At 39.0% G+C, this 72,089-nt stretch overlaps 4 protein-coding genes and 1 pseudogene across 4 annotated transcripts; 1 reads left to right on the top strand and 4 right to left on the bottom strand.

Annotated features, from left to right (window-relative positions):
• Nucleotides 1-6,061: 6,061 nt before the first annotated feature.
• LOC142150426 (olfactory receptor 11L1-like) lies at nucleotides 6,062-6,994 on the top strand. Its single transcript, XM_075205618.1, has one exon. The coding sequence runs from the start codon at nucleotides 6,062-6,064 to the stop codon at nucleotides 6,992-6,994; it is 933 nt and encodes a 310-aa protein (XP_075061719.1).
• A 23,128-nt stretch (nucleotides 6,995-30,122) lies between these two features.
• LOC142150427 (olfactory receptor 5P52-like) lies at nucleotides 30,123-32,204 on the bottom strand. The gene is made up of 2 exons (XM_075205619.1): nucleotides 32,127-32,204; nucleotides 30,123-31,052 (listed from the first exon to the last, which is right to left on the bottom strand). The coding sequence occupies exons 1-2, from the start codon at nucleotides 32,202-32,204 to the stop codon at nucleotides 30,123-30,125; spliced, it is 1,008 nt and encodes a 335-aa protein (XP_075061720.1).
• Nucleotides 32,205-42,978: 10,774 nt separating this feature from the next.
• LOC142150428 (olfactory receptor 11L1-like) lies at nucleotides 42,979-43,955 on the bottom strand (annotated as a pseudogene).
• Nucleotides 43,956-57,432: 13,477 nt separating this feature from the next.
• LOC142150429 (olfactory receptor 1500-like) lies at nucleotides 57,433-59,799 on the bottom strand. Its single transcript, XM_075205621.1, has 2 exons — nucleotides 59,722-59,799; nucleotides 57,433-58,353 (listed from the first exon to the last, which is right to left on the bottom strand). The coding sequence occupies exons 1-2, from the start codon at nucleotides 59,797-59,799 to the stop codon at nucleotides 57,433-57,435; spliced, it is 999 nt and encodes a 332-aa protein (XP_075061722.1).
• A 6,349-nt stretch (nucleotides 59,800-66,148) lies between these two features.
• LOC142150430 (olfactory receptor 11L1-like) lies at nucleotides 66,149-67,010 on the bottom strand. Its single transcript, XM_075205622.1, is given in 2 exon segments — nucleotides 66,149-66,217; nucleotides 66,219-67,010. Coding segments are annotated over 2 exon segments (861 nt in total).
• Nucleotides 67,011-72,089: the final 5,079 nt, after the last annotated feature.

Raw genomic sequence — 72,089 nt, forward strand, 5'->3', positions numbered from 1 at the left:
TGACATGTGGCAATATTTCAATCATCCTTTGTAGACCCTGCCTTATTTGGTTTCTACTGCCGCTGTGTCCTTTAATATCAAATAGGTTGCAGCACTGAGTCTTTATGTACTTCTTATCCATTTGTCACGCTCTTGATCAAACTACCACTATTCACTGATAAACTGTATTAGATAAACTGTATTAGTCCCTTTATCACTAGTTCTCAATGAAGAAGCATTGAGATGAAAGCTCTACCACAATTAGAAGGAAAGATATGATTAATCCTTAAGACTCATTTCTTTATTCAAGTCTATCAGTCCTCCTCCTAACTTCCTTGTCCTGGCTCTCTCCCCCAGTTAGTACCACCCTATTTGTGTCTCCCCCTTCCCTTTAGGATGTAAGCTCCCATGAGCAGGGCCCTCTTTCCTTGTATGCTCCTTCTACTATTCCATCACCCTCTGTACCTCTTGGCTGCTTCCCTAGCCCCGTTTTCCCTGTTTTCTTAAGCTTCCGCCTTCTTCTCGCTGATTTCTACCATCCCTTTCACTATCTGTCCCAGAAATAATCTGATTTGCTTCACCCTGTCACTTGTGTTTGTATATATTTTTATATCATGCTGTGTCTTGGTTCTCTGTTTTCTGTATATGTAATGTACGGGGCTGCGGACCCTTTGTGGCGCCTTATAAGTCAAAGATAATAATAAACTTTATATTTTTTTGTCATGTTTGCAACCCTGTTGCTTGAACACCGTGTATCACCGAGGGCTAAAATTTTACATATGAAAGTAACTTTATGTCGTCTACCATCCTACCAAGTTTCATGAAAATCTGAGATGGTCATTCATGTTGGAGGCTGTGATGATTTGGTAAGGAATGAATGACCCAAATGTAACTGAGACTTAGGGCTAGATTTACTAAGCTGCGGGTTTGAAAAGTGGGGATGTTGCCTATAGCAACCAATCAGATTCTAGCTTTCATTTATTTAGTACCTTCTACAAAATGATAGCTAGAATCTGATTGGTTGCTTTAGGCAACATCCCCACTTTTTCAAACCTGCAGCTTAGTAAATCTAGCCCTTAGGGTCTGAATCATTAAGGAAAGTAAGGCAAAAAAAAGGAGTAAATGTTCTCCGGTACAAACCATGTTACAATACAAGGGGTGCAAATTAGTTTATTACTTTGCACATAAGTTAAATGCTGTCTGTTTTTTCATCTAAAAAAACAGATACTTGATAGCTTTATTTTTACGCTGATATTTAAAGATAATCTAGGACATGCCCAATCCAAATTTTAAATCTGTACCCACATTTTAAATTTACCTCCTCCCTCCAATGCAACATGGTTTTGCCCAGGTGCAAAGTTACTCCTCTTTTATAGGTAATGACTCAAGTCTCTTACTGCATAGTGAAACACATTTTTCGAGATGTGATTTGTTGCCACACAGTGCTACAGCATGTTAAAGGAGCGGTATAGTGATGCGCTAGCTGACACTTTAATGCTTGCTTCATCTGTAGACAATAGTACTGTTTATATATCTTGCTTTAATGTTTTATGGGGGTTAAGCCTTAACATTGTTTTTAAAAAAAAGTTGGATAACTGCTTTTAGAATTATTCTAGAACTGTTTTTATGTTCTATTTTGTAAAATGTGAACCACAGGTGTTGTTTCACGTGGTCTCAGTTTAATACTAGAATGAACAGTAGTAAATCAAATCAGTAAATCAGTTTTTTACATTAAAATAATTGCTGAACTAAAGCATTTTCAGAAGCAGTATTTTTCATACGCACAATTTCCAGCTTCAAATAATGACGATAAACAATATTAATAAGAACCAATTATTAACAAAAATATATTTGTGTAAATCTCTGTTGCATTCATATGGGATTGGCTGTGAAATCTCTAAGGATTCGTTATCTCAATGTTGCCAATTTTTTAATCTATATAAAGATACTATTGTAATGTTGTGGTTATATTTTGGAGACAAGAATTTGATCTTTTGCTACGCTACAAAATATGTGAAGGCTTAAAAGAAAAAAACATCTGCACTTTGTTGTAACTATAATATATAGATATTGTATAATATGATATCATCTGATGCAATAATGAATTATGGCTACTGTTCTAAACCAGACAAGCTGTGAAAACCTGAAGATACATCACAAAATAGAGATAGATGATTTCTCCTGTAAGTATTTGTTACTCATATCTTATAGAAAATCACACATTAAATGTATTAAGTTGCAGACAATTTTGATAAAAAATATTAAGATTAAGGGCTAGATTTACTAAGCTGCGGGTTTGAAGAAGTGGGGATGTTGCCTATAGCAACCAATCAGATTCTAGCTTTCATTTTGTAGAAGGTACTAAATAAATGAAAGCTAGAATCTGATTGGTTGCTATAGGCAACATCCCCAATTTTTCAAACCCGCAGCTTAGTAAATCTAAGATTTGTTTTAAAAAATAGGAAAGCAGCTGTAAAATTCTTGTGATGTGGCTGCTGTAATGATGACAATGAAGGAGAGAATGAATTAGGACTGACAATTTCAAATAATGATAAAGAATGAAAATTAAAATTTAAGGACATTCAACAAAATGGTGTTAAAAAAGTAGTTCCCATATATGGTAGAGGTGTTGCCTTAGCCTTATTTAAATAATGTGCCAAATCTATTTTGTTTATTTGATTACTCGCAAAGCATATTTTTTCCTCCTAAAATATGGTTTGGTTTAGCCCAATATATGATTTAAATCACGAGAATGAGAGGAACCAAGAGAGAATGAGGTGGTCTTTATTACATCTGGCATATTCCAAACTTTTCCTTACATTGAAAGAAGTCTACCTAGAAACCTGCAAAAGTACAACTACAAAATGCATCATATTATAAGTATAGGACAAAACTCAATCACCTCCAGATCCAGAATTGGTTCAAAGTTCAAGGGGTATATTTACTAAACTGCGGGTTTGAAAAAGTGAAGATGTTGCCTATAGCAACCAATCAGATTCTAGCTGTCATTTTGCAGAATGTACTAAATAAATGATAACTAGAATCTGATTGGTTGCTATCGGCAACTTCTCCACTTTTTCAACCTGCAGTTTAGTAAAGTGTTTTTGTGGAGAGGAAAGAGCTGCGCATCCTTTCCCACAGTAAGAAACATCCCTAAATATGCTCCCTCTTCACGCCTTTATCTATTTAAAATAATGTGGGTTGTGCACTGCTCTGCAAAACAAGGAATATTCAGTGCACCTTCTCCATTCTTATCATAGAATGCTCTTCATCATCATCCTCTTCAACATCATCGCAGGTCAGGTAGATACTGGGTTTGTAACGAAGGTGCAGATGCGAGGTAGATGGTAGCGTGAGCCCTGCCCATGAAAGCTTGCCATCTGGAGGGAGAAGGCAATTCAGAAACAGTAGAAGCTAGTGGGATTCAAAAGTGGTTATTGTGTAGCTGGTAGTAGCCAGAGGGAATAGATACAAGTAAATATAGCTATATAAATGTATATATTTATTTATAAATGTGCAAGTTCTTACTTGGAATGAACATTTCCTACAAAGTTGTAGTTTTTTCTTCTTCTTCTTCTTCTTCTTCTTCTTCTTCTTCTTCTTCATTCTTCTTCTTCTCATGCTTATTGATTCTTCTTCTTCTTCTTCTCATGCTTATTGATTCTTCTTCTTCTCATGCTTATTGATTCTTCTTCTTCTTCTTCTCATGCTTATTGATTCTTCTTCTTTTTCTTCTTCTCATACTTATTGATTCTTCTTCTTCTCATGCTTATTGATTCTTCTTCTTCTTCTTCTTCTCATGCTTATTGATTCTTCTTCTTCTCATGCTTATTGATTCTTCTTCTTCTCATGCTTATTGATTCTTCTTCTTCTTCTCATGCTTATTGATTCTTCTTCTTTTTCTTCTTCTCATGCTTATTGATTCTTCTTCTTCTTCTTTTCATGCTTATTGATTCTTCTTCTTCTTCTTCTCATGCTTATTGATTCTTCTTCTTCTTCTTCTTCTTCTTCTCATGCTTATTGATTCTTCTTCTTTTTCTTCTTCTCATGCTTATTGATTCTTCTTCTTCTTCTCATGCTTATTGATTCTTATTCTTCTTCTTCTCATGCTTATTGATTCTTCTTCTTCTTCTCATGCTTATTGATTTTTCTTCCTCTTCTCATGCTTATTGATTCTTCTTCTTCTTCTCATGCTTATTGATTCTTATTCTTCTTCTTCTCATGCTTATTGATTCTTCTTCTTTTTCTTCTTCTCATGCTTATTGATTCTTCTTCTTTTTCTTCTTCTCATGCTTATTGATTCTTCTTCTTTTTCTTCTTCTCATGCTTATTGATTCTTCTTCTTTTTCTTCTTCTCATGCTTATTGATTCTTCTTCTTCTTCTCATGCTTATTGATTCTTCTTCTTTTTTTTCTTCTCATGCTTATTGATTCCTTCTTCTTCTTCTTCTCATGCTTATTGATTCTTCTTCTTTTTCTTCTTCTCATGCTTATTGATTCTTCTTCTTTTTTTTTCTTCTCATGCTTATTGATTCTTCTTCTACTTCTTCTCATGCTTATTGATTCTTCTTCTACTTCTTCTTCTTCTTCTCATGCTTATTGATTCTTCTTCTACTTCTTCTTCTTCTCATGCTTATTGATTCTTCTTCTACTTCTTCTTCTTCTTCTTCTCATGCTTATTGATTCTTCTTCTTTCTCTTCTTCTCATGCTTATTGATTCTTCTTCTTTTTCTTCTTCTCATGCTTATTGATTCTTCTTCTTCTTCTCATGCTTATTGATTCTTCTTCTTCTTCTTCTCATGCTTATTGATTCTTCTTCTTCTTCTCATGCTTATTGATTCTTCTTCTTTTTCTTCTTCTCATGCTTATTGATTCCTTCTTCTTCTTCTTCTTCTCATGCTTATTGATTCTTCTTCTTTTTCTTCTTCTCATGCTTATTGATTCTTCTTCTTTTTTTTCTTCTCATGCTTATTGATTCTTCTTCTACTTCTTCTCATGCTTATTGATTCTTCTTCTACTTCTTCTTCTTCTTCTCATGCTTATTGATTCTTCTTCTACTTCTTCTTCTTCTCATGCTTATTGATTCTTCTTCTACTTCTTCTTCTTCTTCTTCTCATGCTTATTGATTCTTCTTCTTTTTCTTCTTCTCATGCTTATTGATTCTTCTTCTTTTTCTTCTTCTCATGCTTATTGATTCTTCTTCTTCTTCTCATGCTTATTGATTCTTCTTCTTCTTCTTCTCATGCTTATTGATTCTTCTTCTTCTTCTCATGCTTATTGATTCTTCTTCTTCGTCTACTTCTCATGCATATTGATTTTAATGATTAATCCCTTAAATTTCTCAGTTTATTTAGTGGAAGGCACCTGAAAATTATAAACAAACAAATAGTATGCATTGTCTTAAAAGGTATTAAAAACCCATCCTAGCTCTCTGCTGTCAATCAGACTAAAAAACCCCAAACAATCACATAGTCACATAGTTGTTTTATAAATTACAGTGCAATATTTTCTGCTTTGTTCCTAAGTTGAAGTTCAGCCTTGGATCTAACTACAGTGTCTACCTAGTTCTTGGGAGAGTGCAGTACATCGATCCTCTATTTTCACTTCCTCATAGATGAAGACCAATTCCCTATTCTTCCAAGAAGTGCAATGGGCGACCTTACTTCTCACACACAGCTTATTTGTGTAAATAAATATATCTTGTAAAACATTCCTTATAACTTAAACACTTTAGGCCCATTTATAATTTTAATTTGCCAAGTTCAAGGACATCCACTTTGAGACAATATGCCCAAAATGATTCTTCGTATTGCAAGAAATTCTTTTTTTATTATTGTGTTATTATAAGGACATTTTGCATGATTTATTTTGATGAGGACCATCGTTATGATGATATTGCTTGTTTCTTAGTTGTGACCACTATGATTACGACTTGCTATAGAAAAGTTGTATAATAGTGTGATTTTAGCCAAGTTGCTATACTAAAATACTTTATTTTATATTTTTTAACTTTAGCTATGTTTGATTTACTACACTTTAGAGTCCTTCTCTTTTAGTAGAGGCTCGCCGTCGGTTCTCTCAATATGCGGTATGACAATTTTAGTATGGTGACCGAGATACTTCTCATGGGATTTCAAAGTTTCCAAAGTTTACATATTTTCTTCTTCCTTCTGTTATTAACCACCTATTGTCTGACACTGTGTGGAAACCTTCTGATCATTATATTGGTGGCAAGCTGCAGGCAGCTCCATTTCCCTATGTATTTCTTCCTCACACAGTTGTCCTTAACAGACATCTTACTAACCACAAGTATTGTTCCAGATATGCTCCGTGTTGTACTGTATGAAGGAAGCACCATATCTTTTATAGGCTGTTTGGCTCAATTTTATGTTTTTACTGCTTCAGAAACATTAGAATCTCTTCTCCTTACAGTTATGTCCTATGATAGATATCAGGCCATCTGTAACCCTCTACGTTATACATCTGTAATGAACCAAACATTTTGCCTCAAAGTAGTTATTTCGTGTTGGTTGTTTATCTGCGTTATAATACTGATGATTTCAATCACAATGAATAATTTGCAGTTCTGTGGACCGAACGTCATTGACCATTTCTTCTGTGATTTTGCTCCTCTGCTTAAACTCTCCTGTTCAGACACGTTAGTGGTAGAAATTGAAAGTTTTTTACTGACTATACCTGTACTTCTATGCCCGTTTACCGCTATCGTGGTTTCATACGTGTATATTGTGTTCTCCATCTTAAGGATGCCTTCTGTTACCAGGAGACAGAAGACCTTCTCTACCTGCAGCTCTCACCTAACGGTGGTATCTGTATATTATGGATCACTAATTAGTATCTATTTATTTCCAAATCAGGAAAATATACAGAAAGTTCTGTCTCTGTTGTACACTATTATAACTCCATTGTTTAATCCAATAATATACAGCCTGAGGAACCAAGATCTTAAACTGGCTTTCAAAAAAACCTTTGGTACATATCTGTCGTTTGCCACCTAGGATGGCCTATTCGTCTTCGGTCCTTGTCAGTCAAACGAAGCACATTATTCATTTAGCCCATTAAGGGCTTCTTTGTGCTAATAAATATGCTAACAAAAGGTGAGGGTAAAGTACTGTCTCGTTGGCTATCGAATGCCTACATCTACTGTTGCCAGATCTCAATCTTCTTTACCGGCACTGCAGATGGTCATCATTACTACTAGTTCGAAGGCTGCATGTTCTTGCACAACCAATTTATCTCAATAAAAATGTATTTAAATGCACCTGTCAACTAGTATAATAACCTCCAAAGATTGAGGAATACTTGGGGCAAAAATCAACCATCTTTCCTTCAACTGGCATCTTCTAATGTGGGCTAAAATATTGCAGATATAAATGTCAATTTTTGCTTGTGTTGTGTCTCATTTGGTTGTTTTTTTTCATTCTCCATAACATACTGTATAATTTGGCCCTCACACAGCAGATCTAATAATTTGCTATAAGCTCCTAATACATAGCTTGCAGTACTGCTGGCTTACTGAATTTTAGAGATTAATTATATATTTTAATGTTTTATTGAGTATAGTATAAGCATTTGCATAACAATTTGTGAATATATGTTTTAACATCATCATCAGCTACTTATTGTCACAGTTAAATACAGCTAGGAGCCACGAATATGGTGAAAAACACTCTATGTTTATTTGCAGAAGTGTACAAATAGCAGGTAATCATGAGTTTGTAGTAAATACCAGGTGCAAAGCTGATGCAGGAAGCAGGAGGTAATATGAACTTGCAGAAAACACCAGGTACACAGCTGATGTAGGGAAGCAGGAGGTATGGAGAGATCCCAAGCAGCAAGTAACCAGAAGCATATCAGAAGGCAGGAACAACAAGAAACAACAGGGTGTGACAACAATAACCAGAAATGTATGCTGGGAGTGACAAGTATACATAGGGGAAAACCCAGGTGTAAGGAATAATTAGTTCCACAAGGTTAACTCTTAAAGCACAAGAAACAGGCACTATAGCAGCACCTCTGATGATCAGAGGTACTACTGCTGACACATAAAATGAAACACAGATAAAGTCCAAAAGTCAAGGAGGCAGGAGCTGTCAATACAAAGCAGCAAGCTTGTAGGCAGGTCATTACACTTATATAGCGCCACTAATTTCCCAGCGCTGTACAGAGTAACAGAAAATGTCGGGTGGGAAACTTGTTGCAGATAAAAAAAAATTCAACCTTGCTGATAGTTATGGTATTTTCCTTTTATTAAGAAACAAGATGGAGCCTATCACTGATTTCTATGTGTCTCTTTATGAACAGATACTAAGTCTGTGATGTTTTTTCACATTATTTACTTGTCTCTAATCATGTTTTCCCTAAAACTAGTGCAGTGGATTATGTCCTGCAAACTCAGCTCTTTAAGTAATTTAGAACTCTGAGAGACAATGGTTATTTACCAACGCTAGGTAATGTTGATTTTACAACATACAGATAGCCACCGGGCAGCAGGGTGGCTAAGTGGTTAGCACTTCTGCCTTACAGCACTGGGGTCATGAGTTCAATTACTGACCATGTCCTTATTTGTGAGGAGTTTGTATGTTCTCCCCATGTTTCCTCCGGGTGCTCCGGTTTCCTCCCACACTTCAAAAACACACTGGTAGGTTAATTGTCTGCTAACAAATTGACCCTAGTCTATGTATCTGTGTGTGTGTGTATGTTAGGCAATTTAGACTGTAAGCTCCAATGGAGCAGGGACTGATGTGAGTGAGTTCTCTGTACAGCACTGCGGAATAAGTGGTGCTATATAAATAAATGGTGATGATGATGATGATATATAAGTATTTGTGTATTCTTAAGTATACTTTGTAATGTTTGTGTATAAGCAATATATGAATGTAAGTGCTTAGTTTGCAAAATTAACTGTTTAGAATGATACTGTCATCAATTTCATGTATTGCATCAGTATTCACTTTAACCATCTAGCTGTTAATGATTTAGTTGGTCTTGCAACATATTGCCATTTAACCATAGGGCTAACTGGGCTACAGCCCAGGGGCCTATGGCATCCAGGGGGCCCTTGAAAGTGCTCAGCTGCAGCATTGATCGGCCGGGGGCGGGGGCGCCCCCGGCGTGATCAGTGCTGCTGAGCACTTTCACTGCGGTCCTTCCCCGGCGTGCTGTAGTCTACTTACTGAGGAGATCTCGTGAGTCTCACTCTCACGAGATCTCCTCAGGAAAGAGCGTACAGCGCGCCGGAGAAGGAGTTAAGTGCCGGGGGGGGGGGGGGGCGCGGGCAGCTCGGATCACATTGGCGCAGGCAGCTCGGATCACGGAGGGGGGGGCCCTCACGGGGGAATGGAGGCCCCCTTAGCCCAGGGGCCTCCATTCCCTTAATCCGGCCCTGCATATGGCTGAGGAGTATGGCCTTATGACATGTACATTTGGGGCAGTGGCTGGAATCATTTTCTGCTTACTATATAGACTTATACAGGGGCGCACGCAGGATTTTTAAGGGGAGGTTTGCCCCCCTACCCAAAAAAAACCAACAAAAGAAACAAACGAGAGCTGCTGCGCTAGAGCATGCGTAGCAGCTCCTTTTCGGCAGCACTGTACTATACCGCAGCCGCGGCACTGTCAATACAGCACCGCCGCGGACGCTTCTATACAGCACTGCCGCTTCAATACAGCACTGCCGCGGACGCTTCTTTGACTGCTATATAGTACTATGTAGGGGCACTTCTTTAGCGGAGGGGAGGGGTTTCCGGAGATCCAGAAACCCCCCCTGCGTGCGCACCTGTTACACACTGGGGGATCCAGTAGATTTTTTCCTGGAATGATGCAGACTGCAGAAGCGCCAGGGAGCCTGAACCCCATTATAGCCTCACTGATTGACTGAGGAGGGCTCCTTGAATTGCTGATGCGATTGCTGTACTGGACATATATACCTATGAATTGATCAACACTTGTAGCTAAGTATATTTTAAATAAATCTATTGGTTGTGCTAACTGAAGTTGTGTCTCTTACTTGGGATTATACATCTGAGGTCTCATTGAACTTTAATACCCAAACTGTTACATTTGACAAGCCAGGGAAGAGAGAAGCATAACATCACTTAGACATACAGAAAGCATCTCTCTCCATTAATTCCAGTGGTACATACAGGATATTCTTATTCCTCTCAAAACTATGAAAAAAAATATCTATTTACTCCAAAATAATCATAAAGAAATATATATTCTCCGGGTATATATTTATCAAAAGAAGAGGAGGAGGAGGAAGTGAAAAAATATATATAAAAAATCATCTAACCCCGTTAAGGGCTCAAACCCTATCTGTCTTGTTAGAGCATCTGCATCACATCGTGCTGAGCCACTGCTCATTCATAGAGTGGATTGCTAAAAGAAGGGTAGAAGAGAAATAGGAAGACCAATCTGTTTATTATTCTCTGTTGGAGAGGAATAAGTTCATATCGCATAGATCTTGTTTTTTAAATTCATTGACATCATATCTATAACAGAATTCTATATTTTACATTCAGCCCTTCTGATGCCCAAATTAACCATCCAGAGGAAACGCTCACACATAGGGTTAGAAGCCCATCCTTAACTTTTAATGTAGGCCAGGGAAGAGTTATATTAGCCACAGTAGAAAATTGTAAATAAAAGAAAGTAAAAAAATGGGTAAAAAAAATAATAATTATGGAGTAAATAAAAATAAAAACACATAAACGGAGCAAATTAACTTCTAGCCCAGTGCTGGCTAACCTGTGACACTCCTGGTGTTGTGAAACTACAAGTCCCAGCATACCCTTCCAGCAATAAGCTGCTATATATTGGCAAAGCATGCTGGGGCTTGTAGTTTCACAACACCTGGAGTGTCACAGGTTAGCCAACACTGCTCTAGCCCATTAAGGACTAGCACCCTAGATGTCTTTTGAAGCACCTGTGTCTTGACCTGCTGAGCCATAGCTGCTAAATAAAAGAACTGTTGTAAAAATAACTAATGGAAAAGTCACTAATTGTAACAGATTCTGGATACTATATTACTAATCTTGATTAGCGCTGGCTTACCTGAGGTGCGGAGTCTAACGATCTCCCCGGTGTTCACCAAGAACCGCCGCAAGGCGGGGTGGGCTTCGCTGCCAGGAGTCGCAGGTCGCGGTCCCCAGGTTCGCCTCAAGATGTAGTACAGCGGAGTGAAGCGGTGGTAGCGGAGTCAACAAGCCGGTTCGGTACACAGGACTGGAGTCAGGCAGAATCAGAGAGTCCACTGCTGGAACTTCAGAAGATGAGACTTGAGAGAAGGTGGGTAGTCTAGGATGGCAGCCATACAGAACAAAAAAGGGGGAGTTAGAGATGGCCTCATGAAAATGGTTGTTATGGGCGAACTCGGCCCAAGGGAGAAGGTCCACCCAGTTGTCTTGGTTACTAGAGATGAATATTCTTAGAAACTTCTCTAATTCTTGGTTGGTTCTCTCAGTAGCCCCATTGGACTGGGGATGATATGCGGAAGAGAAGTCAAGCTTAATCCCGGATTTATTGCAAAAAGACCGCCAAAATTTTGATATGAATTGTGATCCCCTATCGGAGACAATATGTTGAGGACAGCCATGGAGGCGAAATATTTCTTTAATAAAAATATCGGCTAAGGAGGAGGAAGAAGGAAGGCCTTTGAGAGCAATAAAGTGAGCTGTTTTAGAGAAGCGATCCGTGACCACAAGCACTACAGTACAGGATTTGGAAGGGGGAAGGTCCGTGATAAAATCCATGGAGATCTGTGACCAAGGGTAATCAGGAATGGGTAATGGGAGCAAGCATCCATAAGGCTTCTTCCTAGAGGTCTTGTGTTGAGCACATTTGGAACAAGCAGCAACAAATCTCTTCACATCCTCCAGCAAGGAAGGCCACCAGTAGCTTCGGGACAATAAGTCCCAGGTCTTGCGAATGCCGGCATGCCCAGAGAAGAGTGAGTGATGAGCCCAGCGAAGGAGCCGGGTGCGTAGATGTGGCAAGATGAATGTTTTGCCTGGAGGACAGCCCTTTTTCAGGTGTGTAGCTGCCAATACTTGACATGGATTTACAATGAATTTCTTATCTTCCGAGGATTCCATGTCAGCTGGATCAAAAGAGCGAGATAAGGCGTCTGCCTTCGTGTTCTTAGATCCTGAGTGAAAAGTGATGTTGAAATCAAAGCGTGAGAAGAATAAGGACCACCTTGCTTGTCGAGGATTTAGACATCGGGCAGTGCGTAAGTAAAGCAAATTCTTATGGTCGGTATATATGGTGATAGGGAATTGTGCTCCTTCTAGTAAATGTCTCCATTCGGAGAGAGCCAATTTGATGGCCAGGAGCTCTTTGTCGCCAATCCCATAGTTCCTCTCAGCAGGTAAAAAGCGACGGGAAAAGAATCCGCAGGGATGAAGTTTTCCAGAAGAACCTCGCTGTGATAGTACGGCTCCTGTGCCAACAGAAGAGGCATCTACCTCCAGGACAAAGGGACGAGAACAATCTGGCTGTTGAAGAATGGGTGCGGATGAAAAGAGAGACTTTAATAATATAAAGGCTTGGATAGCCTCAGAGGACCAAATACCAGCATCAGCAGATTTGCGGGTCAATGCTGTGATGGGAGCCACGAGAGAGGAGTACCCCTTGATAAATTGACGATAATAGTTGGAGAATCCTAGGAAGCGTTGAGTGGCTTTAAGGCCTGAAGGTTGGGGCCAGTCAAGTATGGCTTTCAATTTTGTGGGATCCATCTGTAGACCGGTGCCCGAAATAATATATCCCAGGAAGGGAATTTGTCTCTGCTCGAAGGTGCATTTCTCCAATTTGCAAAATAACTGATTTTTTCGGATACGAGAGAGGACCTCCAATACATGAGTACGATGAGATGCTAGATCTTGAGAAAAGATGAGAATGTCGTCCAAGTAGATGACTACAGATTGGTACAAGAGGTCTTGAAACAGCTCATTCATAAAGCTCTGAAATATGGCTGGGGCATTGCATAGCCCGAAGGGCATGACCAGATATTCAAAGTGGCCGTCTCGGGTGTTAAACGCCGTCTTCCATTCATCCCCCTCCTTAATGCGTATAAGGTTATACGCTCCTCTGAGGTCAAGTTTAGAAAAGATGGTGGCACCCTTGATCCGGTCAAATAGTTCAGAAATCAGTGGCAGTGGATACCGATTTTTAACGGTAATGGCATTCAGGCCTCTGTAATCAATGCAAGGGCGGAGGCCCCCATCTTTCTTTTTTACGAAGAAGAAGCCAGCCCCAGCTGGGGAGGCAGACTTGCGGATGAAGCCCCTGTTTAGATTTTCTTGGATGTACTCCTCCATAGCCTTAGATTCCGGGAGGGAAAGGGGGTAAACACGGCCCCTGGGAATGGGTTTACCAGGTATCAGATCAATGCCACAGTCCCAGATTCTGTGAGGAGGAAGTCTAGTGGCCTCTTGTTGACAGAAAACATCAGAGAAGGTTTGATATGGCTCAGGCAGGAGAGTCACAGGAAATTCTTGGGTACGTCTGGGACTATTCGGGGGAACCACTCTCTGTAGGCAGCGAGAGAAGCAGGACTGTCCCCAGGACAATATGTGACCAGATTTCCAGTCCAAGGTGGGAGAGTGGGCACAAAACCAAGGAAGTCCTAGGATGACTGGGTTGGTAGATCTCTGTATTACTAGAAAAGAAATCTTCTCCCGATGAAGTGCTCCTATCTGAAGTAGAAGAGGAATAGTGCGTACCAAGATGGACCCCTCAGGGATTCTTCCCCCATCAATGGCCATCAGAGAGATGGGTTGTTCCAAGGCTTGTGTGGGAATAGCGAATTGTTTAACTACTGTGGCAGAAATGAAATTTCCTGCGGCTCCGGAATCTAGAAGAGCCGACTGCGGGAAGGTCTTTTGTCCTAACTGAAGGGAAATGGGAATAGACAGGCAATCATTACTATTGGGAACTGACTGACACTGAGAAAAGAGGCCCAACGACACAGCTCCAGAACTCGTTAGGCCCTGTCGTTTCCCGAGCGTTTGGGACAAGAACTCAGAAGATGGCCACTCTCTCCACAATATAAACACAACTTGTTCCGAAATCTCCTCTCCCTCTCTTCGGCTGATAGGCGGGTCCTCCCAAGTTGCATGGGCTCTTCAGGGGGAAGAACCGGGGTTTGGAAGTTGGGGGCCAAGCGAATCATGCTACGCCGCGACTGTTCCTTCTCGGAATTACGTTCCTTGAAACGCAAATCAACTTTGACACAGAGGGAGATAATGTCGTCCAAAGACGTAGGGAGTTCCTGGGATACCAACTCGTCTTTGATTCGGTCTGAAAGGCCCTGCCAGAATGTAGCTACTAGAGCCTCATCATTCCAGCGAAGTTCAGAGGCCATGGTTCTGAAGTGGACCGCATACTGCCCCACAGACTGGTTTCCCTGGCGGAGTCGTAGTAAGCCGGAAGCGGCATTGGACACCCTTCCTGGCTCATCAAATATTTTCTTGAAGGTGGACAAGAAGAGGTTGAAGTTCTGTAGAATGGGGTCGTCCCTCTCCCATAAGGGGGAAGCCCATGCTAAAGCTTGACCGGACAATAACGAAATCACATAGGCCACTTTCGTTTTTCCGGAGGGGAAGTTCCCAGGTAGAAGCTCGAATTGTATGGAGCATTGATTTAAAAATCCTCTGCAATTTTTAGGGTCTCCATCGAACTTAGGTGGGTTAGGTAACCGTAGCTGCGAGGAAGAAGCTGCTGCTGCTGCCTGAGGTACAGGGGCCACTGCCGGCCCAGGTGATCCACCAGCCACTAGGGTGTTCTGGACAACATCCAAGCGAGTGGATAGACTATTGAGGAATTTTAAAAGTTGCTCTTGGTTAGCTTCTTGTTTATCCATCCTTCCTACTAAATGCTCCAACAGATCTTTAGCTGTGGTATCCATGGTCAGAGCAAACTGTAACAGATTCTGGATACTATATTACTAATCTTGATTAGCGCTGGCTTACCTGAGGTGCGGAGTCTAACGATCTCCCCGGTGTTCACCAAGAACCGCCGCAAGGCGGGGTGGGCTTCGCTGCCAGGAGTCGCAGGTCGCGGTCCCCAGGTTCGCCTCAAGATGTAGTACAGCGGAGTGAAGCGGTGGTAGCGGAGTCAACAAGCCGGTTCGGTACACAGGACTGGAGTCAGGCAGAATCAGAAGGCAACTCGGAGTCAACAAGCCAGGTTCGGTACACGGGTCACAAGAATAGGAGAATGGTCAGCAAGCCGGGTCGGTACACAGGGATTAGAGAGCCAGGGAAGTCAAACAGGCAGAGATCAGCACACAGGAGACACTGGAAACAGGAAGACACTGCAATCCACGAAGAGCAGGAGCCAGGAACAGGTAAGTGTTGCTCTGACACTCAGCGAGTGTCAGAGTGAGGTTTTTATACAGAAGGGGATTCAAAATCCCCGCCTCTAGGTTGTGGTCATGTGACCGCCTCCGGGTGCGGTCACATGGTCCTGAATGCGGAAGTGCGGCTGGACGGAGCGGCGGGGATAAGGTAAGTCCGTAACACTAATATAAAGGAAACAACGAGTGTGAATGAACCATACTATTGCACGTGGATATAAAAAGGGGGAGAATAAAAGGAAGCTCGATACGGAGGAATAAATCTACCTGTTATAAAGTGTGTTTCATGTAGGGGATATATAGATGACCTAAAGACTACTGATAACCCATATAGCAAAAAATGGTCAACATACGTAAGTTATGGAACTAGACAGCACAATACACCAAATTCCCAGGAGATGGTTTATCATTGAGTGCATAATGAAACCAAAGATACATATCAGTTAAGTTATATTTATATAATTCATCAAAGAACATTAGAAAACTTATCTATAATTAAACTCTAAGATTTCATTAAACCCTTCTGGTGCCAGAGTTAACAATTTAAATATCCAAAAGATCTCCCTATCACAGAGGGTTTTGAACTTATCCCCCACCTCTTACTGTTTGTTTAATGGATTCCATGATAACCACACTCAGACCTGAAGGATTAGCCTGATGTATATTTTTAAAGTGTCTAGAAACACTATGATTTTTCACACTATTGACAATATTCCATCTATGTTCCATAAATCTACTTTGCACACTCCTAGTCATCTTCCCCACGGACTGCAGACCACAAGGGCACTGCAGTACGTAGATGGCGAAGGAGGTACTGCAATGATAAAACCTGATATAGTAAACGTTTGAGAAGCTTGAGATGTCACCTCCTTTTCTTTATTCCTCATATAATTGCAAGTCGTATATCGCAATTTCCCACACTTATTATTTCCTCTTGTATTACCTAGGAAACCAGTATCTTGAGTTTTTTTCTCATACTCTTTTGTCGATTTAAAGAAACTTGGAGCTAACATATTTTTAAATTTGGATTTTTCTTAAATATAACTGGAATGTTCTGGAATCACTGTACTTAGAATAGAGTCTTGTTTTAATATATGATCATTTTTTTTAATAATATGTTTTGCCCCCATTGATTTTACATTATACTTTGAAACAAACCTCAAATTACTATATATACCGAATCATTATATTTTCATTTCTTTTCTTTTATCACTAAAAGACAATTTCGGTCTAGTTTCTTGGTATATTCGTAAGCCTCATCTTAGATCCTATGAGGATATCCTTTCTCTTCAAAGGATTTTAACATTCCCTTTGCTTTTTCAAATAAGTCTGGTCCAGAGCAATTTCTTTTAATTCTATTTTATTGGCTCTTGGGAATATTCTTCAACCAAGGTTTATGATGATTACTATTGAAATCGATATAGTTGTTAGTATCTACTTTTTTTTTATAATTTCCCCTGTGCCGAGAGACTCAGATCCAAGAAATGAACTGATAGTGAACTCCAAGTACAAGTGATAGATAGGTTGTAATCATTATTGTTAAGATAAGTGACAAAATTGTGGATTAAATCAACCGTGCCAAGGTCCGCCATCTTTCCTTCTTTTTTATATATATCAAATATTTTTTACATTATTCAATTATTATTGTGGTTTATTCCCCGGGTGCACCTTACTTTGTATTTCTTTTGAACAAGATTGAGGCCTCCAAAAAATCTGGGGCAGTGGCTGAGAATGTGTATGTGCCAAAGTTGTTACTTTGACCCCCTGCACTTCACCTGTGATGAGGAAATTGCTGGACAGTCCATCTACAACATCTACAACATGGACACGGACAGTAGTTCCCCCATCTGAAGTACTGCAAACAGATGACATACTGCCAAGTGGAACATTAAGTGAAACATACAACATTGTAAATTCTTAAAATTGTTATTCTCTTAAATGAACCTCACAATACAGTTTACAAGCATACAATGCTACTGTCCATATATTACACAATGTCATTCTGCCATGGCACAGTACCTTCACCATTCAAATATTGTAAATAGCCCTCCCTGTTAAATTTTGCCATGTGACTGCCATTTCTTATCTAGCCTGAATCTAGTGGTGTCAACCGAAAACTTCTGCTACTTCTACATTGTTTTCCATATTATACTGTGCACACCGGCGCTTTTACACCTAAGAAAGTTCTGTAGGACACAACAAGCATTCACTACATTCTAAACCTGTTGCTCAAAATACCAAACGCATTTTCCACAACACGCCTAGCTCTTGACAACCAATAATTCAAGATCCTCCTTTCTGTTGACAGATTGCGTTGTGGGTAAGGTTTCAATACATTATTGCTTAACGCAAATGCTTCATCTGCCACAAATACAAAATTTTGTCCATATTTTGTGTCACTTAATAACGGTAAATTCAGTTCATTGTTTTTAAGTTTCTAATGAAAAGGAGTCTGCTCCAATATGCCTCCATCTGACACCTTCCCATTTTTTCCAATGTCCACAAATATGAATTCATAGTTGGCATCCACTATGGCCATTAGAATTCTGATGAAAAATCCTTTATATATGTAATGATAGGATCCACTTTTAGAGGGTGGCATAATTCTTTCATGTTTGAGATCAATGGGAAATTCCAAAGACTTTCAAAATCTTCAGCAATGAGTTGCAATTCATTTACCATTGCAGGAAACTGAAAGACACAGATTATTTAAATGTTAAATTGGTACATGCATGTGATGTTATACTCATTACTTTACAATTTGTTTTCCGCACGCAGTCTTCTGTCCTAACTGAAGTAGTAATCTCTAATGTAGCAGAGCAACATGATATCCCTACGCATGCCAGCCAGCTGACAGTAGACAGCCAGGACATCACAGATGTACCAACACAGTCACAAGGTGGTCAATGAAAAAAACAAAAAACGATCCGTGATCTCAAGCAAACTGATGCACTAACAGAAAAAATGGTAGAGTTTGCAAACCATTTGATGTCTCTAAAACCTTAACAAGACAAATTTGATGTGTTAGGAACAATTCTTGCAAGCAAAATGAGAAGTGCAAGCAGAGCAAAGCGAATAGAGATGGAACGGTTGGTGTATAACATCATTTCTAGGTCGACCAGTGAGGATCTGGATCCAGACACTGTTTTAACACCATCCAACCACACATAGGAGCAAGGACATTTCAGGGAGGCACCATCATATACATTTCGGGGACTCCACATGCAACATCCCATCATGGAAAGACGATCAGTTACCGCACAAGTCTACATGACTTCTACACCTATGGGTAGCACAAGCATGCAATAGTATACAGGAAGTCTATCCCCAATGGAAAACGGTGAACCTTTGCGTTATGAACAGCTGTGGACCCCTTCACTGTTTTTATTGCATTGCACAGATTTATATAACCTAATTTCTAATTTAATACAATAATATTATTTTGAAAAACAGAGTATTTCTTTTACTTCATATACTGTCCACGCAGAACTTGAACTATAGCGTCGCAGGTCTCAGGTATCATCAAACCCAGAGCTTGAGGTGAAATTGCTGTGTTGTATTTCAGATCAGCCACTGTCCTTCCTGTGGCCAAATATATCAGGGTAGCAACCAGTCTCTGCTCTGCAGATATGGGTCTCCTTAAATGGGTGTCCTCCTTCTGGATGAGTGAGGTGGCAAGTTGGAGCAGTTTCTGGAATGTGAGTTCATTCACCTGCAGGAAATTCCAGAAGTCATCAGGATTGTTGTCCCGTATCTCCTGTAGTAAGGGCATATCAGAGAATGAGTCTCTCCTCTGGAACCACTCTTTGGTCCAACAAGTCCGGTTCTTTCTCCTTCTTTCCCTCTGTGTCTGTGCTTGCAGTCTTCTTGCAATAGTGAGTAGCAAAAGACCACTAGCTTGCTGTACTTCAACAGCATCCAATATATTAAAATAAATCGTTAATGTGCAGTTGCGATCGAACGTACACTGTGCACAAAGATGTGTTATAGAATGAATGACGATAAAGTGTTTCCTTTTCCTGAATCTGAGTTTGTGGGAGTTTTTTGCCTGTGATGTTCAGCCCTTTATTTAAATTTCTTCGGCATATCGTTGCAGGGAGACCATATATTGTTTCAGTGTGTACGAAATCACAATCTTTTGAGACGACGTTATGCCAGTCAAAAATCACTGGCTGGCCAGTTGGTCCTGCAAAAATCATTTAAACTTGTATAGTGTGTATGCATGAAACGTCCGACCGATCGGACACTCAATCGTAGTTACAATCGTTGTAGATAAAAAATTGGTTGGACAATTCTGCAGTATGTACCTAGCCTTAAAGGAAATTGAGCACTGATAAGAACAACATGCTACACTAATCACTGGTGTTTAGTGGTGTAGTTCCAGATGTTTCTGTTTCTTTTGCAGCCCCCCAATCCAATAATATTTGATGTATAACATAGTTTATATTTCACTCTACGGTGACAAAAGAAAGGTAATACAAGTGACAAAACAAAGAAAATGAGCCAATGGACATTATAGTTATCAATTATTACAAAAATTTACATTTTGGTAGAGTGGCTTAGCAGTTGAACAGGCAGGAATCAATGTGTGTGTGCTTCTTCTAAAGATAAATGTATTACTTTTGGGATCTCCCCAACCCAAAAGAAATTACATTTCCTAATATTGCAATATAAAGCTATAAAACTTTCAGGAGCACAGGCTTTAAAATGGGAAAAAATGGAAACTTTTATAAACTTTGTTAACCCACCAGAGATTTCCAGTCCACATACCACCAGATATTCCATACACATCAACACCACCTCTACTCAAAAGTTTGGAATTTCGAAGGGGCCCCTCCACTGGAGAAAGTGTTCCCCAGCAAAGCTACACTGGAGTTGACGAACCAGGACCATTAAGAAAGGCCTTTTTCACGTGCGTTCACACAGAACACTCTGTGGTCTAGCATCACAGAACACCCCCCCGAACCCTGACTGGAGGATTAATCAGCCCATAATACTGCCAACAGATCCAGTGAAGATAATTCACCCATTGACAGCTCCCAAAAGCATGGAATGATTGAGTTCTCAGTCCTAGGAGTTTCCATAGTCCAGTGGCACAGACCACAGAGTTATAGCTCCTCCCACACTTCAACAGATCGTTTCCGGCGTCCCCCGAATGGCTTTCAATTGGGTAAAGGGAGGTCTGAAAAACATATATACAAATAAAGATCATCTCGCTTGGCAAAGTCTACTCACCCAACAGAAGGCGTCTACGCTGGCTAGACCTCTGTACTAAAGATCATTGAGATCTTGACCCAGAATAATAATTTAATAACAAAATAAATAGCAGAGGCAAAACAAAATGCTAGAAAAGCCTTATCTGTTATCTTAAAATACCTAAATTATTGCAGAATTTGGTGAATGCAAAGGCTTCAGACTGTTATGGAATATAATATGTATTATACTCTAATATACTATGTTTATATGTTTCTGTGTTCAGGTATACAATTGTTGGCTCGCACAGCAATGTAACACATGCATATTTGATTTGCTCATATAACTTATGGGAAAATCTACTGCCCAAAATACATCCCTGCCAGTGATAAAGAAATTATATACATTTATGTAATTTCATGGCTCATTGACTATGTGAATTCGTTTCTACTATCCAATCATACACAACCTGACATATATTGCAGATGTCAAGCTCATGTACATGTCATTTTAATGATTCCAATGCAATTTCAAGACGTGGATGCTAAATGCTAATATATTTATTTATAGATAATGCATACAATTCATATTGAAAATACAAAGTATTCGTATGAATGCTACAATATTTATTACAATTCATGAATCACTCAAACACTTCAATGCAACACTAATCTTACTCATGATATTATTTACAGGCCGTGATAATACTCCTCTTTCCATGATCAGTCTTCCCTTCTGACTTCTACTTCTTATCTAACTTAAATTCTGACTCCTCTTCTATGTTATCACTCAAAATATGAAACAGTTTCCGTAGTAATTGTCTATGACATCTATTTGTATATGTTTTTCAAATAACCATCCCCAAAAGCCGTAAATTAAAACTGATTAGTATTTACAACTGTTTTATTTGGTTGCTTGTTTGTTTGGAGTTCCTCTAAATTTCATTATTTAATCTCTTGTAAATCATATTATCTTCTGATACCACATAGGGCCTATAATATTCCCTGAGACAATGACCCAGGGCATCACAATATTCCTCTGATGAAGCCGTATGGTTACGGAGAAACGAGTTAGGATTGGCTGTTTCTCACTCAGCTGACAATTGGACTCCACCCGCTCATACCCCGGGGTATCACTTCACCGATGGTCCAGAGGGACTCTCCTTGCGATTTTCAATTCTACGCACTGCATCTCTGTTATTCGACCGCTGAACAAGCTAAGTAATCCAGCCTTTGTCTTGAACTGTTGCTGCAGATTTTCTGTATGCTAAAACTGGTTATTATGCACTATATCATTGTTTGTATTGGCCTTTGAGATAACTCGTTCGGATGATTGGAATCTTCGCTGCAGACATCATTGTTTGCTAATACGACATTATTCTCCAACTACAATTGTGGCACTTATTTTTGGATCCAATATCCATTTGTCAATGGATTCGGAGAGCTTAGGAGATTTCCTAACTGGACCGCAACTAATTACCCCAATTGACTACTGCAGGAGATATGTGATCTATACTTGACTTCAGTGACTCACCTTAACGGCTATTAATCTCTTTTTTATTATTTATTATTTTTATGTTTGTGGTCCGGACCACTGTGTGTTAATAAGCAGTTTGTATACAAGCGCGACTAGTGTTGCTTAATCTTCACTGTAGCGTTATTGCCAAACACACCATTAAGCCTTATTCTGTGCAATATTGTTATTGGTGATCTTTTCAAGTCTAGATTGCCTTTGTCTGTATTTGTGGCATTACCATCTATCTAAGGAGCTTCTATTGTCATTGTGTGATTTATACACTGATTGGTGTTTTATGTTTAATATTTTGGATTGTTTTATTTATATGTAATAAATAGTATTAACAGTTGGACCAGCGCTTCCTTATCCATTTTTCTATTGTCATCACAATATAGGCCCCAATTAGAAATAACTTCAAATTAACAGATATTTATGTAACATAAATATATAGATCCTTCAGCACTAATCCAGAATCATTAAGACTATATGAGATACTAAAAAAAATCAGACAATTTGAACTTCTTTACTTCCTAATCTTACAATCCTAATATATAATGGTCAGTGGAGGATTGAATGTATTTAATGAATAACAGAAATCACAATATAAAAGAATTTGTAAGAAGTAACGATAACATACAGAATCTAAATCCACAATAAACCAACAAGCTCAAACCAGAACATTAAGATTGTACGAATAGTCCTTAGAGAATCAGATTTGATTTAATCTGAAGTAAACAAACAAAAATCACTGGAAATTATTGTCAGCATAAAATATACAAATGAGCCATTAAAACATACTAAATCTCAGTACTTGCAACATATGATACATCATAAACATTCATAGTACTTAACTTCACTCAATAGACATATCTTGGGAGTTCTTCAATTAAGCTTTGTCTAATGTCCAAATTGGTATTACCAGTTAATTTTCTTAAACCTTGTCCAACTTTATAAGGCAGTGGTTCCCAAACTTTTTCAGTTCGCGGCACTCTTAGTCTCCATAATTTTTTCAAGGCACTCCTCCAAAGTAATTACCGAGCAGTCCCGTTTTTTTAAGTATTTGAGTCAAAATAACATAATAAGTATTTAGGTCAGAACAGAAATACTTAGTAAGTTGTTTGCAAAAATAATATACATAAATCCAAGGGAAAAGTATATTTTTCTAAAAAAAAAATTAAATTATATTTCTGTCAACGAATAACTTAAAGCTAAAATTAAGAGGAATAAGATCAAACAAAATAAAACAACATGTACAAAAATCATCACACTGTGCCCCTTCACCTTTACACTGTGCCCCTTCATCCACATACTCTGTGCCCCTCTTCATCCACACACACTGTCTGCCCCTATTCATTCACACACTGTCTGTCCCTCTTCATCCTCACACTGTCTGCTGCTCTTCATCCTCACACTGTCTGCCCCTCTTCATCTTCACACTGTCTGCCACTCTTCATCCTCACTGTCTGCCCCTCTTCATTCTCACACTGTCTACCCCTCTTCATCCTCACACTGTCTGCCCCTTTTCATCCTCACTCTGCCCCCTCCTTCATTCTTTTGCCCCTCCATTGCTGTTTCCTTTCACCTTCCCCTCCATTTCTTTACTTACCATACTTGGCCTTCTTTCTTCTATTTCCTCTATTTCTTCTGTCTTCTCTTCTATCTTCTTATCCATGTAGCGGCGCCCGGGACACAGCATCCTCCTCTCTCCTGCTGCTTCTCACTGAATATGTCGGGCTTGATGACGTCACGCCTGACATTCAGTGAGAAGCGAGGAGGGAGGGGGGTGCTAGGTTCTGGGTGCTGCTGGATTGGTAAGTTGTTTTTTTTGTCCCCTGGCCACAGCACCCCTGTGACAGCGCTGTGGCACCCCTGGGAGCTACGGCGCACACTTTGGGGACCGCTGTTATAAGGAGAAAAACAATTATCTAGTGCCCTAGATGCACAAACAGAAGATTATCCTCTTGCTCCTCCATTGCACCTTAGCCCCACTATCACCACCACACTCAGTATATAGAGACCCAGATGGATCATTCAGAACTAAGATCCCCCTTATAGAAATGAAAATAGAACCCCGGGGGATGCACTGCCCGTATAGAAAAAGAATGGAAGAACTGGTAGCGCACATAATAAACTGATAAGAGATCATGAAAACTGACAAGGAAATGATTCAATAAAATATAAGCTGCTGGGCCTAGAAGACAGGTCTATGAGGAACAATATTAAAATCAGAACCTAAGTGACCATGTTACCTCTCTATTTAAAATATTACTACTTTCAGCAAAAGAATAAAAACTTTAAGTTAGACCACTTTCACAGACTGCCAAAATCAAGAAGTCTCTGGAAGCAACACCAAAAGACTCTTTATTCAGAGGAAATTTTTTCCACATAAAAGAAGAAATCATCAATACTAAACCTTCCTCCTCTTATGCTGGAACCCTAGGAGATCTCCTGGTATAAACCGATATCACCTGCAACACTAACAAAAAACACCTATATTAAGAGGAAAAATAGAGAAACTCACATTAAGCATATACCTGAAGACAAGGGAACTAATATGTCAAATACCCTAGACATGGCTAATATTATGACCTCCTAATTCAAGCAACTGTATAATCTCGAAAAAGTCCCCAATACAACACAACCCTCAGACATGTCTATTAGAATCTTTGTGGAAGGTCTGAAACTTCCCCACATAAACTGAACTGAATTATCACTTAACACAGAATGGTCAGAATGAGAAGATAAAGATCATCATCATCATCATCCTCAGCTATTTATATAGCGCCACTAATTCCGCAGCGCTGTACAGAGAACTCACATCAGTCCCTGCCCCACTAGAGCTTACAGTCTAAATTCCCTAACATACACACACACAGACTAGGGTTAATTTTGATAGCAGCCAATTAACCTACCAGTATGTTTTTGGAGTGTGGGAGGAAACCGGAGCACACGGAGGAAACTCATGCAAACACAGGGAGAACATACAAACTCCACACAGATAAGGCCATGGTCGGGAATTGAACTCATGACCCCAGTGCTGTTAGGCAGAAGTACTAACCACTAAGCCACTGTGCTGCAATAAAGATGCAATAAAGCTCTGACCAAACACAAACCTCCAGTTCCAAACGAATATATTAACAATTTCTATTTCACCTTCCAACAACAACTTATTCCTATCCTCACCGAACTATATAACGAAAACTCTGAAAAAGGCCATTACTCAAAGGAGATGTTACAAATGCAAATTATAGCTTCAAAAACTCGTAAGGATTGCTCTCATGGTCAGAATAATTGACTATCATCCCTATGAAACACTGATAATATAAAAAAATACACCAAACTTATTGCCAGCAAATTGAATCCTATAATCGCTAACCGAGTTAATTCAGACCAAGTAGGATTTGTCTTAGAAAGACGAGCTCTCGACAATACCATGAGTATTGAAAACAGTAGAGGAACATGTGAGAAAAACCAAACCCTTGCTTGGTCACAGAGAAGACATTTGGGGCTATAGGAAAAGCTGTTTTAAATAGATATGGACTTTCCTGTAAATACCTAAATTTAATATTAACATTATATAGCAAGGTTCTGTAGTAATGGCTTCTTGTCTTTCAACTGTAAAATTGAACACAAATTAGGTGTGTCTGCTATCCCCTAATATATGTCCTATCCATAGAACTGCTGGCTGAAAAAATTTAGAAAGGAGAAAACAATTAAAGTCATACAAATTAAAGACACATCTTGCAAACTATATTTATTTGCCAATGACAATCTGCTTTTTGTGACGGCCTCAAGACCTCATTGCCAACTCGTCGCTCTTCATTACATGATTATACTACACTTCATATTATAAGCCAAATACTATTAAATAGGAAACTATCGCCTTTAATTTTCCCCTCCCCCTCAAGATAATTAAAATAACTAAAGACTAATTTAAGTACACTTGGCAATTTAAACCCCTAAAAGATTTAGTAATCTACATCATAACAAAAGTAGAAGAGACTATTGAATATAACATCTCCCCTATACTCACTAGACAAACAGAGCTTACTAAATTGTGTGTGAACTATGAGGTTCCTTGGTTGGGTCGTATAGCACCTATCAAAATGAAGTTACTGCCCAAAGCACTCTACTTATTCTGGATAGTTCCTCATTTACTCCCCTTTAAATATATTAACACATTTTATACTGTTATGTTGGCCTTGTCCATAAAAACAAAAATAAAGATTAGCAGATAATATTAATTCCTACTCAAATATGAAACAGGTCTTGTGTACCACGTTTTGGGAAACAAAATCAGCTGGTGTGTCTTTTAGGTTAAATAAAAGGTTGATAATCATCCCAGCCACAAACACAATTTACAAAAACAATTTACAGAGCTAACAGATAATTTACAAACTTGGGATAAAATTAAAGATATTATAGTACAACCAACATTACCATATTTCACCGTATCCAGGTCTGGCTAATCATCCAATTGAACTTAAATTTGAACAACTGGCACATAATGAATTCATCATATTAGACAATATATTTGAAGATTTCAATTTAATGTCCTTTTCCCAAATTCAAAATAAATTTCAATCCCCCCCAAGGTAAAACATTGACTACAAAGTCATACCACAACAGACACTTAACATTGCACACCCTGCTATTTAATGACATCTTAATTCCCAAATTTCCAAAGGAGGAATTACTTTTTGGTATAGGTTTTTCTCTCACCCAAATTATCAAAAACGCAAGATAAGTGGAAAAAAGAACTGCAAATTACATTCACAGAGGAAAAGCGTAAAGAAATATTTAGCATGAATCACAGCATCTCTAAATGTATGAACCAAACTAAAATGTTAATGGAAATGATACACAGAATGTACTAAACAGCTAGAAAATTGAGTAGAATTGACCAAGCTAATCTAGCATCTGTTGGAAAAAGTATGGTTCTGAAGGAGATTTACTCCATATATTCTGAAATTGTCCTGTGATGAAACCACTGTGAATAGAAGTTTTTTATATAATTACAGTTACAGGATTTAATTTTGAGATCTCTCCTGTCACTGTCTTTCTATATAAATTCCCTTTAACATGACAAATATGTTGCTGGACACATGCTCATCTCCTAGAGCTGGAATAGCCACACCATGGAACAATTCCATGCCTCCGTAAATAGTCAACATTTTAGTAAAAAATCAAAGTTTTGAAATTTAAGTCATAATTATTTTATATATCCCCTTTTGTCAAGTGGCATAAAAGGCATGTTTATAGTACAGAAATAAATGACTGAAAGTCCAGTAAAGAAGTAATTGTCACAACTTAGGCGTAGGGTACCTGCTAACGATGGCGCAACTCGAGTAGAAGGTGCGGAATCGAACGTGCCCCTGGTTTTCACCAGGAACCCCCGCAAGGAGGTATGTGCTCCGCTGCAGGAGACAAGTAGGTCACGGTCCTTCACTGAGTCGTATAGCGAGTTACAGAATGAGAGTAGCTAAGTGAGCCGGTCTGGTAATGCTCTGTACCTCATTAGTTACAAGGGGGAATCCAGGAGAGGTCAAACAATGTCGGGTCGGTAACAGTCAGGAGCAACAATGCACAAGGGAAATCCAAAAGAGAAGTCAAACAATCCGGGTAGTAAGGGCACAGGATAATCAGAGGTAGTCAGACAAGCCAAATCACACAGGAACACTGGAGCAGGAAATATACCTAATACTCTGGCACAGGTGGGGGGACAGGAACTGCCTTATATAGTGCAGACAGCCAATGAGGAGGAGAGAGGCTAGAATAGTGTCCCATTGCCTAGCGAGGGGACGCGCATGGAAGAACCAGCGATCTGGCCAGAATTCGAGAGCAGAGACAGGTGACCCTCCCGAGGAAGCAGCGGGGTGGCGCCTGGCAGTAATGATGCCACTGTATAGGTCATTGGTATGGCCTCATCTAGAATGTTGTGTTCAGTTCTGGAGTCTGTACAAAGTAGGGCAACCAAAATGGTGCATGGCCTACAGCACAAAACTTACCCGGAAAGACTAAAAGATCTTAATGTGTATAGTTTGTAGCTGAGAAGGTAAAGGGTGGACATTATAAAAACATTCAAATATATCAAGGGTTTTAGCAAGGTACCAGAGGGAAACATTCTTTAAAGGAAGAGAAGTATTAGAACATAAGGACATGCACTGACACTGGGGGGGAAGTAGGTTCAAAGGAAATTTGAGGTAAAACTACTTCACAGAAAGGGTAGTGGATAAGTTGAATAGCCTCTATCAGATGTGGTAGACGCTAATACAGTAGAGCAATTTAAACATGCTTGGGATAAACATAAGGATAGCGTTACAAAGATTAAAGGACCAAATAGGGTTTGAGATTACCATAGGTTAATAAAAAGAATGGGCAGACTAGATGTGCCAAGTGGTTCTTATTTGCCTTCAAATTCCATGTTTCTATGTTTTAGTTTGCTCACCATATGAACTAAAGTAAAACCATGAATATTTATGCATTGTCCAATAAAAGTGTTAGAGCCTTTAACATCAGCCCTCTTACCATTAAGAAAAAAATTGCTCGTGTTTAAAATGCAAACAAGGGCGCACAGATGATCACCTTATAGTATATAATAATTGCATTAAAAAAATGTATATGAATTTACAACAGACCTGCCAGAAGGTCAAACATGCAGCTTGAAGAATGGGGATTCCCAAGGTCCCCTAAATAGCAACTAATATAGAGAAAACAGGAGGCGCTTGTGTAAAAAAAGGTATATTTATTGTTTGAAATACAAGAATAAAAATACAAATAGAACAAATAATCAGGCTGATAAAACAAATACAGTATTGTAAAGCTCAATATTAAAGCATATAAGTATAAAAATACTCTCAAGTAAGATGTATATATATATATAATTTGTCTACTCATACAATAAAGACAGTCAGTTTAGTTAAAATAAGACACTTTGTAAACACAGTGGAATATATTAAACCTGAAAGGGACATTAGCTACCCGCTAGGGGTAGCTAATAGCTGTCTGATGTCTCTATAATTGTGTGCAGGATAACATTTTTAAATCAATGACAGAAACCTTGCCTATTGTGTAGCTGGAAGCCAGTTGGAGTATAGTCACATCCATACTATGTCCTTGCATGTGGTAGCAAAAGTCATATAAGTATAATCCAGACCGTCCAACAACAGGTACAAGACCGAGCAATTGAAATCTGTAAATAATGGGCAAATAATGTTGTTTCTTAAATACCATTTATCATAATTATTAAAACATATAGTTTCCCAGTTTCAAAAACTTTGACTTTTATTTTCCATATTTTCAATATTGCATCTCAACAATCTTGTCACCTCTATATTGAAAGCATTATTAGCATAGAATACTTATTGAACTATTAGGCCATTAGACCTCACCCTTGCACACTCCTGCATTAAAGCACTGGAATGTCTACAAATAATGTGGTGTGATCTCTAGTCTTACTGTCAACACTGCTGCAGGAAATACCAACATGTCCTCTTGTTCTGTAAGTTCTTCTGAAGACAGTAATGTCTTATCGCGTCTTATTAAACTTCTGCTTAAACTCTGAAACAAAACTGATAATTGATCAAATATAATATGATTCTCATGTTTGCTATTATGATACCTTTAAAATGGACATCATGCCAATGTATCTCAGTAACAGTAGACTACATACCATATCTCACCTGGGTGTAGAGTAAATGGGCACAGTATTTATACTCTACTCCTGAATGTTTTTTTCATACTTTTCTAGTCCTCATACAAGAGAAATCATTTCCTAATCTCAGTATTCTAGGTCAGATAGTAGTGGTAGACATTTCTTATATACTTTAGTATCTTTCTACATTCCATATTATATATTTATGTGCTGTGTAATGTTTTGCATTCTGATTATAGATTGTTTATTTTTTGTTTATGATTGATATGTGAGCTAACAATATGTTCTTCACTTATTTCCATGCTTCAGTATTCTCTGCTTACCATCACACATATGATCTTTGTTGTATCTCAAGTTCCTCAAAAACGTACTTCAGTAATTGCTAGTAAAGTTTATATGAGGATCATAACACTAACTTATTCAATGTAAGTTTCTTAAGTGCTTCTTTTATGTCCTTATTTCTGAAGCTGTATATGATAGGGTTAATCAATGGTGTTACTACTGTGTACAGCAGAGATAGAAGTTTAATGAAGCTGTGTGATTTTGCTTTTGCGGGCAGAGAATAAATACTTGTCAGGGTCCCATAAAATATGCAGATGACGACCAGGTGGGAGCTGCAGGTAGAGAAGGCCTTACGTCTTCCTGTGAATGATGGGATTTCTAGGATGGTGAAGACAATATAGGCATAAGAGATAATAATGATTAAGAATGGGATGATAACTAATGGGATGGAAAGCAAGTAAGGCTCAAGTGCAGCTACATAGGTGTCTGAACAAGAAAGTTCCAGCAAGGGAGTAATGTCACAGAAGAAATGGTCTATCACATAGGGTCCACAAAACCATAACTTACATATTGCTAGAGCTTCATTTAGTAGCACAGAAAAACTTATCACCCAGCACATGACAACTAATTTAAAGCAAAACCTGTTGTTCATTATAGCATTGTACCGCAGAGGGTTACATATGGCCAAATAACGGTCATAAGACATCACTGTCAGAAGGAGACACTCTGAACATTCTGAGGAACAGAAGAACAAGAATTGAGCGATACAGCCCATAAGAGAAATGATGCCTCCTTCACTAAGGACAATATAAAGCATATTAGGAACAATGTTTGCTGTTAGCAATATGTCACATACAGACAGTTGAGTAAGGAAGAAGTACATAGGAGAATGGAGATTCTTGCTGTGTGGCACCAGTGTAATGATCATGAGGTTCCCAACTATTGTCAGGAAGTAAATCACAAGGAGCACACAAAAGGTTAAAACCTTATAGCGATGGAGACTTGGAAATCCCAACAGGAGAATTTCTGTGATTATTGTCATATTTGTTACCTAAAAGGTAGAATAAGAGCAGAAGGGTTATATGGGGCATATATAATTAGTGGTCATTTTTCAGATCCAGGAGATAACATAGCATGACGACCAACTAGTGAGCTGAGCACAATAACAAGCCAAAGTGATTCCAGTATGGTGGTAGATTGGCTTCTGTAATGAAAAATTAAACTGAAATAAAAACTAAATAAAAACAAGTTGGATGATTATTCTGATCACTCCATACTGGCAGCATGGATTACAGACCTACAAAATCATTGGATTAAGGAGGTGAAATATCAAAGCTGGCAAAAGCAGTCTGTATTCATCTCAAGGGTCAGGATCTTTAAACCTTGGGCAGATAAAAAGGAACATACATATCTTAAATTTATACTCTTTTTGCAGCTAAGCTAATGTTGGCAATATACTGAAATATTGCAGGTAATATTGGGCCAATCACAGGTAACACCAGGCTTCCAGTGATGCCGAAAGAGATCCAACTAAAGAGCCAAACCTCATAGTGTGGAAAAATTGTCAGTGACTTGGCTATTCAATCTCACTTTGCCCGAGCTATTTTTCCTTGTTTCCTTATTCCTTCTTGTTGTAATTGCTGGTATAATTTTATTTTCCATTGTGATGTATAACTAGTATGTGTACCAAGGAATATTTTTGCCCTGTAATACAGGGTTGTATATGGTGTTGTTAATTTATGATTAAACAGAGCTAATCTGAGAAAACATTTTTTTCTTATAATCTTCTACATTCTACCATGTCAATTTATTTATTGTTCTACATTATATTTATTTTTTACAAATCACAGCTGGTGGTAAGTAATTGAGTATTTTGAGGAATATGTATCCACTAGCTCCATAGCCTGTTATTATTTGTATTTCCTAATAAAAGGGATTTTATTTTTACAAGATGTGACTTTTAGATTGAAGTTAGGACCATGTTGACCTTTGGAATAGGGGGTGGGGGGGGGGCACAAATGTTAAATTCTGGCCTGGTTGTATCCAACAGTCTCCACATTGTCCAATAAATATGTGCTCAGTGATCCATTTGGAAACAGGAAAACACAGAGTTACTGGCACTTACCTCAAGAGCATCCTGACTTAATGCACTGGTTTCTGTAATATTTGTCTCTCCATATTGATGCTGTATCAAGTCATCCATTCCTGCAGTAGTTGGAGTTGAAGATAACCTTCTCAGTGTAATGTAAAGAGAAAAGGTGTCCCTGTGTCAGATCTCCATGTGGAGACAACAGTCGCACACAAGGCAGGGGGTATGAATGATAATTTGCAATTCTTTTTATAAACCTAGTGCAGAAACTCCAAGCACCAGTTTAATCTCAACTTTTTGTGTAGACCTCTTGTGTGTTTCTTTATAACTAACCAGTGGAGATTTGAAGCTACAAAACCTCTAATGACTTGCTAAAAAGTAATGCAAAAATGTTTGTAAAACTAAAAAAGAGATAAGTAAATGAATATGTATATATCCTTCTGTTAACTGTCTGAGAGCACTATATCATAATAATGTTAATAATGATGATGATGATGGATCAAGGTTGACTTTCTAATCTTTGTCCCTAATTGACCTTACATGACCCTTTGTGCATGTTATACGCTCTTGACCATTACCATGTTATTCATGCCACTTTAGAAACATTTCTAACCATCTGTTTTGGATTGCAATGGCAGCAGAAATTTACATAATATATGGCTTTTTTCTCTTGAATATAATAACACTTGATTGTAAGGTTGTACATGATGAGAGCTAGCATCAATACTCTGTTATTGTGTTATCAGTTTCACTTAACCTATCACACATTACACTTTCCTTCACAGTATTTTTCTTCAGGATAGTGTCGAAGTATAATTGGTTGAACGAAAGTATATTGGTTAATATTGTTTTATCGTGCGATTGCACAAAGTATGCCACCCTACACGTGGCATAGCGCGATCACGCGGTAAAATACGCACGCACACACACGCACTACAACATTTAGTTATTTATATATTTCATATTTATAATGATTCCGATCCACATTATGAGCATATAGTATTTAGTTTATTATTATTAGTTTATATATTATGATTATATGTACACTTTAGTGTTATTTAAGGTTCAGGTTATAGGAAATGTGTCATGTCTGATTTCATTTTAATCCCCTGTTCATCAGCAGTTGTCCGGTTCTTTCGCCAAAGAGATCGTACATTCCATACTCTAGTTAGTGATGTTAGGGAATAAAACACTTAAAGTGATACCGACTATAAAATGCTAATGGACTAGTTGTAACTGGTTTCTGGGCGGGAGAATCATCTGAAATATTGACCCTCACCCATGGAGGGGGTTGTTTGAACTAGCCTATGACCTGTTTACACTGGACCCACCCGAAGTCTGGACCTATAGAAGCAAGCCACGTCATCTGCATTGTTCTCTCTGTAACACTGAGTGTATATAATATAGCTGTGCTCCTACTGGCTTCAGTCATTCTTTGACCACAGTATTCTGGAGTGAAATACTGTTCACTGGTACCCGTGGGAGCGCAGTTTGCGCAAGCGAACACAGCGGTATGTATTTATCTTTTGGTATTGGCTGTATTATAATCATGTATTGAATTGTTAAACTTTGCATCTGCTAAAATAAATCACTTTTTGCCTTGGAAACACAACACAATCGCTTGGGCAATGCTTATTTGAAAACGATAGAATTACTTTAATACTAGGATACCAGGAATTGTGCTTTTCAGACACTAATGTTGGGAAAGGCAATTTTTTTATACTTATCATGTGCCTGCTGAGTGGCAGAAATTTCTGTAGCATGTTTAGTTAGGAAATCGAGCATCTATCTAGATATATATATATATATATATATATATATATATATATATATATATATATGAAGAAGTTTGTTTGTAGGTGAATATCTTCGACATCCCTGCACAGACTCGGATGAAACAATGGAAGGTGGTCCAATAGGATCTTGGCCAGATTTTAAGAGGTTTAGGGACCCAGTCGGACTTCCCGTTGGTGTACGCTGGCCAGAACCTTGACCCGCAGAGCCTGTACTGAGCCTTCCACTGGATGGATTTGGACGAAAATTTCAAAACACTTTTAACATTGGATCTCAGAAGACATACTAGGGGGTGTAGGTCACAGTCAGAACTCTCGTTGGTGGATGCAGCCCAGAACTTTAACACTGGATGGATTTGGAAAACATCTCTCTCTCTCTCTCTCTCTCTCTCTCTCTCTCTCTCTATATATATATATATATATGTATATATATATATATATATGAATATATATATATACATATATTGTAGTATAATCAGGGGAACAGGTATCATCTCCTGGGTGAACAGCCGCAGTAGGACACACGAGTCCAGAAGTTTCAGGATAACAGCCACTGCCAGTTTATTCACCAGCTTGTAAACAGAAACAAAACACAAATAAAATCCTAGCCGTCTGTCTTCTAGCTAATACATTTATGGAGGCCCTCTCTCATGTGTAGGGCCTTATGTCCCACACACACACCAAACCATATGTATATCGTTGCTCACTGTAGCAGAGTGTCTCAGGAGGCAGCTCACCTCCTCCCAGGTCTGAGACACTGGCTGCATATCCCAGCTGCCTTATTACAAACACCTCACAATATCAGATGACCCAGACTGGGCCTTATGTATACAATGCTGGAAGCCTGGGACACGTACCTCTGTATCTAGCCTCCTTCCAGTGACTCTGTCACAATATATATATATATATATATATATATATATATACATATATAATAATAAGTTTGTTTGTTTCTTTGTGTGTTTGTTGGAGATTATCTTTGCCACCACTGCACCAATTGGGATGAAACCAACGCGACATGGTGCAGTTAGAGCCTGGCCAGGTTTTAAGGGGGTTAGGGTCCCTGTCAGACCTCCCATTGGTGTATGTTGCACGGAACTTTGAACCGGGGAGTCTGGTCTGAGCCTTCCATTAGATGGATTTAGACAAAAATTTCACAGATTGGTAACATTAGATCCCAGAAGACATACTAGGATGCTTAGCAGGGGCGGGCTGGACCGGGGGGCAGCGGTCCCCCGGGCTGCTATGTCTAACGGCTGTTCGGGCCGCCCACCGCCCCCGTGGATGCAATACTGGCCGAATACTACCGTCGGCCGCATCACTTGTCAAGCGATGCGGCTGTGTCAGCACACAGTTGGCCGCATCACATGACACGCGATGCGGCCGCATCTCATGTCATGTGATGCAGCTGCCTGTGTGCCCCCCCGGGCTGCAACCTGCCAGCCCGCACTTGATGCTTAGGTCCTGGTTGGACCTCCAGTTGGTGTACACAGGCCAGAACTTTTACGCGGGGAGCCTGTTCTAGGCCTTCCACTGGATTGAATTGGTTTGTTTGTCTGTCTAGTTATGCATTAGGACACCCCTGCACTGATTGGGATGAAACCAATGTGAGGTGGTCAAGTTGGATCCTGGCCAGTTGTTAAGGGGGTTAGGGTGCCTGCCAGACCTCCTGTTGGTGTATGCTGGGCAGACCTTTGACCCTGGGAGCCTGTTCTGGACCTTCCACGGGATGGATCTGGATAACATTTAATGTAAAAACAAAAATGACACTGGGGGTATATTTACTAAACTGCGGGTTTGAAAAAGTGGAGATGTTGCCTATATCAGATTCTAGCTCTCATTTATTTAGTACATTCTACAAAATGACAGCTAAAATCTGATTGGTTGTCATAGGTAACATCTTCATTTTTTCAAACCCACAGTTTAGTAAATATACCCCTGTCTGTGTTGGAAGAGCTGCTAAGGTGCTAATTATTTTTAAAATGTTGACAGTTACCTTCAACTCATTGATAACTTTATAATTTTAAGATTTAAACACGGGCAACGCCGGATACTTTAGCTAGTAGTGTATAAAACAGAGATGACAGCATGCAAAATAAAGATACAAGCAAATGCATAATATTCAAGAAGCATAAATGCAATCAAAGCAAGACATTAAGCATAACACACAAGACGTATAAAGCCAGGCATATAGGACATAGAGCTAACAATCTAGCTCAAATTCACCACTGATTTATACAACTTATTAAGCAGTTTCTGAAAGTAGGTTACCTAATGTAATTTTATTTTGTGAGGCTATGTCACCAGAGTTTGGAGGCATAAATTACATTCCATTGCACACAATTGTCAAATATTTGGCACTCATTACACTTTATTTAATCGAAATATGTTGGATGAGGATAAGGATGCATCAGCATTACTTTTCTATGCTTTTCATTGCCATTGGCACTAGCGTTGTTTTTATCTTGTACAATATATTAATATAGGGTTCTCTGAGCACATTTGATGTTTTGTGTCCGTGTCAGATTTAGATATGTTTCTTGGTGATACATTTCAATTCTCATCTGACCACCTATGAACATTAAATGAAAGTCCATTTTCATCCTCACCATTCCTTTGATGATGGTTATCACCTTACAGTACTACTGTTTCGTCATTCGTATCCTCAAACTGCTGAGAATAGTCACTGGCACTCGATCGTAGACTCATATGTCATTTGTTTTTACCACTGCTCTTTTCCAGCAAATATGTGATTAATAAGAGAGCTATGTGCCATGATTTAATAGAGAGGGTGAGAGAGATTCACAAGTTGTATTATTCTCTATTTCTCCCACATGTGCCGGTCAGTCCACAATTTTCTGTGTTTGACGCATGTCTAGATAACTACTGCTTGGGCTTTAGGGAAATGTATCACAGTTTCCTTTTTGACATGCAAGTCAGTTTAGGTTTTACTTGACTGGTCTCAGAAATACAGGGACTATTGAAAGTGAAAAGTATTTTTTCAGACAGGGTATAAATGTCCTCCGGGACAGTGGCTATCCAACCACAAGGTATTCACAGTCTGCCCTCAAGTTCAACTGTCGGTACTAAAAGCACACCCACTCAAGTGTGCCTCAGGGATCAGGTATCCTCGGTAAAACCTAAATACTGTAGATGGAACAAGTTTTGTCCCACAGAGCTAACACTTAAAGACTGTGCTTTTGGGAAGTGATTCTTTTAGCCATACAAGTGGGGGAAGTTATGTTACCAGTTGAATAAGTATTTGCTCTTCATTCTTGTTGGTGGACTAGCACCCAGAATGTCTGGCAGATGACCAGCAAAGTTTTAGTTTCTGTTCTACAGGACCTTGTTGTCTAGTTTTTTTTATGACTTCCATAATATTGTTATTTCCTATCTTGAGCTAAAAGCTGAAAAGAGGGTCAGGTAAATCAAGATTGTTGTATGTAAAATAAAATTTAGTATGTAGAAATTGTCATAACACATAAATGTGTCAAATTGGATTGAATTAGGAGCATCATAACTCATATATGTTTTGCCACCAATGTAGAGCATTCTGTTATGTGCATACAACTTTTATCTATCGGTGGTCTTAATACTCGATGCAGAGAACCCCGTTATAATCACAGTGATAGTGTGTTCCCCGACACTCTTCACACCGACTGCTTAAATGTGCCTTACAAAGGCTTGTACATTGAAGAGCTGGACCCTCCATAAATGAACACCTTAACACCAACATTAATACATTCGCCCATGAAAGTGACGTCATTCTACACGCCTGGCCTCTTAATTCATCGGAATCGTTTGAAGTCTGTATTGTAAGCAGTCGGTGTGAAGAGTGTTTTGGGGAACACACTATCAGTGTGATTATTATTATTATTAATATTTATTTATAAGGCGCCACAAGGCATCCGCAGCGCCGTACAGAGACAAACAAAATTACAATACAATGGGAGACAGCACAGTACCGTAAACACAGCAACTCAGTAAGCTCAATGCACAGCTAGAGAGGGCGGGGAAGGGGGAGGGAGGATCCGCAAACGACGGGGCCCAAGAAGGAGGGCGCGGAAGACAGGGAGACCCCCAGGGGGGAGGAGGGAGCGAGAGTGGACGTGGGGTGGAGGACCCTCGAGGAGGAGGGCTAAGTAGCTAGAGAGCAGAGTTAGAAGTGGTGGAAACAGGAGGAGAGATGGCTTATGATTATTGATTATGTCATGTTATGCAGTGTCGGAGTTCTTGCATCGTATAACAGTACTCAACCCTTATCTATAACAAACGTCACATTCATGTGGCCACAGTTGACATTGCAAGGCTTTGGGAAATGATCATATACTCTGATGCCCTTGTGCACACATAGACTAATACATTTTGTTTTGGGCTGGAATTAAACATTTCATTGCAACCATAACATAAAGTCAGTAAAACCTAAACATACACATAATAATGCCCCAAGTTAAAACACAGAGGGGAGATATAGCAAGAGAATGTTAATTCCTACACAATTGTGAAGTCTTTGCATTCCCCATTTTGGGGGAACAAAAAACAAATAAAAGGCTGATACTCATCACACTCACAAAAGCTCTGGGTTAACATAGGAGAAAGAATACTACACATCACTGAAACATTTACTCTGGATCCCAACCAAAACAAGATCAATTAATTAGATTCTTTACAAGCTTGGAATAAAATGATACCTAGTATTTTAGAACCAACATTACCATCTTTCACCTTGTCCATGAGACGTCTGTTTAAACTAATTCCAAACTTAAATTTGAGCAACGGACACAATAACAGAACCATTATATTAGACAATATATTTGACGATTTCAAGTCAATGGAATATATTTACTAAACTGCGGGTTTGAAAAAGTTAGCTATTGGCTATAGCAACCAATCAGATTCTATTTATCATTTATTTACTGTATTCTACAAGATGACAGCTAGAATATGATTGGTTGTTATAGGCAACATCACCCATTTTTCAAACCTGCAGTTTATTAAATATACTCCAATGTTTTTTTCCCAAATTTAAGACAATGTTCAATTCCCCCATGGGAATTTTATAAATTTCTCCAGATAAACATTTGATTGCAAAGTCATACCACAACAGACACTCAATTTAGCACACCCTCTTCCATAATAACATAAACATTTAGCTCCAAAATATATAAAGGAGGAATTACTTTGTGGTATAGGTTTATCCTCTCACCCAAACTATCTATGATGCAAAAATGTGGGGAAAATATCTAGAAAATCTACAAATTAAATTCACAGAAGAAGAGTGTGGAGAAATATTTAGCATGAATCACTGTGTCTCTAAATGTATGAACCAAACTATATATATTAATGGAAATCATAATCTAACATCTGTTGCAGAAAGTGTGGTTCCGAAGGAGATTTATTCCATATATTCTGGATTTGTCCTGTGAAGAAACCACTGTGAATAGATGTTTTTGATTTAATTACAGTGATGGTATTTAATAGTGGACCCTTAAATTTCGACTAAAATAGAAAAAAAGGAAGTGCATTGAGTAAAAAATTTCTATTTATTGTTGGACACATAAGAATAAAAATACAAATGCAATAAATAGTCTGGCGGTAAAAACTAATACAGTATTATAAAACTGAATATCAATGCATATATAATAAAATACTCTAAAGTAGGATACATATATATATATATATATATATATATATATTTATTTACACCAGTCAGCCACAAACATGATTTCTGTTATGTGCATCTTATCTATAACAAACCTCACATTCTTCCTGGCACAGTGGCTTCCTGTGGCCACAATCTTGATATTGCATGTATTTTGCACACAGACAATAACATTTTGTTTGGGGCTGGAATTCCACAGTCAGTCACAATATTAAAGCCACTGACAAGTAAAGTGAATAGCATTGATTTTCTCATTACAATGGCACCTGTCAAGGGGTGGGATATATTAGGCATCAAGTGAACAGTCAGTTCTTGAGGTTCACGTGTTGGAAGCAGGAAAAATGGGCAAGCGTAAGGATCTTAGAGACTTTAACATGGGCCAAACTGTGATTAGATGACTGGGTCAGAACATCTCCAAAACAGCAGGTCTTATGGGGTGTCCCCAGTATACAGTGGTTAGTACCTACAAAAAGTGGTCCCAGGAAGAACAACTAGTGAACTGGCAACAGAGTCATGGGGGCCCAAGCTTGTCGTGGGCAACGAAGACTGGTCTGTCTTTTCCAATCCCACAGAAAAGCTACTGTAGCACCAATTGCTGACAAAGTTATTGCTGGTTATTATAGAAAAGTGTCAGAAAACTCAGTACATCGCAGCTTGCTGTGTATGGGGCTAAGTAGCAGCAGACTGGTCACAGTGCCCATGCTGACCTCAGTCCACTGATGACAGCACCTACAATGGGCACATGAGTGGAGGAACTGCGCCAAGCAGCAATGTAAGAAGGTGGCTCTTTATGATGAATCACGTTTTCTTTCACATCATGTGGACATCTGGGTGTGTGCGCGCTGGATGCACTATGGGATGAAGGCAAGGCGGTGGAGGCAGTTCGATGCTCTGGGAAATGTTCTGCTGGGAAGCCTTGGGTCCTGCATTTATTTAGATGTTATTATGACACTTACCACCTACCTAAACCTTATTGCAGACCAAGTACACCCTTTCATTGCAACGGTATTCTCTGATGGCAGTGGCCTCTTTCAGCAGGATAATGTGCCCTGTCACATTGCAAAAATTGTTCAGGAATGGTTTGAATAACATGACAAAGTGTTCAAGGTGTTGACTTGACCTCCAAATTCCCCAGATCTTAAGTCCAATCCAGCATCTGTGGGATGTTCTGGAAAAGCAAGTCAGTCCCATGGAAGTCCTACCTCGTAACTACAGGACCGAGTGCCAATTCAAATCCTTAGATAATGGACATCTAGGCAAATATCTGTAATCAGTTTCTCCTCTTCTTACCTTTAAGATCCAACACCAACCAGTTGGCAACCCAAAATACAAAGAAAGTTTAAAGGGTAAATGTATCAAGCTGCGAGTTTCCGGTGGGCTTGAAAAGTGGAAATGTTGCCTATACCAACCAATCAATTCTAGGGGGTAAATAAATTAAGCTGCGGATTTGATAAGTGGAGATGTTGCCTATAGCAATTAATCAGATTCTAGCTGTCATTTATTTAGGACATTCATCAAACAATGACAGCTAGAATCTGATTGGTTGCTATAGGCAACATCTCCAATTTTTGCAAACCTGCAGCTTGATACATTTACCCCAGGTATCATTTTGTAGAATGTACTAAATAAATGCTAACTAGAATCTGATTAGTTGCTAATGGCACTTTTCAAACCCGCCAGAAACTCACAGCTTGATACATTTACCCCTAAATCTTTTTGGTGTTAAATATATGTACACTTTTCATACTATCTATGAATATAGAACAGTATAACTGTATGTGTCTACCTATGCTAGAATTTCTTTTATCACTATAGCCCATATTACCATAGACTGTTATTTTCCACCATCTTTCTAGCCTTTTTATCTTTATGTAAACCCCAATCATGGAAATATTTTAAAAAAAAGTAATAAAAAATGTAAATCTGTTCTCTGAAAATTGATTTATATGTGTAACATAACAAATCACATCTTAATTGAGGGAGATTTGTTCATATCTTACCCTTGTTTACAAAACAACGTTAGTTAACCTCATTGATTTGTGGTGGAATCCCTTGGAAACAGTTGGGGTTCAATTTGTTCTGGTAATTAATTTGAGACCCTCAAAAAAAAAAAAAAAATTTGAAATTTAAGAAAACAAAGATACTTACTTCTTTGAGTCACAGGGAAACCCAACCCAGATGCATATTGACTAAGACAATTGTGCTCACAAAAGCATCTCACACATACTTGCCCACTCTCCCAGAATTCCTGGGAGGCTCCCGAATTTTGGGGAGTCCTCACGGGCTCCTGGAAGAGTAGGCAAAGCTCCCGCATTTGCCGAACTTCACGGCAGGGGGCGGGGTTAATTGCATAATTAAGAGCGGGGCTTTGGTGACGCGACAATGTCACCACCGCCCTCCTCCTACCCCGTGTCACATGACTTCTCCTCTGGATCTAAAGAAGTTGGCATGTATGATCTCTCAGGGCCAAAAAGCAAAAGGAGAGCTACACATTATGGGTTGAGCCAGTGATGTTAGACAAGCTGCACAAATATCATATTATTTTACATTTCAAAATGAATTGCTGCAAAAATTAACATTCTCACAAAATATGTTGTTACTTAAACGCTATTTATGACAATAACACACAATAGTTTCCCAGGTCCAAAACCTTGGATTTTTTTTATTTCTCATTCACTATGCATCTTATAAATCTTCTACATTGAAAGTATTATTAGCATATAATGCTTTATTTTTTGTTGAGCTCTTAGGCCATTAGACCATAATCTTACTCATTCCTGCGTTAAGCACAGCAGCGTCTTGAAAATAACATGGTATATCTCTAGTCTTATTGTCAACACTGCTGCAGGACATACCAACATGTTCTCTTGTTCTGTAAGCTCTTGATAATCTGTAGACAGTAATTTCTCATAGTCTCTTATCAAACTTCTGCTTAAACCTTGAACCAAAGCTGTCAACTGATATAAAACAATATGATTCTGAAATTTGATATTATGATACCTTTAAAACGGGCATCATGCCAATGTATCTCAGTAGCAGTAGACTACATACCATATCTTACCTGGGAGTAAAGCAAACTAGCACAGTATTTGAGCTCTACTTCTGAAAGTCTCCTCTCAGGGCTTCTGCAGTCATAATAGAAGGCAAATCATTTCCTATTCTAGGTCAGATGGTAGTGATAGACATTTCTTAAATACTTTAGTATCTTTCTACATTCCATATTATATATTTATATATTGTGTAATATATTGCATTGTGATTATAGATTGTTTATTTTCTGTTTATGATTGATATGTGCACTAGCAATATGTTCTTCAGTTATTTCTGTTCTACAGTATTCTCTGCTTACTGTCAAACATACAATCTTTGTTGTATCTCTAGCTCTTCAAAAAGCGTACTTCAGTAATTGCTATAAAAGTCGATATGAGGATCGTCACACTGACTTATTCAATGTATGTTTCTTAAATGCTTCATTTATGTCCTTATTTCTGAAGCTGTATATGATAGGGTTAATCAAAGGTGTTACTACTGTGTACAGCAGAGATAGAAGTTTAATGAAGCTGTGCGATTTTGCTTTGGCGGGCAGAGAATAAATACTTGTCAATGCCCCATAAAATATGCAGACGACGACCAGGTGGGAGCTGCAGGTAGAGAAGGCCTTACGTCTTCCTGTAAATGATGGGATTTTTAGGATGGTGAAGACAATATAGGCATATGAAATAATAATGATTATGAATGGAATGATAACTAATGGGATGGAAAGCAAGTTAGGCTCAAGTGCAGCTACATAGGTGTCTGAACAGGAAAGTTCCAGCAAGGGAGTGATGTCACAGAAAAAATGGTCAATCACGTAGGGTCCACAAAACCATAACTTACATAGTGCTAGAGCTTCATTTAGTAGCGCAGAAAAACTTATCACCCAGCACACGACAACTAATTTAAAGCAAAACCTGTTGTTCATTATAGCATTGTACCGCAGAGGTTTACATATGGCCAATACCGGTCGTAAGACATCACTGTCAGAAGGAGACACTCTGAGCATTCTGAGGAACAGAAGAACAAATATTGAGCGATACAGCCCATAAGAGAAATGATGCCTCCTTCACTAAGGACAATATAAAGCATATTGGGGACAATGTTTGTGGTCAGCAATATGTCACATACAGAAAGTTGAGTGAGGAAGAAGTACATAGGAGAATGGAGATTATTGCTGTGAGATACCAGTGTGATGATCATGAGGTTCCCAACTATTGTCAGGCAGTAAATCACAAGGAGCACACAAAAGGTTAAAACTTTAAAGCGATGGAGACTTGGAAATCCCAACAGGAGAATTTTAGTGATTATTGTCATATTTTTCACCTGGTAGATAAAGAGCAGGAAAGTCAATGGTGCAGATATGGTTAAGAGCATAAGGACTAACTAGTGCATGAGGACTAACTAGTGAGCTAAGCAAAAAAAACAAGCTAATATGATTCAGGTATAGTTGTGGATTGGGGTCTGTAGTGAAAACTTAAACTGAAATAAAAACAATAAAAAAAACAAGCTGGATGTTTGTTCTGATCACTCTATACTGGCAGCATGGATTACAGATCTCAACAATCTTTGGAATAAGGAGGTGAAAGATTAAAGCTGGAAAAAGTAGTCTGCAACCAAGGCAAGTAAAGAGTCAGGATTTATAATGAACATACATTTCTTAATCTAATATTGGACAAATCACATGTAAATCCAGGCTCCAGTGATGCCGCAAGAGTTCCAGCCACTCAGCCAAACTGCACAGTGTGGAAAAATTGCCAGTGAGTTGGCTGTTTAATCTCACTTTTTCTAAGGTCCTGTTCTTCCTCTTTTTGTGTTGTTTTATTTGCTGGTATCATTTTATTTTCTTATGAGATCTATACCTAGTATACCCAATATATTTATTGGGGACTATTTGTGTATTGTAATATGGTGTTAATGTGTGATTAACCAGAGCTAATCTGACATTCAAGAAAACTATTTTTAGCAACTTCCACATCCTGCCATGCCAATTTATTGACTTTTCTACATTATATTTATTTTTTACAAATTGCTGGTAGGTAAATGAGCATTTTGGGAAATATATGTCCACTAGCGTCAAAGCTTGTTATCGCTTGTATTTACTGGTAACTGTAAACGTTTATTTTACAAGATGTGACTTTTAGTTTGAAGTTAGGACCATGTTGACCTTTGACATAGGGGGAGAATATTATGTTAAATTCTGGCCTGGTTGTATCCCACAGTCTCCATATTGTCCAATAAATATGTGCTCAGTGATCCGTTTGCAAACAGGAACACACAGAGTTACTGGCACTTACCTCAAGACTTAATGCACTGTGTTCTGTAATATTTGTCTCACCATATTGATGCTGTAGCAAGTCACCCATTCCTGCAGTAGTTGGAGTTGAAGATAACCTATCCAGTATAAAGTAAAGAGAAAAGGTGTCACTGTGTCTGATCTCCATGTGGAGACAACAGTCTTACACAAGGCAGGGGTATGAATGATCATTTGCAATTATTTTTATAAACCTAATGCAGAAACTCCAAGGACCAGTTTATTCTCTACTTAGTGTATAGACCTCTTGTGTGTTCCTTCATAACTAACCAGTGGAGATTTAAAGCTATAAATCCTCTAATGACTTGTTAAAAAAGAATGCAAAAATGTTTGTAAAAATAAAAGAGAAATAAGTAATTAAATATGTATATATCCTTCTGTTAACTGTCTGAGAAAACTGTATCATAATAATGCTAATGATGATGATGGATCAGAGCAGACTTTCTAATCTTTGTCCCTTATTGACCTTAACTGACCCTTTGTGCATGTTATACGCTCTTGACCATTACCATGTTATTCATGCACTTTGGAAAAATTTCTAAACAGCTGTTTTTGGATTGCAATGGCATCAGGAATTTACATAATATATGGCTTTTGTCTCACGGAGCTTACAGTCTAGCTTAAAATCACCACTGCTTCATACAATTTAACAAGCAGTTTCTGAAAGTAGGTTGCCTAAATAATTTATTTTTTTATAGCTATGTCACTAGATTCTGCAGACACAAATTATATTCCATTGCACTCAATTGTCAAATGTTTGGCACTCATTACATTTTAGTTAATCTAAATATGTTGGATGAGGATGCATCAGCATTACTTTTCTATGCTTCATTACCATTGGCACTAGCATTGTTTTTTTTCTTGTACAATGTAAATATTAATGTCTGAGCACATTTGATCTTTTGTTCCCTTGCTAGATTTAGATATATTTCTTGGTGATATATATTAATTCTTATCTGACCACCTTTGACCATTAAATGAAAGACCGTTTTCCTCCTCACCATTCCTTTGATTACTACTATTTCGTCATTCTCATCCTCAGACTGCTGAGAATAGTCACTGGCACGTAATTGTAGAGTTATATGTAATTTATTTTCAGCACTGCTATTGTCCTCTAAATACTGCAAATGTGTGACTTAAAAACGAAAGCCATGTGCCATGATTTAATAAAGAGGATGATAGAGATTCACAAGTTTTATCATCCTCTGAATTGCCAACATGTTACTCATATCTACATATCTAGCCCTGCTTGGGCTTTAGGGAAATCTACCACATTTTTGGGAAGGTACCTTTGTTTAGTGACATGCAGTTCACTTTAAGTTTTACTTGACTGGTCTCAGAAATACAAGGACCATTGAAAAGTTTTTCCTCAGGCAGGGTACAAGTGAACTTCTCTGATGAGCAGGATATGCTGAACATGATACAGTTAACAATAACAATTATACATCCATCACCTCCTGGATGCAAGAACATCCAGGAGGAGATGGCGAAGAGGCAACTGGACACCCGAGAGAGGAGGTAAGGGGAGAGATCAAGAGATGGGAGGTAGAGTTGAGTCTCATTGGTTTAGAGGTGGCACTGGAGGCTGAAAGAACTGATGAGTTCAACCAGGAATGAGGTGTACAGAGACAAAAGCAAGGGGCCAAGGACAGAACCCTTTTGGACACCTATGTTAAGGAAGTATGGGGGAGGAGGAACCAGAGGTAGAAACAGAGATTGGGCAGTGGTGATTTAAGATGTAAAACATAAATGGACAGTGTCGGAAAGATCAATGGTGCGAAGGATGTGGAGTAGGAGATGGTGATCCATGGTGTCAAAGGCTGCAGAGAGGTCCAGGATAATAAGCAGGGAGAAGTGGCTCCTGGATTTGGCTGAGAGAAGATAGTTGGGGAATATGATCAAGGCAGTTTCTGAGGAATTGCGGGGGTGGAAGCCAGATTGGAGAGGATCAAGGAGGGAGTTGTCAGAGAGGAAGCTGGTGAGACAGTTGTAGACAAGCCACTCAAGTATTTTGGAGGCAAAGGGGAGAAGAGAAATGGGGCTGTAGTTAGAGAGTGAGGTGGGGTCAAGATTTCATTTTAAGAATGGGTGAGACAAGAGTATGTTTAAAGGATGAGGGGAAGATGCCAGTGGGGGACAGATTGAAGTGGTGAGCAAGGTGGAGCAGGTAGTGGGAGAAAGAGAACAAAGGAGGTAAAAGGGGATAGGATCCAGGGGGCAGGTTGAGGGAGGAGAGGATAATATAAGAGACTGGACTTCATCACCCATAAATGGGGCAGAAGGAGCACAAGAGGTGTTAATGGTGGAAGAGAAGGGTGGGGTGGTAGAGGTGGTAGAAAAGTGAAGGGAGAAGAAGATTTTGTGTCTGATGGCCCCAATTTTTGAAGTGAAAAAGGAGGCAAAGTCAATGGCAGTAACAGAGAATGGGAGAGGAGGGGGGCAAAGGAGTTTGTTGAACAACCGATCCATGGAACTGTGGCATAAGAGACTGGGTCGTTTGGGAAATAATAATATACAGAAAATAGCTGATGGCCTGGAGACAGGGATCATTAATATCCTTTGCTTTTTTGACAGTATCCAAGCATGATCCATTCTACTGAGTTTTTCTTTGGGAATATGCATATACGCTTTACAGCTGAAGACACAGAGATGACTGATGCTTGGTTTTCTTCCAGACCACACCTCTGGTGGTGCTGTGCCTTTTATAGCTACTGTAGTGAAGAGTTTTTTAAGTAAACTGCAGTGGACACTGCTTCCGCCCAAAACTTTAATCTAAGCCTACATCACTTAGCGTAGTCTGTGCTTTTCAAACAATTGTGTTGTTTGCACGCTCACACACACCATTTTGTTCTGGTGTGTAAGCAATTGTTAATTGATGTTGTATGCCATATTGTTTAAATAATTCAGGTAAGGTCTTGTTGTCATACTCACTGCCATTGTTGGATCTTAAGACTTTTAATTTTAGACGTGTCTGGGTCTCTACTAGGTTCTTACATTCCTCAATTTTTTTTGCAACTTCACTGTTTGCTTTAATGAAGTACACATGTGTCATCCTTGTGGCATCATCAATAAGTGTCATGAAATACCTATAGCCACTAACAGATTTTACTTCCATTGGACCACACACATCTGTTTGTACTAGGGCTAGTGGAACTTCAGCCCTGTTTCTCTTATCCAACCTTCCTATTTTCTACCCCTCCCCCTCTCCCTACCCTTCCTCCTCAATATCCCTCTCCTCTCTTCTCTTCTCTGCTTCTGTGCCCTTGATCTGATTCACAGCCCCCCCTCTTTTCCTCTCTCCTCCTAATGCCCCCTCACACAATCTTCCTCTTGTCCCCTTCGCTGCTCTTCTCTCAGCGTCATTCTGTTCCTACCTTTCCCCTCCCTCTTCTTCCCCCTGGATATCTATTCACTCACTTCACTCTTTCCTTCTCTTCCCTATCCCTCTCCCATTCATAACCCCCCTTAATCAGCCCCATCAACACCCCTCCCCCACCTTTTGTTCCCCCACCCCCTCTTCCCCTGCCCGCTGATGGATCCCCTAATAGTTCTGTTTCTCGTCCAATTCCAACCCTCTCTCCCTGTCATGCCTCTCTCTCAATATCATACACACCCTTACAATCCAGCAACTCCAACATCCTCATCTCTCCTCTTCCCTCTCATCCTCTATCCTCTGATATTTTGAATGCCAAGTCAGACTGTAACAAATTGATCTCTATCATGATCACTTTATCTCTAGATCTTTTAATCTGCTTGCCATCACTAAAACCTGCCTATCCCCTGAGGACACTACCTCCCCTGCTTCTATCTTTCGGGGCTTCTCCCATACACCCAGACTTGGGAACCGGCAGGGTGGTGGAATTGGCATACTTCTCTCCCCCTGCTGCCCTTTTTGGGTTCTTCTCCGTGAACCTTGTTTCTCTTTCTCCTCCTTTGAGGTACACTTTATCTACCATCCTCCTGGTCTTGTCTCTCAATCCCTTGATCACTTTACCACCTGGCTCATTCACCTTCTCTCCTCTGACCTTTCCTTACTAATCTTGGGGGTCTTTAATATCCCTATAGACAACCCCTCAGCCCCTGCTGCTTCCAAACTTCTCTCCCTCTACTACTCCCTTGATCTCTCTCAATGGACCTTCTCTCCTTCCCACCAGAGTGGCCACTCCCTTGATTTGGTCTTTTCACACCTCGGTACTGTGTCCGACCTCATTAAGTCACATATTCCTCTCCCTAACCACCATCTTCTCTCTTTTAGCATCTCCCCACCCCTCTCATCTTCATCCTCCCCTAATGTTACTCTCACCAGGTGTAATCTTGACACCATTGTTCCTATCACTTTCTCCTCTCCCCTAGTCTCTCTTCTCTCCCCCATCTCCACTCTTTCTTGCCATGATGAGGCTGTATCCTTCTATAATCTCACCCTTACCACTGCACTTGACTTTGCACCCTGGCTGTCACCATCAAGCTTTGTCTATCCCCACCCCAACTATGGCACTCCAAACTTATCCACTATCTTCAAAAATGCACTCACAGAGCAGTCTCTGGGGAAAGTTATACATTCATGCTGACTTCCTCCACTTCAAGTTCATACTTGCCTCTTACAGTTCGGCCTAATCACTCTCTAAACAATCCTTCTTTATGGCTGTCATTTCCTCCCAATCCTCAAACCCCCATTGTCATTTTTCCACTTTCAACTTCCTCCTCTCCTGTCCCTCACTCCCATTCCCTCCTTGCTATCTGCTATAGACTTTGCTACCCACTTCACCTTCAAAATTGAGTCAATATGTAATTCTCTTGTAATCTCTCGCCTTGACTACTGTAACCTCCTTCTCTCTGGCCTTCCTGACTCTCACCTTGCCCCTCTTAAGTCTATCCTCAATGCTGCTACCTACCTCATTTTTATCTCCTGCCGCACCTCTCCCTCCACCAGTCCCTACATTGGCTCACCATGGCCTACAGAATTAAATTTAAACTCCTCACCCTCACCTTCAAAGCTTTCAATCAATCCTCCCCCTACATTTCCAACCTCAATTTTACCTACAATCCTTGCTGCCTCTCCGCTCTGCCAATGAATGCCGCCTCACTTCTTCACTGATCACCTCTTCCCATTCCCGCCTCCAGGACTTTGCAAGGAACACTCCCCAGCTGTGGAAGGATCTCCCACGCTTCATCATGTTAGCCTCTACTCTCAAAGGCTTCAAGCATGCCCTTAAGACTCATTTCTTTATTCAAGTCTATCAGCCCTCCTCCTAACTTTTTTGTCCCGATTTTCACCCCCACTCAGTACCACCCTATTTGTGTCTCCCCCTTTCCTTTAGTATGTAAGCTCTCACAACCAGGGCCCTCTTTCCTTGTGTTCTCCATATAATATTCCATCATCCTCTTCACCTGTTGGTCCGCTTCCCTTGCCCTGTTTTCTTAAGCTTAGGCCAACTTCTCACTGATTACTACCATCAATCTAACTCAAGTTCCCACAAATGATTTGATCTGCATTACTATGTTACCTTTATTTTATTCATTTAGTGTGGAAGTCAAACAATTGGATGAAGTTGGCTAAATTAAATAATATATGTTTACCATGCAATTGCGATTAGTACGCCACGTGTAATGACATAATCGCACAAATTAATAACACATATATTTACATTCACACTTACAGTTGTAAATAGTACACATTTATTAAGATTCAAATCCACATATATTTCTTAGTAAAATGTATTAGAGATGATTTATACATAGATAACACTACAGTAAGGGTAATTATGGATTAAGTACACCGAACACTGTATTGACCCTTCATGTATTTGTACATAGTAATCATATCTCCCCTTAGACGCCTCTTTTCTAAAGCAAACATGCCTAAACTGGCTAACCTTTCCTCATAACTTAATGACTCCATACCCTTTATCAATTTTGTCACCCTTCTCTGAACCCTTTCTAGTTCCAAATTATCTTTTTTATAGAGTGGTGCCCGGAACTGTACTGCATATTCAAGATGAGGTCTTACCAATGATTTATACAGTTGCAAAATTACACTGTCTTCCCTTGCATCTATGCCCCTTTTTATGCATGCCAATACTTCATTAGTTCTTGCAGCTGCTGCTTGACATTAAGCACTATTGCTTAGTCTTCTATCTACAACCACTCCTAAATCTTTTTCCATTATAGATTCCCCAAAATGTATCCCATTTAATTTATCATTTGTGCACTTGTTTTTGATCCCTAAGTGTATAACCTTACATTTATCTATGTTAAACTTCATCCTCCATTTTACTGCCCAAATCCCTCTGCAGAGAAACTACATCTTGCTCTGATTTTATTACCTTACAGAGTTTGGTGTCATCAGCAAAAAAATGAATCTGTCAGGCGCCGTCTCCGCACCTCCCATGGGTGCCGGAGACGGACACCTTCTGATCGCTGCTCACTTCCTGTTGCCTAGCAATGGGACGCCCTTCTGCCCACGTGACCGCCGCGTCAAAATGAAATTAAATTAAATAGAATCACTTGATGAATAAAACCAGCCAATAAATATTCCACACACACAAAACACAAAACACAAAATGTCCAAAGTTCCAATATCACGGAGCAATAAAGATTGCTGGAGAGGTCTATCCTAAAGCCCAAGCAAATAACGGGGCAGCGGGGTTCATTAAGCAGTCTAACATCCCAGACTTAGTTAATTACAGCATTATGAATGGAGTCCACCTGCGTGCTGGGTTTAACTTGCGGTACAGCGGGATTCAATAGGCAATCTAATTACCAACCTCAGTTAATCCGGCAGTAAGAATGGAGTCCACCCGTGTGCTTAGTTCAACTTGCGATGCAGGGATCCCTGTTTTGTTGTACAGCGCTGATCGCGCTCACAGAGGTAGTGAAAATAGGAGATAACGTGCGTTCCACAGTGGAACGCACGTGACTTCCGGGTAACGTCAAAAGGTGTGGGGGCGTGACAAAACGCGTTTCATTAGTTTTGACAAATTTTTTCAGGGGTCACCGGATTTTCGTTAGACTCCGTGCCTCCCGGCTTAGTAGCGCTAAAACACCAGCCAGTGGCAATTCTAGTGAAATACGTGACAGAACCTTTGCTCTCTAAACCATCACCAAGGTCGTTAATAAATATATTAAAAAGGAGTGTCCCCAGCTTGGAACCTTGAGGTACACCACTTAAAACTTTCGACCAATTAGAAAATGTTCCATTTACCACAACTGTTCCTTATTCTCCAACCAGTTTTCAACCCAAGTAAAAATGTTGTTTCCTAGACCCAGTTCCCTTATTTTGTTAAACAACCTCTTGTGTGGCACTGTATCATAGGCCTTTGCAAAAGCTAAGTAGACCACATCTACTGTACTACACTGTTCTAAATTCCCACTAACTTCCTCATTGAAACTAATTAGATTAGTTTGACATGACTGGTCCCTCACAAATCCATGCTGATCTCACTAATAATTTTATTGCGAACCAAGTAATTCTGAATGCTATCCTTTAATATACCTTCCAGTAATTTCCCCACTATTGACGTCAGGCTTACATATCTATAATTCCCTGGTTGTGATCTCATTCCCTTTTTAAATGACACCACATTTGCTATTCTCCAAGGTACTGAGCCAGATGAAATCGAATATATGAAAATTAAGAATACCGGTCTAGCTATTTCTGAGTTTAGCTCCATAAGAACCCTTGGGTGTATGCCATCTGAACCTGGAACTTTATTTATCTTAATTTTAATTAGTCACCTTTGGAATTCTTCCTTTGTCAGCCAAGAAATAATTAATGGAACGGTCTCATTTTCATTTTTATGTATTAGTCCTACCATTTGTCCTCTGTAGTAAATACTGAAGAAAAGAAAGTAATTAATACCTCTGCTTTTTCTTTCTTATCATTAATCAATCAATCCACCCATCTCACTTCTTAGGGTTCCTATACTGTCTTTTTTTAATCCTTTTCCATTTATATTCCAAAAACACTTTTTAGGGTTTGTCTAACTTTCTATTGCAACTTGTTTTGCATTTTATAATTTTGCAAATCTAATTTCCTTTTTGCATGTTTTATTAAATTGCTTGTAGATACAAAATGACTCCTCAGTCCCTGCAGACTTAAACAATTTAAATGCCCACCTCTTCCTTTCCATTTCTTCCCTTACCTTTTTTTTAGCCACATTGGTTTAGCCTTGATTCTTTTACATTTGTTTCCCATAGAAATGATCTTATACGTATATGTATGTTTCCAACAATATTTTAAAGACAGCCCACTTTTCTTCCATATTTTTTCCTTCAAAACTGTGTCCCAGTCAATGCAATTTATAGATTACTTTAGCATATTACAATTTACCTTTCTAAAGTTTGAAGTTCTAGTTGATCCCTTATACTTTCTAAAAACTAATTTCAAATGAGACAATATTATGATCACTGTTTTCCAAGTGCTCACTTACTTGAAAATTTGATATTATGTCTACATTATTTGTTATTTCTAGATCTAGGATTGGGGACCACTGCTTTCTGTATATGTCATGTATAGCACCGCAGATCCTTTTATCATCATCATCATCAACATCATCATCATCATCAACATTTATTTATATAGAGCCAGCAAATTCCGTAGCGCTTTACAATTAGGAACAAACATTAATAAGACAATACTGGGTAATACATACAGACAGAGAGGTAAGAGAACCCTGCTCGCAAGCTTACAATCTATATCCTTTGTGGCGCCTTATAAATAAAAGATAATAATAATATTATAGTAATAATAATTTGTTAATATGTTTTTGTTTGACTAACCCATTTTCTTGTTACAGGAAAGAGTCCTTATCACAAGATGTTTTTGGTAAACTGTATATAAGTTTTTTTATTATTGTAACAGAAGACAAAGCTAAGCGAGGGAGAAGGGTGTTAAAATGGAGCACTACGCTCCATCTAGCATCATGGTAGTGGTGTCATCACTAGTCTAGTGAAGACAGGAAGGTGGGCGGCCTCCAGCCGTCCGCATTGCTCTACTGAGCATGCACAATTGGGCTCTCAGCTGTTCTTCCAGTGACAGTTGAACTGTAAAAGATGTGATAACTTGAGCTGCACTCTTTTTGTTTAAACTTATATAGATATATAAAATGAGCAGAGGCAAAAAAAATATATAGAAGCAACCTGTTCTTTGACATTGCCCACAATATAAGGTTACTACCATCTGAATATATGAATGTACTATAATAGAGTTAAGTACCATAACTGCATAAGCTTGTCTTATTGCCTGTTGCAGTCAGTATCAACTGCGAGCAACTGTATATATGTATATATCATCTGTTACATCAAGTTCTGAAATAAAACCAACAATTTTTAGTAAGTTTAAGAAAGGATGTGAGATAACATCTACCACCAACGCCGCTGACACGTATTAGATGTAACCGCACAAATGCCCTGATAATAGGTTTCTGCCAATAAAGACAAGGTCAAGAGAGTGTCCGAGACAGTAAATTTGGGAAGAGTTCCACTGTGAGAGGCTGAATGAGGAAGAAAGGGCAAGAAGTTTGATGGATGCTGAGTCTGTAGGGTTATCGATCTGGATGTTAAATTCACCTAGGATGATGGAGGGGAGGTCTAAGGAGAGGTAGTGGGGAAGCCAGTCAGTAAACCTATCAAGAAATTGCGAAGTAGGACCAAGGGAGCGGTAAATGACACGAGATGGATGGGGTGGAAGAAACAGATAGAGGAGAACGGAGGAGAATGACAGGGAGGGCTCAGGTGAGATTTCATGATAGGTACAATTGGTGGACGGTCATCAGGTTTGACAGAGTGGGTGAAAGAATGGCCCCCATAGGAGAGAGCAGCGCGTGAAGCAGTATCAATGGAAGAAAGCCAAGTTTCTGTGATGGCAAGAAGGTTAAGAGTGTTGGAGATGAAGAGGTCATGGATAGAGGGCATTTTGTTGGGGATGGATCTGGAATTCAAGAGAGCACAGGAGAAAGGGAAATAGGAAAGTGGGGAGATATGGATGAGACTGGATCTGAGCTAGAGATGAGGGCAGGTGGTGCGGATGGATATTGGAAGGGAGCAAGGAGACAAGGTGATAGACTAAGAGAGTAGGGAGAGAAAGGGTAGAGTGGGAGATAATGGACTATCAAATGAGTGGGCAACGGGGGCCAGGGTACTAGTAAGGCAATAAAGGGGAGAGAAGACATAGAGCAATGTGTATGTACCTGACTGACTGATGATACTATAGATGCTTCTTAGTGGATGGGTTGGTAATTTAAAGTGTAGTCACATGACTGAACTACAGCTAATTTGGCTGCAGTGGCCTGGCTCCTATGAAGCACTGTTTGGGCCTGAGTCATTAAGGCACGTATCCGGCTGTTTTGAGCGTATGCTCCACAAAATCGTTCTGTGCATGTGCAGAACCGACTAGTTTTTGTTTTAAAAAAAGACTTACTGCAACCTCCATTTTAGGTGGGGAATGTACAGTAAGTGCAGGGAGCATCCAAGTCAACTTTCAGCGCGCTAATATTAGCTGTATCTATTGCACTCACTTTTTCATCCTGGAAAAATCATTAGCAAAGCTAGATAGAGTAATAAGAAACATTAAACTCTTATCATTATGGGATGGAGGTGAGTACAATCTGCATAGACGTTACTTGCCGTATGTTAACAGACACAACAGAGTGCAGGATTTATTATTATTATTATTATTATTACCATTTATTTATATAGCGCCACTAATTCCACAAGCTGTACAGAGAACTCATTCACATCAGTCCCTGCCCCATTGCGGCTACAGTCTAAATTCCCTAACACACACACACTCACAGACAGACACACAGACTATGGTCGATTTGTTAGCAGCCAATTAACCTACCAGTATGTTTTTGGAGTGTGGGAGGAAACCGGAGCACCCAGAGGAAACCCATGCAAACACAGGGAGAACATACAAACTCCACACAGATAAGGTCATGGTTGGGAAGTGAACTCGTGACCCCAGTGCTGTAAGGCAGAAGTGCTAACCACTGTACCACCGTGCTGCCCTATGCACAAGCATGTTAACAATAGAAGGTCACATCAGACAGGTCACAGACACATGCAAAAAAATTTTTTTTTAATTAAATGAACATCTCATCATACTATAATCATTGCTAAAAATCTGTATTTAGCATTAAATGCATAAATCAAGATGTTATTAATGTGTACTATTTACAATGCATTTTTATAGTCTCTTTTACTTGCATACACATGCTCAGATGAGAGGAACGGTCACATAATATGCAGGTCTTTACATTATCCCGAGATGTTGCAGAACAACTCTTCACATCAAGATGTTATACTGCAGGTAGGTTACTCTGTCACAGTCGGCATCCACCCTCCGTAGGGATAATGTATAGATCTTCATATTATGTGACCGATCCTCCCATCTGTTTGGTAGGAGTACCTGTACCCCTCAATATTTGTCATACTTGTTTATTTGATTTTTTTGCAAATGTAATTTTTTTTTGTCTAGTGTAATAATAAAAACATTGTTTATTGATTTTAAACATAATGCATTAGATCCCTTTTTTCTTTTTTGAATTTATATATCTACATCGCGATGATTACATGAGGGAATCCAATTCATAATGATAACTCCAGTTTAAAGAGGAACCTTTGGGATGTTTCACAGATTGATATCGCAAGAATCTAAAGAATACATGTTGTAAGTTTAATATCCACAGAGGACACTTGTTTTGGAAGACTGTTTACAAGAATTTATGATATGACGCAATAATGCAAGTATTTTTCTTGTAAGTTGATTCACAAGACGAAGATCACAATCTTCATGAATATTTCGATCACAAAATATTTTATGAATTGAATTTGAATTGAACAATTTGAATTTGAATTGAACAATTTGAATTTGAATCGTACAATTTTCTTTATTTACAGTATAGCACTATTATTGTGTTTCTTCCCTGCCTTTAATATGATTGAATCACATTGCTGAGAATTTCCGAGGATTATTTTAATGCATCAAATTGAATATAATTATTTTTTTATTTATGACTATATTTATGTATTAGTTTGTGAGACATAGATAGTGTTTAAAAATTTCTTCAATTTTTTTCGTCACTCATAGCTGCACAGTATCGGTTGGGCCATTGATGTTATTTATACAGCTACACCACAAAAAATAAAATTATCACAAAAATGTTATGTTCCGTAAACATTATCCATGATAATTAAAAACACATGTAGTGTCACTTTTGATTGTTTTTTTTTTTTTTCATCCTATATCTCATCTTCAAAATCTTGTCACTTCTACTTTGAAAGATTTATTAACATATAATATTTTCTCTTTTATTGCACTATTAGGCCATGTTCTTCATCTTTCCTGCTAAAGGCACTACAACATGGTGTAATCTACACTGCTGCTAGGAATGCCAATGTTCTGTAAGCTTTAGATATTCTGAAGACAGTTACTTCTCATTGTCTCTCATAAAACTTCTGATTACTTAAAAACTGAAACAAACGTGACAACCAATATAAAATGTTTAAATGTTCATATAAGAATGATCTAGTTTAAGACAATTAAATATTCTTGATATATTTCTCAAATGCTTCCTTTATGTCCTTATTTCTGAAGCTATATATGATGGGGTTAACCAATGGTGTTACTACTGTGTACAGCAGAGATAGTAGTTTACTTAAATTGTGTGATTTTGCTTTGTTTGGTAGTGAATAAATACTTGCCAGAGACCCGTAAAACATACAGACGACAACCAGGTGGGAGCTGCAGGTAGAGAAGGCCTTATGTCTTCCAGTAAGTGATGGGATTCTTAGGATGGTGAAGACAATATAGACATAAGAAATAATAATGACTAAGAATGGGAAGAAAAGTAATGGGATGGAAAGCAAGTTAGATTCCAGTTCAAATACATAGGTGTCGGAACAGGAGAGTTCCAACAAGGGAGTGGTGTCACAGAAGAAATGGTCAATCACATATGGTCCACAAAACCATAACTTACATATACCTAGAGCTTGATTTAGTAGCAGAGATAAACTTATTGCCCAGCAAATAATAACCAATTTCAAGCACAACATGGTGTTCATTATAGCATTGTAACGCAGAGGTTTACAGATGGCCAAATAACGGTCATAAGACATCACTGTCAGAAGGAGACACTCTGAGCATTCTGAGGAACAGAAGAACAAGAATTGAGTTATACAGCCCATAAGAGAAATGATTCCTTCTTCACTAAGGACAATATATAGCATATTGGGAACAATATTTGTGGTCAGTAAAATGTCACAAAAAGAAAGTTGAGTAAGAAAGATGTACATAGGAGACTGGAGATTCTTGCTCTGAGACACCAGTATAATGATCATGAGGTTCCCACCTATTGTCAGTAAATTAATCGCAAGGAACAGACAAAAGGTTAACACCTTATAGCGATGGAGACTTGGAAATCCCAATAGGAGAATTTCTGTGATTATTGTCATATTTCTCACCTAAAAGGTAGGAAAAGAGCAGAAGAGTTTAACAGTGTATATATGGTTTCTTGTCGTTATTAGAGCAAAACTAATATTAGCATGACCACCAACTACTGAGTTGAGTAATAAACCAGGCCAGTGATGCTGTTACAGTGTATTGGAGTCTATAATGATGGAGCTGGGAAGGCTTGTAGGTCATTGAATAGAAAAAATTGAGGACAGCTGGAGGGTTTGTTTTAATCTCTCTATCCTGTCAGCATAGATTGTTGGTCTGCACTGATGAGGTTTATTCAGTATCCTCAGCAAAACAGCCATATGCCAAGTGCTTTCTTGATTCAATGAACCTGATTCATCAAGGAAAGTAAGACAAAAAAATAAGTTTGTTCTGGACAAAACCATGTTACAATACAAGGACTGCAGATTAGTGTATTTTGCAGATAAGATAAATACTGTCTGATTTTTCATGTATCACACAAACACTTGATATCTTTATTTGTAGACTATAATTTAAAGTTGATCTAGAACATGCTCTACCCCAACTATAAATCTGACATCACATTTTAAATTTACCTCCAACTCCAATGCAACATGGTTTTGCCAAAGTGCAAAGTACTATTTTTTTTGCTTTACTTTCCTTAATGAATCAGGCCCAATGTGTTTAGTCTGAACTAAAACAAATATGGCTAAAATAATCAAAGGCTGCAAATTCTATAAATATATATTATTTTTTTCTCTGATCTAGAGTAATGTTGTGCAAGTCTCAGGTAACACCAGTCCTCTAGTAGTGCTGGAAGAGGTCCAACAACTCTTGACTCCACAATTGACAGTGTGGACAATATGTCAGTCAGTTGACTATTTAACCTCATTCTTCCTGAGCAGTTTTTCCTTTTTTCTTTTTTTTTTTTATTTAATTGCTGGTATTATTTTATTTTCCTTTGCTATGTATACCTTGTATGTATATAGAGGAACATTTTTTTCTACAGTAAGTTGCAGTTGATTTCTGATTAACCAGAGCTGTTCTGACATTCAAGAAAATAAAAAATAACAACACTTTTTTTTATCAACTTCTACATCCTGGCAATTATCTGACTTTTCGACATTTTAATATTTTTACCACTCAAAGCTAGGGGTGGGTAAACAAGAATTTTGGGCAATATATGCCCCCTAAAATTCTGTGATCAATTACATTAAAGGTAGTTAGAAACTTTCCTTTTTAAAGAACTTTTAGATTTTTAGATTGAAGCTAAGACCATGTTGACTTGTGGTTAGGGGGACAAAATTGTTTAATGCTGACCTGGCTGTATATCACAGTGTCCACATGTTCCAATAAACATGTGCTCACTGATTCTTTTGAGAACAGGAAGACATTGACTTAATGGCACTTACCTTAAGAGCATCTTGATTAAGTACACTGTTTTCTGTAATATTTGTCTCCCCATTTTGGTACTGTATCAAGTCACCCATTCCTGCAGTAGTTGGAGTTGAAGATCAGTTATCAGTATCATGTAACAAGAGAGATTGTCACTCTTTCCATGTAGAGACAGCAGACCGTCTTACCCAGGGCATGGGTAGGCTTTTATTGATAAGCCGCATTCCACTCGTTCCTGGTAACCAATTATTTTTATAAAGCTAATTGTGATACTCCAGGGACCTGTTTATTCTCTTCATATTTTATTGGTCTCTTGTGTGTTCATTATTACCTAGGCAGTGGCGTTTTGAAGCTGTAAAACCTCTAATGATATTAAAAAATAATGCAATGTCGTGAAAAAAATAATGTGGATGTCTTCTTGTTAAGTGGCTGAGAGCATTATATCAAAATAATGTTAATTATGATGACGATGGCTGACTTTATAAGCTTTTCTTCCCTCTTGACCATCACTAACTCTTTGTGCACATACTACACATTTGGCCATTGACAAGTCACTCTGAAACAATTTCCAAACCAATCAATTTTGGAATACAGTGGCAAATTCCCTTGATCACCACTAATCTTGACAAATCCACTTGAGGGCAGTATGAGGATACCGGGCATAATATATCATTTTGCATTGCACCAGTGGCATACCCAGTACCCGTCCAAGGTTTAAAATCACCCAGGCAAATATCCAAAATAATATAAATAGATTTATTTAACAAAATGGTAGTACCAAATAGCAGTAATAATAATTAAGTAATAACCTGCAACACATAACACTGCAATCTGGCACAACATACAGGGTATAATAAAATCACCCCACCAGTATTCTAGTCATTCTTAGGGGGTGCTGTCTATCCACACTGATCTTGTGATGCAGACCTTCTCTCATTTGAGGCTACCAGCAAGTCAGCGGTCCTGGGTCAGCACAGTGGCTAAGTGGTTAGCACTTCTGCCTTACAGCACTGAGGTTATGAGTTGAATTTCCGACCAAGGCCTTATCTGTGAGGAGTTTGTATGTTCTCCCCGTGTTTGCGTGGGTTTCCTCCGCGTGCTCCGGCTTCCTCTCACACTCCAAAAACATACTAGTAGGTGAATTGGCTGCTAACAAGTGTGTCTGTGTCTGTCTGTCTGTGTTATGGAATTTAGACTGTAAGCCCCAATGGGGCAGGGACTTATGTGAGTGAGTTCTCTGTACAGCGCTGCGGAATTAGTGGCGCTATATAAATAAATGGTGATGATGATGATGGGTCGCATTGCTTTTGGCAGACAAACAGCTCCCCAAGACCTGGAGGGGTAGATCAGGACAAAGGCAGTACTCCTGGGACCGATTGTCCCTTCTCTGTCTCCTGGCAGAGACCTAGATATCAACGCCAGCCTGACTTTAGCTATCACTGGCTACTGAATGCCAATTTGCTGTTCTCATGAGCTGTCTTTTAAATGAAGGAGTGACCTTCTCAAGAGTTCTAGGACCTGTCTGATTTATCCTTTTTCTGTTTACCTTTTCAAAGCTAGCAGATGATTTGCTCTTAGAGACAGGTATTTTTCTATGGCTATATAGCAGATTTTGTTTAAACAGTAGAGTCCTCTGCAATTAAACAAAGAGATCTATCTAACTAATGAGACCCCTTGGTGTGATGTACAATCATTCATGAATGGTGGGCAACAATCCTTTTGCCTAGGGTAAAACAATGGACTAGTCTGTATGTGTACACAAAATAAGAAAGCCATGCTGTTTGAGATATCACCACTGAAAAATATAATATATACAACTTTAAATATGATTGACAAATATGGGGACCCAGAGGCCTAGCAAAAGTGTATGGTTTTATAGTCCACACTTTCTGAAAGACAAGGTACAGACTGGTTGAGGTGATATTAATACCTTGTTTCATCACAGACAGGGTCATTAGGTCATACCAGTAAACCAATAGGATAATGTAAATTATCATCATTGCCTGCAGATGGGCAGTTTGTGATGGTTGTACTTTATATCAGCTCTGTGCCCTAGTTCCTGCATATTCATCTTCCCAAAAATGTTTAAATAGTTAAAACTTTGTCAAGGCAAAAGTAGTGCTGAGGAGTGTCATTACACCAAGGGTAAGATTATTTAGAAGACCAACTGTAATATCATCACAGTTCAGCTGCTGGACCCAGTGAGCTCAACTTTCATTGCCTTTGCCATCTCTGTTCCTCTTTTTGTGGTTTTTCCTACCTCCTTGGTGTCAGCAGCTATCGACGAACATCACGTGGAACAAATGCAATGCTCTGGTGTTTTTATTTAGTATCCTTCTCACTACTGCAAACAGACACACAGCTACATCAAAACTAGCAAACAACTACAATATTACCAAGTGGTGACTTTGGTCCTGGAGGTTTCTGTGGAATGGAGAGGGCAAAAGCCAGAGGGCAAAGGAGGAAGATGTTGGCAAGATGGGTTCAAACAAGCTTCTCACGTATTTTGTATGCAAAGGGAGAAGAGAGACTGGGCAGTAGTTTGACAGTGAGGTAGAGTATAGAGAAGGTTTTTTTGAAAATAAGGGAGGTGATCTTTGAAGGAAGGGTAGAAAATTTCAGTAGAGAAGGAAAGATTAAAGTATTGGTAGAGACTGATGTCACTGGGAGCGGAGAATCTGAAAGGAAATTCAATGAAGGGGGTGGGTTGAGGGGGTGACGATACGAGAAAAGCTTGTGCATCAACCCAGTGGTGGTATTAGTAGTTGTGACCTGGCAGGAAGAGTTGTCCAGCCTGATGGGTTCTTTTTTAGAGGTGGCAAAGTCAAGGGCCATAAGGGAAGGGGGAAGAGCGGAGAAGGGAGTTGAAGGTGGTGAAGACCAAGTAGAGGGCAGAATTGTAGGAAAAGTAGATGAATTTAAATTAAGAAAATCAGTGAAAAAGCAAAACTTATTTCACTGGTGTTCAATGGTAAGAGAACAATTTGCATGTTTGGGTTTAAAGGGGCAAGGCTGGCCAAAGTAGCAGGGAAGACATAGTCTAGGTCAGAGGTTAAAAAATGGATGTACAATTTGACCACCTGGTTTTGGCAGGCAAGGGCTGTCACTGGAGAAAGGAGAGCTGCAACAGAAAATGAAAAAATAGTGAAGCTACAGTAATTGATGAGAGAAGATTTGATAGAAGAGGAGGGCGCAGGAGGCAAGGGTGAGAGAGGGAGGATGGTAGCTATGTACTGGGAAACAAGAGTGGAAGATATCAGAAATGGTGCAGAAGTGGGAGAACACAAGGTCTAGGTAGTAGCCAAGGCTGTGGGTGGGAAAGGATGACCTTTGAGACAGGTCAAAGGAGTAAGTAAGAGAAAAAAGTTTGAAGGCAGCTGAGTTTTCAGTTGGTATGTTCAAGTTGCCCAGGATGAGAGATTAAAGGTCGTTGGTGAGCTAGTCTGCAAATATTTCAATGAAGTGGGAAGTCCGGCCTGATGGGTTGTACAGGACTGTGATATGATGGTGGATAGGGAAAAGAGACCAATACAATGGACCTCAAAGTTCAGAGAGAATGATCCAAAAGGTACAGCTGGAAGATAGAAGGGTGCCAACAACACTATCAACTCTCCATAAGAGAGAGCTGTGGGAGAAGTGGTATAAGAGAGGAAGAGTCAGGTTTCAGTGACGGTGAGGATGTGAATGGAGTTAGAGATTAAGAGGCCATGCATGAAGGCCTGTTTATCACAGATGGCATTCCACAGGTCACAGGAGAAGGTAGGGAGGGGAGCTTGGCAAGGTTTTAGGTAGGGGGCTGGGTGAAAGTAAACCATGGGGGTTACTGACCAAAGAAGGGCAGAAAGATGTGGGAGTAGAATCTGAGTGACTTGTAAAGGTGCGGCTAGGTGGCTTGGCTGACAGTTAAGAGAGGGAGAGATGGAACTGTGGGTAGAACTGCGGGGAGAATTAGGGAGTGCAAGGGATCATGTGAGAGGTGGAACTGAGGGAGAGAACCAAATAGAGTCTATATTGTCCCAGCATAAACAGACACCCTACTCTGCTCCCTTAACACAATTTAACAATGCGAATGGGCACACATTATATTTTAAGAAGGAAGCTGCTACGTTTAAAATGCTCCATTAACAATTCTATAATAAAGCCAATAGTGTGGACACCATTCTAGCCAATAAACTTTGACAGAAAATGTCCCAAAACCTAATAAGAATGATTAAATCCATTGGGCTCCATAACATATGAGACCTGTTAAATTAGTCAAGAAGTTACATGAATATTATGAGTTTCTATATAATTCTACTAAATTAAATGATCATACACTAAGACTGAATATAGAATATTGGGAGGATATTATAGAATTTAGGGACTCAAATACAATACAATTCCCCTATAGGCAAGCTATTTAAAGTAAGGGTGTGCACGGGCCACTTTTAGTGTTTTGGGTTTTGGGTTTTGGGTTCTGATTAGCTTGAGGTTTTGGGTTCTGATTTGTTTTGCCAAAACATCCGACGAAAGGTTTTGGTTCTGATTTATTTTTAAAAAAGCATAAAAAGTGCTAAAAACCAGTTTTGTGTTTTCTTTTTTCACTCCTACGCTATTATTAACCTCAATAACATTCAATAACAATCATTTCCACTAATTTCCAGTCTATTCTGAACACCTCACAATATTGTTTTTAGGCCAAAAGGTTGCACTGAGGTAGCTTGAGCACATAATGCCAAAAAAAGAGGTACAAGATGGAATTGTTCTGGGCCCTCCCTCCCACCCCTCGCGAGATTCGATGCGAGACTTAAACGACAGAGCCTCGTTTTCAATTTTTTGCCCGCTGGAAATATCCGAACAGTGCTCGGATCCCGTTCGGATCCGCACTGTTCGGGTGGGCTCGGATTAGCGGAATCCGAGCCCGCTCATCTCTAATTTAAAGGGTGCAGTCGGAGTTTATGATAAGTTTACAATAGATAGTTAAAGTCATTTAACAAGATTGTTATTGTAAATGCATCTTTTAATAATTCCATTAGCCAGAAATAAAATAAAAAGAGCTAGTCTTACTAAATTGAAATAGTATTTCTACTTAGAAAACTGTAGTTAACCAATGAAGGATTTAACACTATTGGGCCTGATTCATTAAGGAGAGTAAAGCAAAAAAAAAAAAAAAAGGATAAATTTGCTCCTGGACAAACCATGTTACAATGCAAGGGGTGCAAATTAGTTTATTATTTTGCACATAAGGAAAATACTGGCTTTTTTTTTACATGTAGCACACAAATGCTTGATAGCTTTGTTTGTACACTGAAATTCAACATTGATCATGATCTTGCCCTACCCCAACTATCATCATCATTATCATGATCATTTATTTATATAGCACCAACATATTCCGTAGCGCTTTACAATTGGGGACAAACATAGTAAACTAATAAACAAACTGGGTAAAACAGACAAAGAGGTGAGAAGGCCCTGCTCGCAAGCTTACAACCTATGGGACAAAGAGAGTTTGACACAGGAGGCTAAGGCTAAGTCTACATTTTGCATTATGGCCCAGCCAGGCTGCAAATGTAAAAGTGACTCATAAGCTAAATGATCCTGTCACACAACATGTTGGTCAGGGGGTAGTTGTCTTGTGTGAAATTGTGTAACAGGTGGTAATAGGGTAAGGTAGTGAGGTTAAGAGGGTGGTTGAGGAATATTATAAGCTTGTCTGAAGAGGTGGGTTTTCAGAGAACGCTTGAAAGTTTGTAGACCAGAGGAGAGAATTCCATAGAGTGGGTGCAGGCCGAAATATGTGCTGTAACCGGGAATGGGAGGATGTAATGAGGGGAGATGAGAGACGCAGATCTTGTGCAGAACGGAGTTGCCGAGTTGGGAGATATTTTGAGACAAGAGAGGAGATGTTTGTTGGTGCAGCTTTGTTGATGGCCTTGTAGGCTAGTAAAAGTATTTTATATTGCATTCGGTAGAAAACAGGCAACCAGTGTAGAGACATACAGAGTGATTCAACAGAGGAATAACGATTTGCAAGGAAAATCAATCTTGCTGCAGCGTGCAAAATAGATTGTAGGGGTTTGAGTCTGTTTTGGGGAAGACCTGTAAGGAGGGAATTGCAATAGTCAATGCGGGAGATGATAAGTGCATGAATTAAGGTTTTTGCAGTGTCTTGCATGAGATATGTGCGAATTCTGGAAATGTTTTTTAGATGTATGTAACATGATTTAGATATAGAGTCAATGTGGGGAACAAAGTATAAATCTGTCCCCACATTTTACATTTACCTCTCCTTCCAATGGATTAAGAAATCAGCTGCATTAAAAAGACCAATCAATGCAGTAAAACAAGTACAATACAGTACAGTATCTTATTATTAGTAGATATTGTTATATATTTTATCAGAAGCGCACACCCAGTGTCCCTCACTTGGATGTTTACTGTAAGGGGTAAGACAGGATTTCATTACCCAAGCTTTAACAAAGCTTCCTTGATATCTTTGTTCCTCAAACTGTATATGAAAGGGTTAAAAAAAAGGAGTAAACACAGTGTACAGCATAGATAGTATTTTACTAATTGTCAATAACCGCCCTTTATTTGGAGTCACATATGTAGCTATTAGTATCCCATAAAATATAGAGACAACAGTCAGGTGGGAGCTGCAGGTAGAAAACGATCTCCATCTTCCTGTTATTGATGAAATCTTTAATATGACTAAGACAATGTAAGTGTATGAAACGATGATTAAAAAAAGTGGGCAGATTATGTCAGAAGTGCCCAGCAAAGTAGACACCATTTGGACTATAGAAAGATCTGAACATGAAAGTTCTAGTATAGGATCCAAATCGCAAAAGAAATGGTCAATAACATTTGGCCCACAGAATTGTAGTTGAGTTATGGCGAATGTTATGATTAATGATGTAGAGAAGCTCAACAGCCAAGACGCAATAACTAATTTAAGACACAAAATATTGTTCATTACATAGGTATAGTGCAATGGTTTACATATGGCCAGATATCTATCATAAGACATCACTGTGAGATGAAAACATTCTGCTGTCTCTGATAAACCAAAGAAATAGAACTGAGCGATGCAGCCAGTTAGAGATATGGTGGCCCCATCATTTAGCACAATGTGGAGCATGTTGGGGACAATATCTGTGGTCAGCATGATGTCAGATACGGAGAGTTGTGTGAGGAAGAAGTACATGGGAGACTGGAGGTTCTTGCTGTAAGACACCAATGTTATAATCAAGAAGTTTCCACCTAGTGTCACACAGTAAATCACAAGGAGCAGAGTGAAGAATAGAATGTTGAAATGATCCATATACTGGAATCCCAATAGCACAATCTAGACAAGAAAAAAAGCATACAAAGTTACATCAAATGCTGTTCATTATATTGCTATCTTGGCAAATATGTCAGTTTTATACCAAAATAATTACGGTGAAAATGAAGAATTCCCTGCATCTGAGTACAGACGTGTTAATGCACTATACTCTTTATAAGAAACAGAAAATTACAGAATATTATAAAAACTCACAGTAGGTGATTTACATTTCATCAGTGTATTACATATTGGAATGGTTCAAGGGAGTAACCAACAGAATGCAGGAATCCCCAAATCATAGTGACCAGCTGTAACAAGATAGAGTACTGGACATCCTTAGCATGGGACTTGAATAACCACAACCTGAAATTATGGAGGGGGTTATAACAGGCATGAAGTTTTAGAAGACACCCAATAAAAGCACATGGCACCATTGTGTTATTAATCAATGTTCCTGGAGGACCAAAGCTAAACAAGGGGGACACTGTTAAGAAGGAATTAACTAAATCTATAAGAGTGTTCTTCATATTAATAGTTGAACATTGATGGTGTAGAACACAGGGCTGAGAACAGGTTGTCATGAGACTCAGAGATTAAACATATACTAAATGTAAAGTACAACAAAGGTTCCCAGGTAAAATAATTTATTTTACGTTGTCAGCAAATAAGAGAAAATGGAAAATAAAAACAATTCAAAAATAGTTCATTAGAAAAATAATCAGCCAGCAAAACACATGAAAGATGTGTTATAACTGTTACAAGTATATAAGAATTACAATATGTTCCTACAAATTATTGGTGACACTTCTTCATCAATGAATATATGTGCAAAAAACCCTACACAATTGCTTATAAAGGAAAGTAAAAGCCAAAAAGAAATGTCAAAGGTACAGTATAAGCATTGAAGGCATGCACAAAAAGATAACTAATCTTATGGTATGTATGCTGGTAAAAAATATGGCAATTAATGTTCATCAATGTACACATATGTGCATAAAATAGGCAAATGAGAACACATAGTGCTTACACGATCCACTAGACTCTCATTAAAATCCATGTTCTTTTCACGTGATTCCAGGATTTGACATTTTCTGTATAAAACAGATGGGCTACTAAATGATGTTGCTCAAATCCAAATGTAATCATCTGTAAAAGTAAGTGAAAGTATGGTATTTGTTGATTCTGATGTACAGTACTCATTGTTCAGTGCTATTAATTCATTTTATACACTGAGATGGCTCCAGAGATTATTCGTGCCCCAATGGAGAATTCACTGGGAAAGCCGGTAAGATCAACAACGGGAAAAACTTTTATTAATACTCTTGAGAAGATGTCATTTTCAACAGTTTTAATATACTGTAACAATAACTTGCATAACACGCAATAAAAATATTTTAGACATTATAATAGAAATTAGGATCCCAACAATCTGCTCGGTTAATATAAGAGTTCATTATTATTTACAAAAAATGTATAGTTAGTGATAAAATAAATTGCAAGACCTTTTCTTGGACAGCAAAATGTGTTATTGATTTTTTATTTCCTACAATGAGTAGAAATGAAATCCTTTGAAACTATGACCAAGACTCTTGCCCTGTTTACATTGCCTTATAACCAATCTCCCTTATCAACTCCTCAGCCACTGAAGGACCAGATGAATTTACATCATAGCCCTATAAATTGACAGATATAGCTGTTAATTGTCTGTATAATAAGTCACATATATGATATCAAACTTTGAATGAAGGTGTGAAAAGATGTAGGCCTAAATATCCAACTTTCGGGAAAGATTACCTTGTGGAATAAATACAGTATGCTTTTTAAGCTCACTCAGAGATGTTTGATTAAAGGTGTATTATATGTCTGCACTATGAGATAAAGACTAAACTAGAAGCCTCCATGGCCAGTGATAAGAAAAAAAGAGTCATAAATATAAAAACACTGAAACAAAAACACATAATTACTTTGTCAGGGACAGAATAAACAAATAGCAGTAACAATAAAGAAGCCAATTAACAATCAAGTTGTAATAAATTATTGTAAGTTGCAATTTTAGAAAAAATTCAATATATATAAAGCATAAGGTACAAGTGGAGAACAATCATGTTTTATTTAATGCAGTGCTCATACAATATTGCTCTCATCAGTTTCTAACAATAAACACAGTGGATCGGATTACTGCAATGTACTTTATTCTAACTGTAACAGTATTAGTTTTGTAACTGTCTTCTCTTCACTCAATTTAATATTGGTAGATGTGGTTCAAGTTGCTAAAATATACTTTATTCCAAATATGGTCTTTTTATAAGGGTCCTTTTTTTCTCAAGGAATTGTCACAGTAGATGTGGTTGAAATAATTTTAATTAATAGCTGATATACTCAATATAATCCAATTTCACTCATAAACTAGGGATCTGGTGCTGAGTTGAATGCATATTCATCCAACTCTAATCAGCATAACCCCTAGTGCTGCCAGCCTAGTGCTGGTACTAGCGAAATCAGGGGGATAAAATGCATGGGTCACCCCGATTCAACTAGAACCAGAACTAGGCTGTGCTAGGCCGCAGTGTGGGGTCCCCCTGCCATAATGACAACTAACCCCTGGCTGGTCAGCACAGGACTAAAATCATTTGGGTAATGGGGTCTTCAAAAGCAATGCTCTGAGCTGAAGGCACTAGGACTGAGCTGGGCTCGTCCCACATCCCTGGGCGGTGGGTGTGTGGTAATAAAATAATAATATAGACACCATTATTGTTGGTTCATTACAGATCCCAGCAAACCCAGGCTGCCATTAACAGTTTGGGCATTCATCTCAGCACCAGACCCCTAGTTTATGAGTGAAATTTGATTATATTGAGTATATCAGCTATTGATTCAAATTATTTCAACCATATCTACTGTGACAATTCTTTGAGAAAAAAGGATTCTTTTAAAAAGTCCATATTTGGAATAAAGTATAATTTAGCAACTTTAACCACAGTTACCAATATTAAACCTACTGTTGGTGTATGCTGGGTTCACTTTGACCTGGGGAGCCTGTTCTGGGCCTTCCACTGGATGGATTTGGTTTGTTTGTCTGTCTGGTTCTGCATTTGGACACCCCTGCAATGATATGGATAAAATCAACGCAAGGTGGTCCATTTGGAGCCTGGTTAGGTTTTAGGGGGGTTAGGTCCCGGTCGGACCTCCTGTCGGTGTATGCTGTGCAGAAGAGTCACCTGGGGATCTTGTTCTGAGCCTTCTACTTGGTGGATTTGGACAAATCTTTCACAGACTGGAAACATTGGATCCCTGAAGAGATATTAGAGGGGTGAGGTCCGGTCGGACCACCCGTTAGTGTACGCTGGCCAGAACTTTGACACAGGCAGACTGTCCTGGGCCTTCCACTGGATGCATTTGGAAGATATTTAATATAAAAACAAAAACAACACTGGGCAATCACCTTATGGGTATGTTGGAAGAGCTGCTAAGCTGCTAATTATTTTTAAAATGTTGACAGTTACGTCCAACTCATTAAAAACTTAATAACTTGAAGATTTAAATACAGGCAATGCCGGGGATTTCAGTTGCTTTTAAAATATAACAAGAATTGACATATACATGCTAAAACCACACCACAACAATATCGTACTAAATAAAAATCACCAAAAATGGCTGCCTGCAGACAAGGGAAGTCACCCATCAGGATGTAGAATCCATGGGCAGAGACAAACATCCACATCTTAATCTTATGTTATTCTTACATCTGTGATGTTGAGCAAGTAAGAGATAATGCAAAGCCTCCAGTGATGCTGGAAGAAATACAAATTGTACGGTGTGGCAAATTGTCAATCACTTTATTATTTAACCTAATGTTGGATCCTAGTCACATACAAGGCCCTCGCCAACTCCACTGCTCCCTCCATCTCCAACCTCATCTCTATTCACGCTCCATCCCGCCCTCTCCGATCTGCCAACGACCGTCGCCTCTCCTCCCCTCTGATTACCTCCTCACACTGGCGAATCCAAGACTTCTCCCGCGCTGCCCCCTCCACTGGAACAAGCTCCCTCCATCCATCAGAACATCCCCTACACTGTCCAGTTTCAAACGGGCTCTAAAAACCCACCTCTTTCTCAAAGCCTTCCAGTCTCCCACTTAACTTCCTACCTTTTCTGCCTTCCTCCCCTCTTCCCCCTCCCCTGAATCTGCCTCCGTTCCCCCTTCTCTCCCTCTCACCCCGTGTCTCTGTCTGTCTACCCCTCCCCTTAGATTGTACGCTCCCTTGAGCAGGGCCATCTCTCCTCCTGTGTCCTGCACCTTTAACTCTGCTCTCCAGCTACCTTTCCCCCCACCCCTCTGGGGGTCTCCCCGTCATCTGCGCCCTTCCTCTTGGGCTCCGGCGCCTGCCGGTCTTCCCTGCCCCCTCTCTCTAGCTGTGCTCTGAGCTTACTGAGTTACTGTGCTTAGAGTTTACTGTATTTTGCCATCCCACCTTGTACTGTACTTGTTTGTCCCTGTACGGCGCTATGGTCACTGAGTGGCGCCTTATAAATAAAAATGAATAATAATAATAATAATAATAATAATAACCTCAGTGTGCCTGAGCTCCTGCTTTTTATTCTATTCATCTTTTGTTTTAATTGCTGGGACTATATAATTTTTAACCCAAACTATGTTGTTGTTGCTGATGATAATGATGATGATGATGATGGATCAGGCCTGATCTTGTCTTACATTTTGTGCACATAATAAACACTTGACCATTACCATGTTATCCATGTATATCTGAAAACTCAAAAATAACAGTTGTTGGATAACATTGGCAAGAAGAATTTGCATAATTTATGGCTTTTGTCTCTCAAATTATTGCTTGATTGTAAGGATATAAGTTATAGCATCAATGTCACTTCTGTGGCGTTATCAGTTTCACTATTACAAATGACATATTCCGTCACAGCATTTTTTTGCAGGGCAGGAGACCAGACATACAGTAGGTTTCAAATACAATTTGTGGAGCAGGCAATATTTGCTTATGCTTATCATGTTCCTGCTGAATGGTATCTTCTTCTTCCTTCTTCCTTCTTCTTTCTTCCTCC

The sequence above is a fragment of the Mixophyes fleayi genome, chromosome 4 (assembly GCF_038048845.1).
Source record: "Mixophyes fleayi isolate aMixFle1 chromosome 4, aMixFle1.hap1, whole genome shotgun sequence".
Classification (NCBI taxonomy): domain Eukaryota; kingdom Metazoa; phylum Chordata; class Amphibia; order Anura; family Limnodynastidae; genus Mixophyes; species Mixophyes fleayi.

Excerpts from the sequence above, each read along its gene's own strand:
- LOC142150426 (XM_075205618.1), top strand. The coding sequence starts at position 6,062 with ATGCGGTATGACAATTTTAGTATGGTGACCGAGATACTTCTCATGGGA.
- LOC142150427 (XM_075205619.1), bottom strand. The coding sequence starts at position 32,204 with ATGGATGACTTGATACAGCATCAATATGGAGAGACAAATATTACAGAA. Across the intron at positions 31,053-32,126 it reads TAAGTCAGGATGCTCTTGAG|GTAACAAATATGACAATAAT; the intron begins GTAAGTGCCAGT and ends TCTACCTTTTAG.
- LOC142150429 (XM_075205621.1), bottom strand. The coding sequence starts at position 59,799 with ATGGGTGACTTGATACAGTACCAAAATGGGGAGACAAATATTACAGAA. Across the intron at positions 58,354-59,721 it reads TTAATCAAGATGCTCTTAAG|GTGAGAAATATGACAATAAT; the intron begins GTAAGTGCCATT and ends CCTACCTTTTAG.